Source organism: Heptranchias perlo, chromosome 9 (assembly GCF_035084215.1).
Source record: "Heptranchias perlo isolate sHepPer1 chromosome 9, sHepPer1.hap1, whole genome shotgun sequence".
Lineage (NCBI taxonomy): Eukaryota > Metazoa > Chordata > Chondrichthyes > Hexanchiformes > Hexanchidae > Heptranchias > Heptranchias perlo.
The window spans coordinates 6,562,135-6,634,223 of record NC_090333.1 but is presented as its reverse complement, the minus strand read 5'-3'; the positions used below and the strand labels follow the sequence as shown (position 1 = coordinate 6,634,223).

The following is a 72,089-nucleotide window of genomic DNA, read 5'->3' as shown; positions in this document are numbered from 1 at the left end:
TAAAATCGTTGGCAGCTGGTCATAAAATTTTGCCTTTGTGACTTGGGGCAAGGGAGTTGGACGAATTGGATAGCTCTTTCAAAGAGCCGGCACAGACACGATGGGCTGAAGGGCCTCCTCCTGTGCTGTATCATTCCATGAACTTCACTGGAACAGTGTAAGGGGCCGAGGACAGAGAGGTCAGAGTGGGAGTGGGACAGAGAATTAAAGAGGAAAGCGACCGGAAGGTCAGAGTCACGTTTGCGGACTGAGCAAAGCGGTCACCCAACATGCGTTTGGTCTCCCCAGTGTAGAGGAGACTGCATCGTGAGCAGCAAATACAGTACACTATACAACCATGGAATCATAAATGGTTATAGCACAGAAGGAGGCCATTCAGTCCATCGAGCCTGTGCCGGCTCATTGAAAGAGCAATCCAGTTAGTCCCATTTCCCTGCTTTTTCCTCGTAGCCCTGCAAATTTTTCCGTTCAAGTATTTATCCAATTCCTTTTTGAAAGCCATGATTGAATCTGCTTCCACCATCCTTTCAGGCAGAGCATTCCAGATCATAACTACTCGCTGTGTAAAAAAGCTTTTTCTCATGTCGCCTTCGGTTCTTTTGCCAATCATCTTAAATCTGTGTCCTTTGGTTCTTGACCCTTCTGCCAATGGCAACAGTTTCTGTTTATTTACTTTATCTAAACTCTTCAGGATTTTGAACGCTTCGATCAAATCTTCTCTCAACCTTCTCTGCTCCAAGGAGAACTCAATTGAAAGAAGTTCAAGTAAATCGCTGTTTCACCTGGAAGGAGTGTTTGGGGCCCTGGACGGTGGGAAGGGAGGAGGTGAAAGTGCAGGTGTTGCATCTCCTGCGCTCGCACGGGAAGGTGCCGTGGGAAGGGGAGTGGGTTTTGGGGATGATGGAAGAGGGGACCAGGGTGTCGCAGAGGGAATGGTCCCTTCAGAATGCTGAAACGGGGGGGAGTTGAAGATGCGTTTGGTGGTGGGATCGCGCTGGAGGTGGTGGAAATGGAGAGGATGATACATTGAATGTGGAGGCGAGTAGGGGTGCAAGGTAAGGACAAGGGGGACCCTATCATGGTTCTGGGAGGGAGGGGAAAGGGTGAGGGCAGAAGTACGGGAAATGGGATGGACATGGTCGAGGGCCATTAACTACAGTGGAGGGGAATCCTCGGTTGAGGAAAAAGGAAGACTTATCGGAAGCACTGATGTGGAAGGTGGCATCGTCAGAACAGATGCAACAGAGACGGAGAAACCAGGAGAATGAATAGAGTCCTTGCAGGAAGTGTGGTGAGAGGTAATCAAGGTAGCTGTGGGAGTCAGTGGGCTTAAAATAGATGTTGGTTGACAGCCTATCCCCAGAAATGGAGATAGAGAAGTCGAGGAAGGGAAAGAGATGGACCATGTGAAGGCGGGAGAAGGTTAGAAATTGGAAGCAAAGTTGATTAAATATTCCAGTTCAGGGCGGGAGCAGGAAACAACACCAATACAGTCATCAATGTACCGGAAAAAGAGGTGAGGGAGGAGTCCTGAGTGGGACTGGAACAAAAGTATTCCACATATCCGACAAAAAGGCAGGCATAGCTCGCCCCCGTATGAATTCCCATAGCAACACCTTTTATTTGGAGGAAGTGAGTGGAGTCAAAGGAGAAGTTGTTCAACGTAAGAACAAGTTCAGCCAGGCTGAGGAGGGTGGTGGTGGATGGGGACTGATTGGGTCTCCGTTCAAGGAAGCAGCGGAGGGCCCGCAGGCCGTCGTGGTGAGGGATGGAGGTGGAGAGGGACTGGACGCCCAGGGTGAAAAGGAGATGGATAGGGCCGGGAAACTGGAAACTGTTAAAGTTACGGAGGGCATTGGAAGAGGAAGAAATAAGTTCAATGTGGCAAGAACAGGCTGAAACAATTGGTCTACCGGGGCAGTCCAGTTTGTGGATCTTGGGAAGTAGGTCGAAGCGGGTTGTGTAGAGTTGGGGGACTATGAGGTTGGAGGCCATGGGGGGAAGATCTCCAGAGGAGATGAGGTTAGTCATAGTCTGGGAAAGTATGACTTGATGTTCAGCGGTGGGGTCATGGTCCAGGGGGAGATAGGAGGAGGTATTGGAGAGTTGCCATTCAGCCTCTGCGAGGTAGAGGTCTGTTCACCAAACTACAATAGAGCCGCCCTTGTCAGCAGGTTTAATGACAATGTCAAGGTTGGAACTGAGAGAACGGAGTGCTGCAAGTTCAGATGGAGGATTATGGTGTTCGATTGGGGAAAAAAATGATTTGGGGGAAAATAGAAAGAGATAGATGACTTGCAAGTCAGAGTTAGCATTGGCCTCCAGAGAAAACAATTTAAAACAATAGGATAAACCAAGGTCTGATTTAACTCAATGTGGAACATTCTATCATCTCAAAATAATCTTTTCAAATTGCTCAAAGTAACAAAATATTGCAATCGAAAGGTGGAAAACATGATTTAAATGTTACTGCTGAAAGCTCAAGCATCACAGCCTTTGACTGCAGTGCGTCAAGTATCTCAGCAAGATTTGGCCAATGTCAATTAGACATGTGACTAGGTAGAATGCAGTAGGTCGAGAGTGTGTGGTATTTGCTACTGTGCAGTTTTCTTATGTACAGGGCACGCTACCGTCAATCTTTTGTGTTAAATTGATCATCAAATGGGAGACAGGGGCACACATTTCACGAACTAAACTATGATGATTTTCACAGGAGGGTCAATATGGGTTGTGTAAAGTGATCGATTTGAAAAGTCCACAGCTCGGAATTGGTTTGGTGCTTTGTATGTCAACTCCCATTTTCTTGGCTATTCTCCAACTACACACATTTTGTACTGTAGAAACTGTACATTCTGAACTTTGCTGAATCCTGTACACAGAGAATATTGAATCATGAAACACTGCAATGTTTGCATTCTACAAAGAATGGACAATGCACAACTCTCCATTGTGTTTTGATTGATAGTCTTACCATGTAGATATAATATGGGGCTTTCTGCTCATCATCCCAATATCTGCCAGTAATTGATTTGTGCACGTGCTGTACGATCTCTTTGTATGGGACCTGACGTCCAGCTGCACCACTGCAAGGGGCACCTCGGGAAGCAATCTTTTCCAATACACACCTACCACCCTGAAAAGTACGAAAGGATGAAAAAATAACACTTGTGAATAGAGTTACTTTGGTCATTTCAAAAATGCAGTAACAGCATGACTGGTCTCTAAGTGTAAAGGCTATGAGGGACAATTAGAGAAACATAAGCTTTACAATATAGAGAGGAGGGTCTCTCACAGAAATATATAAATTAAATAGTACATTTATAGATAAGGACAAGGTTGTAACTTGAAATAGACAGCAACAAGACTGAATGTCGAAGATTAAGGGGTGATCTAATTGATGTGTTTGAATTGATCAAAGCAGTTGATAGGGTAGATAGAGAGAAACTATTTCCTCTGGTGGGAGAGTCCAGAACAAGGGGACATAACCTTAAAATTAGAGCTTGGCCATTCAGGGGTGTTGTCAGGAAGCACTTCTTCACACAAAGGGTGGTGGAAATCTGGAACTCTGGACCTCAAAAAGCTGTTGAGGCTCGGTCAATTGAAAATTTCAAAGCTGAGACTGATAGATTTTTGTTCGGTAAGGGTATTAAGGGTTACAGAACCAAGGTGGGTAAATGGAGTTAAGATCCAGATTAGCCATGATCGATTGGTGGAACAGGCTCGAGGGGCAGAATGGACTACTCCTGTTCCTATATTCCAATGTCTCCCACTGGGTATGGTAGCATTGTTGTTATGTTACTGGACGAATGAACCAGATACCTGGACGAATAATCTGGAATCATGAGTTCAAATTCTGCTACAGCAGCTGGGAAATTTAATTTCAACTAAATAAAATCTGAAATTTAAAAAAACTATTTTCAGTAATGGTGGCCATGAGACTATGGGATTGTTGTATTTCATCTGTTCACGAATTCATCCACTCTGGCCGATATGTGACTCCAGACCCACAGCAATATAGTTGATTTTTAATCACCCTCTGAATTGGCCAAGCAAGCCATTCAGTTGTACAATCTTTGCTACGGACTGCAGCGGTTCAAGAAGGTGGCTTACCACCACCTTCTCAAGGGTAGTGAAGGATGGGCAAAAAATGCTGGCCTTACCAGTGATGCCCACATCCCATGAACAAATAAAAAAAATTGTAAAGGAATGAGTTTTGAGAAAAGATTAGCAGAAGCTTAAGATTTGTAGCTCAGAAGAATGCAATTAAGGGGAGGCCTCAGTGGAATAAAATGTTGAATAGCACGGGTAAGGTAAGCCCAGCCAATGGATGCATGTGGAAATTAGTGAAAAGTAAACATAGAACAGATATCAAAAATCTTCTTTATGTAAAGAGAAGTTTTTGAAATAGTCTACAAGCAAGTGAACAGAGGCAAAAATACTGGACTGTTCCAAAATATAATTCGATGCCCTGTTCGGACAGATAATGTACCAGAGGGATGAGTTTCAGGTGAACTGACTTCACTCTCATTTCTTGTGCAATGCAAACAATTAATTTCCTCAGAAAAGGGAATCAATGGGATAGTTTGCACAGCAACAAGACAACGGTTTACTAAAGTTAATTCTCAATAATTAGGATATCTGAAAGCCAGATAATGACAACACCTTACCTCAAACAACTGCCTGCAAGTATAGTCATAACCATACCATGGAACTCCCAGCACGAGCTTTCTGGAATCAATACCCAGATTGATATAAGCGGAGTAACCTAAATGGGGAAAATAATAATGAGGGTCCTAGATTCACATTGATATCGGGCAGGTAGACCCTGAACCAGATGGTCTTATTGTACATACCTGATAAAGTCTGGTAATAGGGAGCATTTGGCTTTGAAAAGCAAATGTCCCACATTTGACTCTGCATATCATAGGACATCACAAATAAAAAGTCACAGGAATTTGCAATTCTCAAAAAGTCATAGCATCGGCCATCAATGCAGTCTGGAGACCAAGGCACGTTAAATGTGACCTAAGGGCCAAAGAGTAACAAGAAGAAGTTAGTTTCATCTCATACCTTATGTTGGATATCACTAGTAGTTATATGGTTTTTATATGCACTCGCACATGCTCCATGGGAGCTGTGAATTTAACAGGTTAGGAGTTCGACAGTGTTCATGACTGTATAAAAAGGAACAGGATAAAGTTGGGGCAAATTGTGAGTTAGAATTAATAGGATCCTCGGTTATCAAATATTAATCAGGTTCGATTCCCCACTGCTCACTCACCTTCTTCCTCCAATTTTCTGTCAGTTTTCTCTCCTCCTCTTCAAAAGGCATTAAGTTGTGACCAAACTGCAGTCCCAAAAGGGCCAGCCACACTCCAATACCTAGTCAAATTGGCCAAAGTTTGTTTACACGAGGCCAGACATTGAGTGCTGGCAGGCTATTTGAGTGTAGGGCTTAAGGTCAAGAATTAAATCACTGCAATCTGAGTTAACAAGGTCTAAGAACAGAAGAACATAAGAAACAGAAGCAGGAGTAGGCCACATTGCACCTTGAGCCTGCTCCGCCATTCAAACAGATTGTGGCTGATCTTTGACCTCAAATCCACTTTCCTGCCCAATCCCCATATCCCTTGATTCTGCCAAGAGTCCAAAAATCTATTTATCTCAGCCTTGAATATAATCAACAACTCAGCATCCACAGCCTTCTGGGGAAGAGAATTCCAAAGATTCACAACCCTCTGAATGAAAAAATTCCAACTCATCTCAGTCTTAAATGGCCGACCCCTTATCCTGCGACTATGCCCCTAGTTCGAGACTCTCCAGCCATGGGAAACAACCTCATAAGCCCCCTCATAATCTTATATGTTTCAATGAGATCATCTCTCACTCTTCTAAACTCCAGAGAGTATAATAGTGATCCAAGGTGGCTTACAGTGTGGGGAAATGTGAGGTTATTCACTTTGGTAGGAAGAATAGAAAAACAGAATATTTTTAAATGGTGAGAAACTATTAAATGTTGGTGTTCAGAGAGACTTGGGTGTCCTCGTACACAGTGAATTGTTATGATCTGGAATGCATTGCCTGAAAGGGCGGTGGAAGCAGATTCAATAGTAACTTTCAAAAGGGAATTGGATAAATAATTGAAGGGAAAAAATTGCAGGTCAATGGAGAAAGAGCAGGGGAGTGGGACGAATTAGATCGCTCTTTCAAAGAGCTGGCACAGGCATGATGGGCCGAATGGCCTCCTTCTGTGCTGTAACATTCTAAGAACCGATGTGAAAATTACAGTTCGAACAATGCTGGTCCGGGAAGCCGGGCCTCAAGTCACTTGTATCATTCTGGGCTACAAGTGGTGCAGCATCAAGTTTGCTGTATATCCAGTTCAAACTGATTCAATCTAAAATTTCTAACCTCAGCAATGGTCAAAGCAGCTTTGGAACAAGATGATGCACTGATAAACAGCAGCTAAAAATCAGGATTTCAATTCACTTATCCAGAAAAATATCAATGGTCTTTACAATTAAGTAGAAACTAAATTGCTTATCCCCATTTAATAAATAACGGCTCCTTTACCTGAGACCCAGGTATTAAAATGTTGAACATCTCCGTAGTTTCGGCAACCAGTTGAGATATCCACAATTTGGTGACAGAATTATTTTCAGCAGAAAACTTCAGGTCCAAATTGATTCCATCCATAAATTGTCTTTTTACAGAGTTGACTCTGTGATTGATCCATTTTCTTTGGTGATTTCTGTCCATAATGTCTTTGTATGTTGGAACTCCTGGTGAACAAACAATGTCCATTTATACAGAAATAAAAACAGAAAATGCTGAAAATACTCAGCAATCCGGGCAACATCTGTGGAGAGAGAAACAGAGTTAATGTTTCAGGTCGATGACCTTTCCTCAGAACTGGAAGAAGTTCGAGATTGAACAGTTTTTAAGCAAGTGCAGAGGCAGAGAAAGGGGGGGTGGGGAAGGAAGGGGAGGGGACAAAAGAACAAAAGGGAAGGTCTGTGATGGGTGGAGGGCAAGAGAGATTAAATGACAAAAGGGATGATGGTGCAAGTCAAGGAGGGTGGGAATGGGACAGGTGAAGAAATAAAAGATGGGTCTCGAGGAACGGTAACTGGTAACAGCAGAACCAACACCAGCTCCTGCTGTCCGAAAAAATGGGAGGAGTGGTTATGATGTGAAGTTATTGAAATCACTCTTGAGTCTGAAAGGTTGTAAGGTGCCGAGTCGAAAGGTGAGGTGCTGTTCCTCTGGCTCGCTCGCTCTCTGTCTGGCTCGCTCTCTGTCTGGCTCGCTCTCTGTCTGGCTCGCTCTCTGTCTGGCTCGTTCTGTGTGGCTCGCTCTCTGTCTGTCTCGCTCTCTGTCTGGCTGGCTCGCTGGCTCACTCGCTCTCTGGCTTGCTGGCAGGCTGGCTCGCTCGCTCTCTAACTTGCTGGCTGACTGGCTTGCTCACTCACTCTCTGTCTGGCTGTCTGGCTCACTTGCTTTCTGTCTGTCTGGCTGGCTCGCTCTCTTGTCTGGCTTGCTTGCTCGCTTGCTCTCTGTCTCACCCGCTCACTCGCTCGCTCTCTTGTCTGGCTCGCTTGCTCGCTTGCTCTCTGTCTCACCCGTTCGCTCGCTCTCTGTCTGGCTGGCTGGCTCGCTCACTTGCTCCCTGTCTGTCTGGCTCACTCGCTCGCTCTCTGTCTGGCTCGCTCGCTCTCTGTCTGTCTCGCTCGCTCGCTCTCTCGCTGCCTCACTCTGTCTCTCTCTATCTCTTTTGCTAAGTTGACGTTGACAGCATCTGGACAAATTCTGTATCAATTCTGTTTTCATGATATATTTCATATGCAGATGCGGAAGGATAAACTAGTTATTTCTTTTATTACTGAATTACATGATCTAATTCAGAAGCTTGATTTGCGTAGAAAATTTTGGATGCTTCGAATTAGAATTTTTCTTTCATTTCATTTTCTCTGTGGTCTTTGCCGCTGCCATTGATTTGAGATTAAAAGGTGATGCTTGACATTGATTAATTTGACAGACTCATGTATTCAGAGGTTAGAGGTCTAATTAATGGAGGAGTGACATTAGAAGAGAGTTAAAATCGTTGGCAGCTGGTCATAAAATTTTGCCTTTGTGACTTGGGGCAAGGGAGTTGGACGAATTGGATAGCTCTTTCAAAGAGCCGGCACAGACACGATGGGCTGAAGGGCCTCCTCCTGTGCTGTATCATTCCATGAACTTCACTGGAACAGTGTAAGGGGCCGAGGACAGAGAGGTCAGAGTGGGAGTGGGACAGAGAATTAAAGAGGAAAGCGACCGGAAGGTCAGAGTCACGTTTGCGGACTGAGCAAAGCGGTCACCCAACATGCGTTTGGTCTCCCCAGTGTAGAGGAGACTGCATCGTGAGCAGCAAATACAGTACACTATACAACCATGGAATCATAAATGGTTATAGCACAGAAGGAGGCCATTCAGTCCATCGAGCCTGTGCCGGCTCATTGAAAGAGCAATCCAGTTAGTCCCATTTCCCTGCTTTTTCCTCGTAGCCCTGCAAATTTTTCCGTTCAAGTATTTATCCAATTCCTTTTTGAAAGCCATGATTGAATCTGCTTCCACCATCCTTTCAGGCAGAGCATTCCAGATCATAACTACTCGCTGTGTAAAAAAGCTTTTTCTCATGTCGCCTTCGGTTCTTTTGCCAATCATCTTAAATCTGTGTCCTTTGGTTCTTGACCCTTCTGCCAATGGCAACAGTTTCTGTTTATTTACTTTATCTAAACTCTTCAGGATTTTGAACGCTTCGATCAAATCTTCTCTCAACCTTCTCTGCTCCAAGGAGAACTCAATTGAAAGAAGTACAAGTAAATCGCTGTTTCAACTGGAAGGAGTGTTTGGGGCCCTGGACGGTGGGAAGGGAGGAGGTTAAAGTGCAGGTGTTGCATCTCCTGCGCTCGCACGGGAAGGTGCCGTGGGAAGGGGAGTGGGTTTTGGGGATGATGGAAGAGGGGACCAGGGTGTCGCAGAGGGAATGGTCCCTTCAGAATGCTGAAACGGGGGGGAGTTGAAGATGCGTTTGGTGGTGGGATCGCGCTGGAGGTGGTGGAAATGGAGAGGATGATACATTGAATGTGGAGGCGAGTAGGGGTGCAAGGTAAGGACAAGGGGGACCCTATCATGGTTCTGGGAGGGAGGGGAAAGGGTGAGGGCAGAAGTACGGGAAATGGGATGGACATGGTCGAGGGCCATTAACTACAGTGGAGGGGAATCCTCGGTTGAGGAAAAAGGAAGACTTATCGGAAGCACTGATGTGGAAGGTGGCATCGTCAGAACAGATGCAACAGAGACGGAGAAACCAGGAGAATGAATAGAGTCCTTGCAGGAAGTGTGGTGAGAGGTAATCAAGGTAGCTGTGGGAGTCAGTGGGCTTAAAATAGATGTTGGTTGACAGCCTATCCCCAGAAATGGAGATAGAGAAGTCGAGGAAGGGAAAGAGATGGACCATGTGAAGGCGGGAGAAGGTTAGAAATTGGAAGCAAAGTTGATTAAATATTCCAGTTCAGGGCGGGAGCAGGAAACAACACCAATACAGTCATCAATGTACCGGAAAAAGAGGTGAGGGAGGAGTCCTGAGTGGGACTGGAACAAAAGTATTCCACATATCCGACAAAAAGGCAGGCATAGCTCGCCCCCGTATGAATTCCCATAGCAACACCTTTTATTTGGAGGAAGTGAGTGGAGTCAAAGGAGAAGTTGTTCAACGTAAGAACAAGTTCAGCCAGGCTGAGGAGGGTGGTGGTGGATGGGGACTGATTGGGTCTCCGTTCAAGGAAGCAGCGGAGGGCCCGCAGGCCGTCGTGGTGAGGGATGGAGGTGTAGAGGGACTGGACGCCCAGGGTGAAAAGGAGATGGATAGGGCCGGGAAACTGGAAACTGTTAAAGTTACGGAGGGCATTGGAAGAGGAAGAAATAAGTTCAATGTGGCAAGAACAGGCTGAAACAATTGGTCGACCGGGGCAGTCCAGTTTGTGGATCTTGGGAAGTAGGTCGAAGCGGGTTGTGTAGAGTTGGGGGACTATGAGGTTGGAGGCCATGGGGGGAAGATCTCCAGAGGAGATGAGGTTAGTCATAGTCTGGGAAAGTATGACTTGATGTTCAGCGGTGGGGTCATGGTCCAGGGGGAGATAGGAGGAGGTGTTGGAGAGTTGCCATTCAGCCTCTGCGAGGTAGAGGTCTGTTCACCAAACTACAATAGAGCCGCCCTTGTCAGCAGGTTTAATGACAATGTCAAGGTTGGAACTGAGAGAACGGAGTGCTGCAAGTTCAGATGGAGGTCGATTTACAGAGCATTTACAGAGCATCATTCACAGAACATTGTGTCCAAAGACACTTTACAGGACAGAACTGCCAACATCAAGTAGGAAGTAGTAGAGGAAGATATAGCAAGAATTTACATTTCCATCGTGCCTTTCACATCCTCAGGATGTCCTTAAATGCTTCATAGCCAATTAATTATTTTGGAAACGTAATCACTGTTGTTTTGTAAGGAGATGTGGTAGTTAATTTGTGCCCAGCAAGGCCCCACAAATAGGAAATTAGATAAATGGCCAGTTAATCTGTTTTGGTGATGTAGGTTGAGGGATGAATGTTGTCCAGGACACCAGGAGAACTCCCTGTTCTTTGAATTGTGCCAATGGGGTCTTTTACATCCACCTGAACAGACAGGTGGAGCCTTTGTTTCAGGTCTCATCTGAAACACAGCACCTCTGGCAATGCAGCATTCCCTCAGTACTGCACTTATGTGTCACGTCCTGGAGTAAACCCAAAACCTTCTGACCCAGGAGGAGAGACACAGTGCTACCACTGAGCCAAGCTGACACTTGAGGGAAGTGACCAAAGGCACAGTCAAACAGGTCGGTTTTGATGAGGCTTTCGAAGATAGGAAGAGAAATAGCAAGACAAAGAGGTTGAAGAAGAAGAATCTGGAGTTCAAGACAGTAACAGCTGAAGGTTCTGCCATTGATGGTGGAAGAGGAGAAATCTCAGTCGCCCAGAGTCGGAAGAATGGAGCGTGTGTGCTGGGCTCTGGACACAATTGGGTCGGGCTTTCATTAAACTGCATTCTTCATTCTAAATCCTGGCATCAGTGGCAGACTGCTGCTGTGCCAGGGAATAAAAGTTCCACCTATCTATTTATAGGTTATTAAAAACACTATGTGCTGTCATCTTTCTATTCAAAAATTCTGTGTCAACACTATCTTTTGTTTTTCTATTTTAATTGTGTTCCCATCCAGTGATTCCCGTCCTGTCTCCTTTATAATAGGATTTTGCCCATAATGTGGCCTGTGGTGATGCAGTTCCACACTACGGCCACCAAGTGATGGTGTGGAACAGATTTCTCAACCTGCAGCTGAAACTGTTTTTCATGGACCATGTTTTTCCTCAGTAACTGCAATATTTAATTTACTAAATAAGAGTTTCTAAAACAAAATACAAATTCAAAAAATGACATTTCACAATAACATGTTTATATTTATTCACCTAATTTTCTTTCAGTGTCTTTGCTTGAAGTGAAGACATTAAAGACAAGTGAAGTTTTTATTTGAAGGCCTCAGCCTGTCTCCAAAGCCTGGACATATCCTTCTCCCTCATATACTTCTGCAGCTTCCCCTTAAATGCATCCATGCCATTTGCATCAGCCACTCCATGTGGTAGCAAGTTCCACATTCTCACCACTCACTGATTAAAGAAGTTTTTCCTGAATTCCCTGTTGGATTTATTTGTGACTATCTTATAGATTTGGATTACCTCTAGTTTTGGACTCGCCCACAAGCGGAAAATTACAAACATATGAACATACGAGAGCTGGAGTCGGCCATTCGGCCCCTCGAGCCTGCTCTTCTATTTGGTAAGATCATGATTGATCTGATTGTGACCTCAACCCTACTTACCTGTCTACCGACTATAACCTTTGACTCCCTTGTTAATCAGGAGTCGATCTAACTCGGCCTTCGAAATAATCAATGACCCTGCCTCCACTGCTCTCTGGCAAGGGAGTTCCACAGATTCAGGACCCTCTGAGAGAAAAAATTCCTCCTCACCTCCGTCTTAAATGGGAGACCCATTATTTTTAAACTGGTGGCCCCTAGTTCCAGTATCTCCCACAAAGGGAAACCTCCTCTCATCATCTACCCTTCTAGTCCCCTCAGGATCTCATATGTTTCAATAAGATAACCTCTCGTTCTTCTAAATTCCAGTGTATGCAGGCCCAACTTATCCAACCTTCCCTCAAAAGATAACCCCCTCATCTGAGGAATCAGTCGAGTGAACCTTCTCTGAACTACCTCCAAGCAATTATTTCCTTTCTTAAATAAGAAGACCAAAACTGCACACAGTATTCGAGATGTGGTCTCACCAATGCCCTGTACAACTGCAGCAAAACATCTCTGCTTTTATATTCCATTCCCCTTGCAATAAATGACAATATTCCATTTGCCTTCCTAATCACTTGCTGTTTCTGCATACTAACTTTTTGTGATTCATGTACTAGGACACTGATTCCTGTGGCACTCGTTACATCTTGCCAATTCATAATTTTAAAGACCTCTATCAGATCACCTCTCAGCCTTCTCTTTTCCAGAGAAAAGAGCCCCAGCCTGTTCAGTCTTTCCTGATAGTTATACTCTCTCAGTTCTGATATCATCCTTGTAAATCCTTTTTGCACTTTCTCCAGAGCTTCGGTATCTTTTTGTAATATGGAGACCAGAACTGTGCACAGTCCTCTCAGTGTTTTCCAACCAAGGACCGATACAAGATGAACATAACATCTCTGCTGTGAATTATTTTCCTCTCGAAATGAACCCCAATGCTTTGTTTGTGCTTTTTAAGGCTTTCTTAACCAAGCATTTCTGCTTAAATGCTCCAGGCAAGTACAGAAGATCGGAATAGGGCGACGATGAGGGAAGCGGTGGTTCGGGCACCTAACTTGCAGAAACATGTGAGGGGTGAGGGACTGATGCTTCCAAAGATGTCAACAGCAGTTTGGGTCCCATTCCATTAGACCCCCCTCCTCCCCAACAAGACATGTTAGACCCTCCATTCCCTCATCTCCCCAATACTGCCAGATCCCAGCAATCCCTGACCATCTCCTGAGTCCTTGCTGGATCCCACAATCTCCCTCCTCAGAATTCTCCCCCTCCCCCACTCCTAGATCAGAAGACTTCCGCTCAGTGCTCACGAACCCAGCAAGTTTGGGAGGTGAAAAGTAGAATAAAAATACATCACCAGTCAATCTCCCATGGCAATGGACAAAGAGAGTCCAGAGTTGTGTAGTATTCAGACGAAGCAGGATTGGAGTGTGGGGGATAATTCAACCAGGGTGTTCAGATGTAACTCAGTCCCCATTGTGAAATCATGAAATTTGTCCTAATTTTTAATATAATACTTTGATCAATTATAATTTTTATTTAAATGGCAATTTGAGTGGAAAGATGCAAAACAGAGGTGCTACAGTGCCACCACTGGTGGGGAGGATGTAATTACAGTGCATCAAGTTTACGGAGACAGTTCCCATTATAAATGTGGACAGAGGAATTTATAAATGGAAAAAGTTGCCACAAAAGTTTGAAAAACTTGAGAACAGAAAGTAAGGTTTTGTTGACAGGAGGTGTGTGTGGATATAAGATTTTTCACATGCAATAGATGGAATGTAGAATAATTTGCGAGAGCTGTACTGGAGCTGGAGGGGAATTTCAGCACTGTAATGTCAAAAATAGCAATTCAAGGCTGTGCACTGAATGTCCTTTTATGTGGTTCTCAATAATACAGCTTGCATTGGAAGACAGAAGGACATTTGTTTTTTCTGTGATAAAATTACTTACCTCTCAGGACAACTCGAACTTGATTCGCATGAGCATAACACAAAAGCTCAGGATCGTAAGGTCCAAAGGCTGCAATAGTCGTGACCTTAGACCAGTCATAATACTTCCAATCCTTTCCTCCAACATCAAAGACAAAGACCTGGTACAAAATAAAGCAGTCAATTGCAGTAATGAAGGGCAGAAAACTGCCATTTAAAAATTTATATTTTCACAATCATTGGCCCAGATTTTGTTGACAAAATAACGGTGAGGCGAATGGGGCTCGTTTTATTTCTGTGTAAATGGTACAGCAACTTCAGGCGAGGGGCAGATAAACTCTTTTTGCAAGGGACTTTCGTGTTACAGTTTAAAAACTTTTCCATTTTAGGTACCTGGTGTCAAATCAAGCATTTCTACCATGAGACCAGCAAGACTAGATCAGAATATAGTTCCCTAGAAAGAGAAACAGCCCATACTGCACCAGAGTGACATTTTTCCATTTCCCACACCAACCATCCTGTGTTCTCAAATGAGACTGCCTGTTTAGTGCTGCAGTTTAGTTCATCACAGTTTTGTGATTTGGGCCCTTTGATTTGGACTGAGACTATCAAACATGCATCATCCAAGCTGGCACTTTTGTGCAGTAATGAGAGAGTGCTGCATTTTTGGAGGGGTTGTCTTTTGGATGAGATGTTAAAGTGGATCTAATAGACCACTGGCAATATTGAAGAGCAGGGAGTTCTCTTGGTGTCCTGGCCAACACTTTTCTCTCAACCAACATGAGCAGAAACACATTAACTGTTCATTCATGCAACTTGCTGTTTGTGGGACCTTGCTCTGCACATATCAGCAGAATTGTATTCCAGCACAATCTGTAACCTCAGAGCCCGGCATATTCCACTCTCTACCATTACCAACAAGCCAGGGGATCAACCCTGGTTCATTGCGGAGTGCAGAAGAGCATGCCAGGAGCAGCACCAGGCATACCTAAAAATGAGTTGCCAACCGGGTGAAGCTACAACACAGGACTACATGCATGCTAAACAGCGGAAGCAACATGCTATACACAGAGCTAAGTGATTCCACAACAACCAACGGATCAGATCAAAGCTCTGCAGTCTTGCCACATCGAGTCGTGAATGGTGGTGGACAATTAAACAACTAACGGGAGGAGGAGGCTCTGTAAACATCCCCATCCTCAATGATAGGCATCTTACAACACCAGGTTATGGTCCAACAATTTTTTTTTAAAATCACAAGCTTTCAGAGATTATCCCCTTCATCAGGTGAATGAGTGAAAGATTCTCAAATCGCATTAGACAAACACGGGACGCAACCAACAGAGTACCCTTCGTCGTCCAGTATTTCCCCGGAGCGGAGAAACTGCACCATGTTCTCCGCAGCCGTCAACATGTCATCGATGACGACGAACACCTCACTAAGGCCATCCCCACACCTCCACTACTCGCCTTTAAACAGCCACCCAACCTCAAACAGACCATCGTTCGCAGCAATTTACCCAGCTTTCATGAGAACAGCGTCCACGACACCACACAACCTTGCCACAGCAACCTCTGCAAGACATGCCAGATCATCGACACGGATACCACCATCACACGAGAGGACACCACCCACCAGGTACATGGTTCATACTCCTGTGACTCGGCCAACGTTGTCTACCTCATACGTTGCAGGAAAGGATGCCCCAGCGCATGGTACATTGGCGAGACCATGCAGGCACCGCGACAACGGAAGAACGGACACCGCGCAACAATCGCCAGACAGGAGGGTTCCCTCCCAGTCGGGGAACACTTTAGCAGTCAAGGACATTCAGCCACTGATCTTCGGGTCAGCGTTCTCCAAGGTGGCCTTCGAGACACACGACAACGCAAAATCGTCGAGCAGAAGTTGATAGCCAGGTTCCGCACCCATGAGGACGGCCTCAACCGAGATCTTGGGTTCATGTCACGCTACACGTAACCCCACCAGCAAAAAAAGAAAAAAAGTTATGTGTTTTAATATTCCCTCTCTCTCTCACTGCCATTTGGGTCTCTTTCTTTCTGTCTGTGCAATTGACACAATGAATATCCAGTGTACTGGGATGTGCTGTTCTCTGTGACTGGCCTGTTTGAACAACAACGACACCTTTTGATTGGTGTGATGCTGTCCCAGCCTAATATAAGATATGCAATTTGAGAATCTTTCACTCATTCACCTGACGAAGGGGATAATCTCCGAAAGCTTGTGATTTTAAAATAAAATTGTTGGACTATAACCTGGTGTTGTAAGATTCCATACATTTGTCCACCCCAGTCCATCACCGGCATCTCCACATCATCCTCAATGATGGCAGAGTCCAGCACGTGAGTGCAAAAGACAAGGCATGAAGCGTTTGCAACCATCTTCAGCCAGAAGTGCCGAGCAGATGATCCATCTCGGCCTCCTCCTGATATCCCCACCATCACAGAAGCCAGTCTTCAGCTAATTCGATTCACTCAACGTGATATCAAGAAACAGCTGAGTGCATTGGATACCTCAAAGGTTATGGGCCCCGACAACATCCTGACTTTAGTGCTGAAGACTCGTGCTCCAGGACTAACGATGCATCCAGCCAAACTGTTCCAGTACAGCTACAACACTGGCAACTATCCAACAATGTGGAAAATTGCTCAGGTATGTCCTGTCCACAAAATGCAGGACAAATCCAATCCAGCCAATTACTGCCCCATCAGTCTGCTCTCAATCATTAGCAAAGTGATGGAAGGTGTCGTCGACATGCTATCAAACGACACTTACTCACCAAAACTTGCTCACCGATGCTCAGTTTGGGTTCCGCCAGGACCACTCGGCTCCAGACATCATTACAGCCTTGGTCCAAACATGGACAAAAGAGCTGAATTCCAGAGGTGAGGTGAGAGTGACTGCCCTTGACATCAAGGCAGCATTTGACCGAGTGTGGCACCAAGGATCCCGAGTAAATTTGAAGTCAATGGGAATCAGGGGGAAAACTATCCAGTGGCTGGAGCGATACCGAGCACAAAGGAAGGTGGAAGTGGTTGTTGGAGGCCAATCATCTCAGCCCCAACACATTGCTGCAGTAGTTCCTCAGGGTAGTGTCCTCGGCCCAACCATCTTCAGCTGCTTCATCAATGACCTTCCCTCCATCATAAGGTCAGAAATGGGGATGTTCACTGATGATTGCACAGTGTTCAGTTCCATTCGCATCCCTTCAGATAATGAAGCAGTCCGTGTCCGCATGCAGCAAGACCTGGACAACATCCAGGTTTGGACTGATAAGTGGCAAGTAACATTCGTGCCAGATAACTGCCAGGCAATGATCATCTCCAACCTTCCCTTGACATTCAACGGCATAACCACCGCCGAATCCCCCACCATCAACATCCTGGGGGTCCATTGACCAGAAACTTAACTGGAGCAGTGACATAATTTCTGTGGCTACAAGAACAAGTCAGAGGCTGGGTATTCTGTGGCGAGTGACTCACCTCCTGAGTCCCCAAAGCCTTTCCACCATCTACCAGGCACGAGTCAGGAGTTTGATGGAATACTCTCCACTTGCCTGGATGAGTGCAGCTCCAACAACACTCAAGAACTCCACACCATCCAGGACAAAGCAGCCCGCTTCATTGGTACCCCATCCACCACACGAAACATTCACTCCCTTCCCCACCGGCGCACAGTGGCTGCAGTGTGTACCATCCACAGGATGCACTGTAGCAACTCACCAAGGATTCTTCGACAGCACCACACAAACCCACGACCTCTACCACCTAGAAGGACAAGGGCAGCAGTCACATGGGAACAACACCACCTGCAAGTTCCCCTCCAAGTCACACACCATCCCAACTTGGAAATATATCGCCATTCCTTCATCATCGCTGGGTCAAAATGATGGAACTCCCGACCGAACAGCACTGTGGGACAACCTTCACCACACGGACGGCAGCGGTTCAAGAAGGCGGCTCACCACCACCTTCTCAAGGGCAATTAGGGATGGGCAATAAATGCTGGCCTTGCCAGCGACGCCCACATCCCATGAACGAATAAAAGAAAAGTGCCGCTGAGTTTGCCGACAACACTTCAAAAAGTAATTCATTTCATGTGAAGTTCTTTGGGACATCCTGAGGACATGAGGTGCTCCATAAATTCAAGTTTATTCATTCTTGGAACCAACAGACAGAGGAGACTTTTATCCCACCCATCTGTCAGAAGAATGTTTTGTTGGTGGGAAGGTGGGGGAAGTGGGATAAAAGCAGAATGAACACATCGAGCCTGCAGGTTATATTGGTGGTGCTCTTGTTGCTGCCACACTGCCCACTTAGTAACATTGCTCTGAAGTAAATACTGACCTCATCAATACAGTCAGCAGTTCCAGAGTCATTTTGCAACCAATGTATTTTTTAAAGATCTGTTACGTTGTATTCAGTTTAATCGTGGCCAAGGTCCCAGTTTTACAATGAGTGAAAAACTCAAATGTCATTTTTATTACATGGGATTCCAGGATTTTTAAATGGTGTTTTGGGGATCAATATTCTGTGAAAACCGCAAACTGGTGACCTCAACCATGGTATTAGACAGACACACTGCAGGAGTTAGATCACACATCATTTAAGACTCTGCACATTGCAGAAATATTTTAAAAAACACATTTTATGGATGCTGCACTTGTTAAAATATCTTTGCACTGCTCAATACTGCGGTTGGTCCTATTTTATACAAACTGTAACTACACCAATATTAACACTTTAACATACGGATTATAATATGATACACTTTGCATTTCAACAATAATCGGACATTCCTCCCCCTACTATCCCCATCCCAATAGCTCCACCTGTCCCTCACCCCGACCCACACCCCTCAGACTGTTCCGAACACTTGGACCATATCAACGACCCCTCTGCAGCCCATCTCTCACCCATGCTCCAGGCTGGAGCTCTCTGTTCCACCGCCGGCCCCCAGCCCAGCCCGTGCCCCAATTCCAAGAAAGGCTGTGCCCCTCAACCCAACTCAGCCCAGCCCGTGTCCCCCAACCCAACTCAGCCCAGCCCGTGACCTTTAAATTCACCTCACTCCCCAGGCACCTTTGACTCCAATATTTTAACAAACACCCACCCACCGTGGTAAACAAGCCCATGAGCAGGGGCCCCCACCCCCGGCCCCCGAACACCCACCCCCGGCCCCCGAACATCCACCCCCGGCCCCCGAACACCCACCCCCGGCCCCCGAACATCCACCCCCGGACCCGAACACACTCCCCCGGCCCCCGAACACCCACCCCCAGCCCCCGAACACCCACCTCGAACTCATGCTCCACGGTCACGGGTTCGCACAGAGCCCGATCCGAACATGGACAGCCGGTGCCGGAGCCGCACCAGACCCACAGCACGAGCACGACCAGGGCCTGCACCAATTCCAAACTCCAGCGCATCCTCTCCGCCTGAGCTCTGCCCGATATGAAGATCCACCAGATGCAGCAAGATTATTTATTGAAATCCACCCGGATGTGACTGATGATGACACCTCCTGAGTCTCTCTCTCTCTCTCTCTCTCTCCGTGTGTTGGTGGATGTGGCAACAGTGAAATTTTGAAACAATCTTCATACTCTGAAATGCAACTTTTAAAGGGACGTTCTCTTCTCCCCCTTCCTCCAAATCTTGGCCAACCTTCAGCCCAACACCAAACAGAGTAACTAATAAAGGAAAAAGAAAGAACTTGCATTTTTTAGCGCCTTTCATGACCTCAGAATGTCTCAAAGTGCTTCATCCCTCTCCATGACCACTGTTTGAGGATGAACCAGACCGTTTGCAAATTGGAGTCCTATTTGACCCTGATATGAGCTTCTGACCACAAATCCTCTCCATCACCAAGACTGCCGACATCCACCTCCATAACATTGTCTTCTCCGACCCTGCCTCAGCTCATCTGCTGCTGAAATCCTCATCCATGCCTTTGATACCTCAAGACTTGACTATTACAATGCTCCCCCACCGGCCTCTCATCTTCCACCTTCCAAAACCTTGAGCTCATCCAGAACTCTGCTGCCCGTATCCTAACTCACACCAAGTCACATTCACCAATCACACCTGTGCTCGTTGACCTACATTGGCTCCCAGTCCACCGAAACCTCAAATTTAAAATCTATCCCTCAACCAACAACTGAATGTAAACCAGATTATTTGGTCATTTATTTTATTGCTGTTTGCGGGAGCTTACTGTGCGCAAATTGGCTGCCGCGTTTCCTACCTTTACAATCATCCTTGTTTCAAACCCCACCATGGCCTCTCCCCTCCCTATCTCTGTAACTGCCTCCAGCTGTACAACCCTCCGATAACTCTGAGTTCCTCCAATTCTGGACTCTTGCGCATTCCCGATTTTAATCGCTCCACCACTGGCGGCCATGCCTTCAGCTGCCTCGGCCTTAAGCTCTGGAATTCCCTCCCTCAGCCTTTTTGCCTCTCTCCCTCTCTCTCCTCCTTGAAGACACTCCAGCGAGTGACTCACCTTCTGACTCCCCAAAGCCTTTCCACCATCTACAAGACACGAGTCAGGAGTGTGATGGAATAATCTCCACTTGCCTGGATGAGTGTAGCTCCAACAACACTCAAGAAGCTCGACACCATCCAGGACAAAGTAACCCGTTTGATTGCCACCCCATCCACCACCCTAAACATTCACTCCCTTCATCACTGTGGCTGCAGTATGTATCATCTACAGGATGCACAGCAGCAACTCACCAAGGCTTCTTCGACAGCACCTCCCAAACCCCCGAACTCTACCATCTGGAAGGAAAAGGGCATCAGCCACATGGGAACAACCAACTGCACGTTCCCCTTCAAGTCACACAACATCCCGACTTGGAAATATATCACCGTGACTTCATCGTCGCTGGGTCAAAATCCTGGAACTCCCCACCTAACAGCACTGTGGGAGAACCTTCACCACACGGACTGCAGCGGTTCAAGAAGGCGGCTCTCCACCACCTTCTCAAGGGCAATAATGGATGGGCAATAAATGCTGACCTTGCCAGTGATGCCCACATCGAATGACCGAATAAAAAAAAACGACCTCTTTGACCGAGCTTTTAGTTACCTGTCCTAATATCTCCTTATGTGGCTCAATGTCAAATTTTGTTTGATAATCGCTCTTGTGAAGCGTCCTGGGACGTTTTACTACATTAAAGGCACTATATAAATGCAAGTTGTTATTGTTGTTCACAGCCAATGAAGTACTCTTGAAGCGTAATCACTGTTGTAAAGGTAGGAAAAGCGACAGCCAATTTGCACACGGTCAGCTCGCGCAAACAGCAATAAAATAAATGACCAGATAATCTGGTTTTTGTTCAGGTGTTGGTTGAGGGATAGAATTTGACCAGGACTCATTTATAACTGGTTATTTATCTCATTTGCTGTTTGTTGGACCTCGGCGGTGAACAAAATAGGTGGCTGCATTTTGCCAACAAATAGACAGTGGGCTCGATTTTACCAGCGGGTTCCGGGTGCGTTCCCGGCAGGGGAGCGTCGAAAATCGCGATATCCAGGTGCGTCACCGGATCGCGCCTCGATCCCGGCCACTTCCGGGTTCCACGCTGACGTGCGGGGCTGCGTGCGCAGGCCCCGTTGGTGGGAATCCCGCAGGCAATTAAAGCCAGCGGGATGCCACTTGAGTGTATTTACCTTGCTTGTTGAGGTCATTAAATGACCTGATTCAGCTGTCTTAATCGGAAGTGTGGGATTTTACCTTCAACGCAGACTGTTTCACACACTGGGGGAAACAGTCTCACTTCAACCGGACGTGTTGCAGCCAGCAGCCTGTGGCAGCTGCCAAGGTGCTCTCCACAGGGGCTGGGGGGGGAGACCCCTCACCCACGCAGGAGGCCACTCCGTCACATAGGGCAACGCCTGCCCTCCACCACCCCGCTCCGAGCCAGAGGAAACCCCGACGTGGAACCACAGCCCCAGTGCGAGGAAACACCGACCTACGTGCACAACCCCTCAAACCAACACCTGCCAGATTGATGCCGCTTCGACATCCTCGGAGGACGAACAGCATCACCAGCCCCAGCAGCCTCGCAGTCCACGCCGTCCGCCTCATCGACGTGGAGCCCACCAACACGTTGCTGCGGCACACCCACCTGCACAGCAGGAGGGAGGGCAACCGCAGAGAGAGATGCGTCGCAGGAGGCACTACCCTCCGCACAGGGTCTACAGACCGAGGCTCAGCTTCATGGACCTCTCTGAGCAGCAGTGCATACGGAGGCTCAGAGTCACTCACCAGGTCGTCGCCGACATCCGCAGCCTCCTTAATGAGGAGCTGCTCCCGGATGCACCAAGCAGCATCTTCTTACCCGTTGCCGTCAAAGTCACCACTGCCCTCAACTTCTTCGCCTCCGGATCCTTCCAGGGTGCCACGGGGGACATCACCGGGGTCTCTCAGTCGTCTGCACACAAGTGCATAAGGCAGGTCACCGATGGGCTGTACCGTAGGGCCTCGACCTACATCAACTTCGCCATGGATGAGCGCAGCCAGATGGAGAGGGCGGTGGGATTCCATGATGTGGCTGGCTTCCCACGGGTGCAGGGTGTAATCGATTGCACCCACATAGCAATACGGGCACCTCCACATGAGCCAGGGCTGTTCATCAACAGGAAAGGGTATCACTCCATGAACGCCCAGCGCATTTGTGACCACCGCCAGAGATTCCTACACGTGTGCGCCAGATACCCTGGCAGCTGCCACGATGCCTTCGTCCTCAGGGAGTCCACCGTCCCGCCCCTCTTCCACGCACCCAACGCCGGCAACGGCTGGCTCCTCGGCGACAAGGGATATCCCCTGCACACGTGGCTTATGACACCTCTGAGGAACCCCATTACCGAGCCGCATCGTCGATATAATGACAGCCACATTGCTACCAGGTCTACAATTGAGCAGGCCACAGGGCTGCTCAAGATCCGCTTCAGGTGCCTTGATCGTTCCGAGGGAGCGCTCCAATACACGCCACTCAGAGTGGGACGAATTATAGTTGTCTGCTGTGCCCTGCACAACTTGGCACTACAGAGAGGGGTGCCGCTGGAGGAGGCCCCATGCACACCCGCCACCCACATTGAGGACGACAATGAGGAGGAGGAGGAGGGGGAGGAGGAAGAGGAGGAGTACGAGCGAAAGGAGGAGGAACGACCCATGACCCGAACACCGGCTCACCTGCGTGCTCGTCAGGCCATGGAGGCACTCATATGCCAACGGTTCCCCTAACATCACACTGTGTGAGGCGTTCACATGTCATAACGTGCACAGACGAGGGTCCATACAGGCTCCCTCCACAGAAGAGTGGTGCGTGTACACCTGCACCCACTGTATTATGCCCAATGGGTGGGACGGGGTGGTCGTCGTGATGATGAGGCGCACGGAAGGGACATATTGCACAAGCCGCAGAATTATGGACAAGAGGTGGCAGCATTGGTGAGAAAAAGTGACTTTATTTTGTGTTGCCATTCAAAGACTGGAAATAAAAAGATAACAAATAGACAAACACCCTGGTGCAATCCCTGTGTGCTCACGGAACTTTGGGTTTTCGTTTCCTGGTACCCCTACGTGGTGCTACCCCTGTGGCTCCAGCAGAGGTGGTGGCAGGTTGCTCCTGTTCATGCCCTGACCTGGTAGATGCTTTGGGCCGACGCCCCCTGTGTTTCGGTGCCCTTGAGGGCACCTCCACAGCCTTCCAGGCTGCAACCGGGGACATCCCCGGTGTCTCTCAGTCGTCTGCGCGGATGAGCCCTGCAAATAAATCCACATCCACTCTGCAGTGACACACTGGGTGGCATCAGTGGTGGGTCCTCATAGGGATACCCAGGAGCGGGCATTATTGCACAAACCGGACAGGATTCGCGAAGACATGGCACTAGTGGAGCCAATATAATGTGTGATGTGAGTTGTTATTTAATTCAATAGAAGTACGAACCATTACAGACCCTCAAACACCCTTGTGCATCCCCTTCATGCTCACGGCACGTTTGCCTTACGCTGCCTACTGCACATATGTGATGCATGCCCTGTGGCTGCAGCACAGGTGGTGGCAGGTTGAGTGAGGCTGGCCGTGAGAGAGATGCACGAGAGGGTGAGTATGGGATAGAGCCATGAGATTGTATGAGGATTGGGTTGTGTGGTAGTGGCGGGGTGAGTACTCGCGAGGTGAGTAGGTGCAGGTAAGATGAGGATGATGTTTGAGTGGGTATGAAGGGTGATGTGACAGAGTAGTGTTGGCAGTGCCGAAGGAGATGTGGGGTGGGGGCAGTGATGTGGCAGGCGGAGTGTAGGGGAAAGACGACGTGTTCTCACTGTGGCTGACCTACTGAGGTCATTGGTGCGCCAACTTCACTGTATGCAGGTGGGCGATATGTTGGTGGCGCAGCTCACCCCCTCTGCCACCTCGGGCCAGGCCTTCTTGGTGGCAGAGGCAGGCCGCTTCCTCCCTCCCCCTCCTCCTCACCCCATCTAATGATACCTGGGGTGAGGCGTCATTAAACTGGGAGCAGCCTTCCCCCTGGGCTGCTCCATGCTGTAATTTTTACTTTTTGTGGCAGCATCTGTCAGTGGAGGACTGCCCCTTTAAATAGAGCGCCTCCAGCTGACAGATCGCACTGCGCATGCGCAGCCCACCCGACGCGCAGATCAGCAGCGCGGAACCCGGAGGAGCAGGTAAGTGGATCCAATTAGTGAATTGCCTGCTGCGATCACGCGGGAAACCCACTGATTTCACCGGGCGCGTTTGGTACGTGCCCGCAGGCCGACCCGCAGGGAACCCCCACCCCTGGTAAAATCGGGCCCAGTGACTCCACTTCAAAAATTTATTCATTGTCTGCAAAGTGCCTTGAGATGTCCTGAGGGCATGAAAGGTGCTCTTTAAATGCAAGTTCTTTCTTGAAGGTATTTCGCTCTATTTTAACTCAGGCACTAACACCCCTTAAAATAAGTGGGTTAATATCACAGTTGACTGATGGTCAGAGGAATTCAAGACAAATGTGAAGCAGTCGTACAATGTTATCAAATTTAATGTAACACAAGATAATTACAGATGAGGGAGGCCACTCGGCCCATCCAGAAATCTCCCAAATCCCCACCCCATTGTTGCATCCAGTTGCTCTTTAAATGATTCCGAGGATTTTTGTCCCATCTCCCGGATCTGGGAATTTATTCCATCTGTTGATCACTCTTTGAACTCCCTGATATCAGTGGTAAATTTGCCTTTTACTTTACCTTTCATCACTCAGGCTGCAGATATGCTGCAGCGACCAGTCTCTGCCGAGTGCGGTACAGAGTCGCCAGACCAAAGTTATACTGATATCAGCTGTAAAGGAGTACTGTGCATGTCTGGATGGATGCTGGTGCAGAGCTCCACTTTCTCCCAGTTAATTTTTAATGATAGGGAGGGAGTGAATGGGAGTGTTTGCTTCCTCCTAAAATTAAAAAGATTCCACAGAAAGTTTAAAAAGATCTCGGATGTTTTAAAATGCTGTTTTGCATCAGGTGGAAATGATAGCAGCCGGTACAAACTCAAGCCGGTGCGGAACAGATTCCTGGACTGAGGGAGAGGGGAACGGAGAGGGTCTCACTTTACTGGTACGAACTTAAGCTGGTGCAGGACAGACTCCTGGATAGAGGGAGAGGGGAACGGAGGGTCGTTGCTTTGCTTGATTTTAGTACCGTTGGGAGTCAGATTGCTGCCCTGACATCTGTTACTTCTGTGGAATTTGCTCCCACAAGGAATAGTTGGGGCAAAGTAAGCTGTGAGGAGAGCACAAAAAGGGATATAGAGAGGTTAAGTGAGTGGGCAAGAAGGTGGCAGATGGATTATAATGTGGAGAAATGTGAGGTTATTCACTTTGATAGGAAGAATAGAAAAACAGAATATTTTTGAAATGGAGAGAAACTATTAAATGTTGGTGTTCAGAGGGAATTGGGTGTCCTGGTACACAAAACACAGGAAGTTAACATGCAGGTACAACAAGCAATTAGGAAGTCAAATGGTATGTTGGCCTTTATTGCAAGGGGTTTGGAGTCCAAGAGAAAGGAAGTCTTGCTACAATTGTAAGATTCTCAAAATTCACAGATCTCCCAAAACTCGGAGAAAAACACGAAAGAAAAGGAGTTTGGAATTTATCTTTTCCCTGAGTATGGAAAACTTTGACCATTGACTAAAATCCTAAGATGGAAGGATAGGTGAGAGGTCACCAGACGAATCCCAACAAACACTGTGGAATGTGGGAGAATGACTGCTTCAGACATGTCTCTGTTTTAATGCAAAACCTACAGCAGGTGGTCAACACTCACTGCCATTGAAAGAGGCAACTGCTCCAGACTTAGGTGGGGCCACGTCTTTGATTTAAAGCAAAACCGATCAATACCGAGGACGTTGGATACAAAAGGAAGCCTTGAGTGACAAGCTCGAAAAATTGGAATTAACAATGACCCATCAGGAGAAGCAATTGCAACATGATGAGGGACCATCAAAAAGCCATCAGAGATTCTTAAGGACTTTGCAAGAACTGTTTAAACAGGCATGAAGTGTTTTTTTTTAAAGTGACGAAGACCATTGTAAGAGAGGGATAAAGAAGTGGAAACTCAAAACCTCCCTCTCTCTCTCTCTCTCTGGTTCTTGCTGGCGCTTGTGTGCTGCTTGTCTTGTTCTGGCTGTCTCTGGAAGGAAGAGCAGCTTCAGCGAACAACAAGGCGAGGGGGCAACAGGAAAGCAGTTCAACAGGGAAGGTCAGGAGCTCCAGAAGCAGGCTGACACACAAGAATAAACCAGAGCAACAGCCCCAGTGACCATCAGACACCTCGCGGCAATAAGGGCCTTACGAAACAACCAACCGAATATTGCCACCAACCATTAACTCTGGCCCTTTAGAGTCCAACTTAGCTAGTATAGTGGGATTTGGAGGGGTGAGGTATCATTCTACTGTAATTTCCCCCATGTGCACCGAAGTGTTCCCCATTTTAGTAGAGTGTTAAGATTGTTGTGTTGTATTTTCTCTCTTGAATAAAGGTCAATGTTTCTTGCACCAAAACCAGTTGTCTGCTGCACTTTGTCACAACCCCCAAATAAGTCCAAGGTCGAGAACCCAGGGAGTGGGAGTGATTCGAACTGCTCAGAAGTCAGAGGTGAAGCTGACACACACCACCACCCCCTACAAATTGTACAGGGGCTTATGGAGACCACACCTGGAATACTGTGTGCAGTTTTGGCCTCCTTACCTGAGGAAGGATATACTTGACCCCTGGGGACGGTGCAGCGAAGGTTCACTAGATTGATTCCTGGGATGAGAGGGTTGTCCTATGATGAGAGATTGAGTACAATGGGCCTATACTCTCTGGAGTTTAGAGGAATGAGAGATGATCTCATTGAAACATATAAGATGCAGAGAGGGCTTGACAAGGTCGATGCTAAGAGGCTGCTTCCCCTGGCTGACGAGTCAAGAGCTCGAGGGCACAATATCGGGATAAGGGGTCAGCCATTAAGGACTGAGATGAGGAGCAATTTCTTCGCTCCGAGGGTTGTGAATCTTTGGAATTCTCTACCCCAGAGGACTGTGGATGCTCAGTCGTTGAGTACATTCAAGGCTGAGATGGATAGATTTTTGAATCGAGGGGAATCAAGGGATATGGGGATCGGGCCGGAAAGTGGAGTTGAGGTCGAAGATCAGCCATGATCTTATTGAATGGCGGAGCAGGATCGAGGGGCTGCATGGCCTAGTCCTGCTCCTATTTCTTATGTTCTTATGTTCAAATAGCAGAGATGCATTTAATGGGAAGCTGGATAAACGCATGGGGGAAAGCGCTAGAAGGATGTACTGATAGGGTTAGATGAAGAGGGGTGGGAGGAGGCATCGATCATTTGGGCCGAATGGCCTGTTTCAGTGCTGTCCATTCTATGTGTGTAATTCTATGTAAAACCTAGTTGATATGCAACTGAAAGTGGTTCACGTTGTTACAAAATTGCAACAGATACTGAATCCATAGTTTACGGGGAAATTTTGTATCGAGCATAATGAATGAAATGTTTGTGAAAAACTCCAATGACGGCAGCAGAGAAGAGCTTCACTCCCTGAGTGACCTCATCAACCATCAAACCAATAAAGAACAGTGCTCCACTCACACTGACACAACAGACTTTAAGAAACTTGATCATTTTTTTTCTATTTCAAAATACACTTTATTTCATCATATTTAAAGATACACACAGTTCAACGTAAAAAGACACAATTTCAATCAATGTAGTTCGAACCAATACAATGCAGATCGTACACACTATGATCTCATTATTACAATTCAAAACACAGTACATATCATCGAATACATTTTGTACAATACAAAGTGGGATGGCCTTACTCGGTGGCCTTTCCCCATAGAGCCTTTGCTTGGGCTGCACTTGCTTCAGTGCATCCCGCAGCATCTACTCCTGGACCTTGGAATGTGCCTGTCAGAAACACACGGTCGTGGACAGCTCCTTCAGCTGGAAGACCAACAGATTTCGGGCCAACCAAAGGGCCTCCTTCACCGAGTTGATAGTTTTCCAGCAGCAGTTGATATCTGTCTCGGTGTGTGTCCCTGGGAACAGGCCATAGAGCACAGCGTCCTGTATTACCCAGCTGTTGGGGATGAACCGGGACAGATACCAACGCATCTCTCTCCATACGTTCTGCGCGAAGGGGCAGTCCATCAGGAGGTTGACGACGGTCTTGTCCCCGCTGCATCCTCGAGGGCAGCTCGCGGTGGCACGGAGATTTCGTGCGTGTTGGAAGGACCGCACTCGGAGGCCCCTTCTCACCACCATCCAGGCTACATCTTGGTGCATGTTGGTCAGTTCTGGTGACAAGGGGTTCTGCCAAATGGTATCGACCATCTGGTCAGGGACTACCCGATCGGATCCACCCTCTCCTTTCCCTGCAGGACTCCCAGAAAGTACCATGACAACCACCAATAAAGAACAGTGCTCTACTCACACTGACACAACAGACTGTAAGAAGCTCACCAATTATGGTACAGAGGCAGGACACAGGGATTCAACCTTTGTGGGATTCTACTTGTAGGAACACAGGAATGTACAGGAGAGAAAAAGCCTATTTTGGACCATCTGGTCATTTCTGGAGTTTAAAAAGTAGAATACACAGATCCCTCAATTGAATTACCCACCATCTGACCTGCTCTTGTAGCCACGGCATTTATGTGTTATTTGTGACTTTGATTAGAGCAGATTCTGTGCTGTGGCAGGAGTGGAAACCTGATTGAAGGGATTAAACCATGGAGTTGCGTGAAAGGTGAGTTGAGATTTGAGAGGCAACAACACGCTCAAGGAGTTTGGAGATCAAGCAGGGGTTGGAGATGGGGTGGTAGTTTGCAAGGACGGAGGGGTCAAGGGTGAGTTTTTGAGAAGGAGGAGTGATGATGTTGGTTTTGATAGGGAGCGGGGTGGGGGCAGTAACCTGAGGAGAGGGAACCATTTCCAATGTCAGCTAGCATGGGGGCCATGAAGGAAAATTGGGTGGTCAGCAGTTTAGGGGTAAATGGAGCAGGAGGTGGGTCTCGTTGACAAGATGGGCTCAGAAAGGGCTTGAGGGAAGACAAGGGAGAAACTAGAAAAAGATCCGGGATCATATTCAGTTGCTGACAGAATACTTTCAGTAATTGTTAATTCCGATCGACATAAATGATTCACAAACAATTTGTTGCTAAGAAATAAAAACTTATTGGCCGATTTGAAAGAACATTTCAGAATGTTGAATTTACTGGACAGTTAGTCCATCTTGTTATGAACACTGTAGTTCAGAATTTTCATATTATTCTAAATTCACAAATGAATATAAAGTTAATGTATACACTCTGCATCCTCCTTAAAGACAAGGTAGCCGTATGTCTTTATGCTTCAGTACACCTGCACAAACAGTCACTCTGGGAATCTACTGAGCGACTGAGGTCCACAGAATTCTTATTGAAGATCGTAACGTCAGGAACGGTGAAATCTGTAAATAGGAAAATATGGGATTAATGACAGAACCACGATGGAAAATGGAGATATTTTTAAAAGTGATGATTTTCCCCTCTGCATTTCAATACCATTGTTATGATTTTCACCTCGAAAGTATCTGGACAGATCTGTACATTGAGTGATGTATGGAGGAAAAAACTCAGACTCACAGATTGCAGTGATGTGTCAGCAGGTGATGACTGTCGATTATGCTGTGCTTTTAAAAAAATGTTTGTTCAGAAAACTTTCCACAGTCAAAGTGGACAGTTGTTTACTTTGGCATTGACTTGAAAGAAATGCAAGGAGAGAGGCTCAAAGCCATCTGCCATGGCTCTGACTGAATGCTTTGCGTCTGTCTTCACAAAAGAGGGGGACGATGCAGACATTGTAGTTAAGGAGGAGTGTGAAATATTGGACGGGATAAGCATAGTGAGAGAGGAAATATTAAGGGGTTTAGCATCCTTGAAAGTAGATAAATCACAAGGCCAGCATGAAATGTATCCCAGGCTGTTACGTGAAGCAAGGGAGGAAATAGCGGAGACTCTGACCATCATTTTCCAATCCTGTCTGGTTCCAGGCCTGGTGCTGGAGGATTGGAGGACTGCTAACGTTGTAACATTGTTTAAAATGGGAGAAAGGGACAGACCGAGTAATTACAGGCCAGTCAGCCTAACCTCATTTCGAAAGGCACGGATTAATCGAGGACAGTCAGCATGGATTTGTTCAGGGAAGGTCGTATCTGAAGAACTTGATTGAATTTTTTGAGGAGGTAACAAGGAGCGTCTATGAGGGTAACGTGTTTGATATCGTCTACATGGATTTTATTAAGGCTTTTGATAAGGTCTCACATGGCAAACTGGTCAGAAAAGTAAAAGCCCATGGGATCAATGAGACAGTGGCAAGTTGGATCCAGAATTGGCTTCTTTTAAATTCGTTCATCGGATGTGGGCATCGCTGGCAAAGCCAGCATTTATTGCCCATCCCTAATTGCCCTTGAGAAGGTGGTGGTGAGCCACCTTCTTTAACCGCTGCAGTCCGAGGGGTGAAGTTTCTCCCACAGTGGTGTTAGGTCGGGAGTTCCAGGATTTTGACCCAGCGACGATGATGGAACGGCGATATATTTCCAAGCCGAGATGGTGTGTGACTTGGAAGGGAACGTGCAGGTGGTGTTGTTCCCATGTGCCTGCTGCCCTTGTCCTTCTAGGTAGTAGAGATCGCGGGTTTGGGAGGTGCTGTCGAAGAAGCCTTGGTGAGTTGCTGCAGTGCATCGAAGCAAAGGGTAATGGTCGACGGGTGTTTTTGTGACTGGAAGGCTGTTTCCAGTGGGGTTCCGTAGGACTCAGCACTAGGACCATTGCTTTTTCTGGTATATATCAATGATTTTGACTGAAATGTAGGGGGTATGATTGAGAAGTTTGCAGATGATACAAACGTTGGCCGTGTGGTTGATGGTGAGGAAGAAAGCTGTAGACTGCAGGAAGATATCAATGGACCAGTCAGGTGGACAAAAAAGTGTCAAATGGCATTCAATCCGGAGAAGTGTGAGGTAATGCATTTGTGGAGGGCAAACAAGGCAAGGGAGTACACAATAAATGGGAGGATACTGAGAATTGTCGAGGAACAGAGGGGCCTTGGAGTGTATGTCTACAGATACCTGAAGGTAGGTCAGGTAGATAAGGTGGTTAGAATCAGAGAATCACAGCATCATAGAAAGGTTATAGCATGGAAGAGGCCATTCAGCCCATTGAGTCCGTGCCGGCTCTGCATAAGAACAATCCAGTTCGTCCCACTCCCACGCCTTATCCCCGTAGCCCTGCAAACATTTTCCTTTCAAGTACTTTTCCAATTCCCTTTCGAAGACCATAATTGAATCTGCCTCCACCACCCCCTCGGGCAGTGCATTCCCGATCCTAACCATTCGCTGTGTGAAAAAGCTTTTCCTCATGTCACCTTTGGTTCTTTTCCAATCACCTTAAATATATGTCCTCTGGTTCTTGACCCTTCTGCCAACCCTATCTACTCTGTCGAGACCCTTCATGATTTTGAATACCTCTGTCAAATCTCCTCTCAACCTTCTTTGTTCCAAAGAGAACAACCCCAGCTTCTCCAGTCTATCCACGTAACTAAAGTCCCTCATCCCTGGAATCATTCCAGTAAATCTCTTCTGCTCCCTCTCGAAGGCTTTCACATCTTTCCAAAAGTGCGGTGCCCAGAACTGGACACAATACTCCAGCTGTGGCCGAACCAGGGTTTTATAAAGGTTCATCATGACTTCCTTGCTTTTGTACTCCATGCCTCTATTTATAAAGCCCAGGACTCCATATGGTTTTTAACCACTTTCTCAACCTGCCCTGCCACCTTCAAAGATTTGTGTGTATACACCCCCAGATCTCTCTGTTTATGCACCCCTTTTACAATTGTGTCCTTTAGTTTATATTGCCGCTCCTCGTTCTTCTTACCAAAATGTATCACCTTGCATTTTTCTGCATTAAATTTCATCTGCCACGTGTCCGCCCATTCCACCAGCCTGTCTATATCCTCTTGATGTCTATAACTATCCTCCTCACTGTTCACTACATTTCCAAGTTTTGTATCATCTGCAAATTTTTTAACTGTGCCCTCCATACCCAAGTCCAAGTCATTAATATAATCAAGAAAAGCAGTGGTCCTCGTACCAACCCCTGGGGAACACCACTGTATACCTCCCTCCCATCCGAAAAAATAAACGTTCACCACTATCCTCTGTTTCCTGTCACTTCGCCAATTCTGTATCCATGCTGCTACTGCCCCTTTTATTCCATGGGCTTCAATTTTGATGACGAGCCTATTATGTGGCACTTTATCAAACGCCTTTTGAAAGTCCATATACACCACATCAACTGCATTGCCCTCATCGACCCTCTCTATTACCTCATCAAAAAACTCCATCAAGTTAGTTAAACACGATTTGCCTTTAACAAATCTGTGCTGGCTTCCCCTCATCAATCCACACTTGTCCAAGTGACTGCTAATTCTGTCCCAGATTATCGTTTCTAAAAGTTTCCCCCCACCGAGGTTAAACTGACTGGCCTATAGTTGCTGGGTTTATCCTTCCACCCTTTTTTGAATAAGGGTGAACATTTACAATTCTCCAGTCCTCTGGCAACACCACCGTATCTAACGATGTTTGGAAGATTATGGCCAGTACCTCCACAATTTCCACCCTTACTTCCCTCAGCAACGTAGGGTGCATCCCATCCAGACCGCGTGACTTATTTACTTTAAGTATAACTCGCCTCTCTGGTACCTCTTCTTCATCAATTTTTAATCCATCTGATATCTCAACCATGTGTTCCATGACTGAGACCCTGGCAGCATCTTCTTCCTCGGTAAAGGCAGATGCAAAGTATTCATTTAATACCTCAGCCATGCCCTCTACCTCCATGAGTTGTTCTCCTTTATGGTCCCACCTCTCCTCTTACTACCCCTTTACTGTTCACATGCCTATAGAAGACTTTTGCATTCCCATTTATGTTGGCCGCCCATCTATTCTCATATTCTCTCTTTGCCCCTCTTATTTCCTTTTTCACTTTCCCTCTGAACTTTCGATATTCAGCCTGTTTCTCGCTAAGAAGGCAAATGGGATACTTTCCTTTATTGGCCGAGGCATAGAATTTAAGAGCAAGGTGGTTATGCTTGAACTGTATAAAACACTAGTTAGGCCACAGCTGGAGTATTGCATACATTTCTGGTCATCACATTGCAGGAAAGATGTAATTGCACTAGAGAGGGTACAGAGGAGATTTATGAGGATGTTGCCAGGACAGGAGAATTTTAGCAAAGAGGAAAAATTAGTTCGGCTGGGGTTGTTTTCTTTGGAACAGAGGAGGCTGAGGGGAGATTTAAATGAGGTGTATAAAATCATGATGGGCCGAGCGAGAGTGGATAGGAAGGACCTCGTTCCCTCAGCAGAGGGATCAATGACCAGGTGGCATAGATTTAAAGTAATTGGTAGAGGGGAGTTGAAGAAAAATGTTTTCATCCAGAGGGTGGTGAGGGTCTGGAACTCACTGCCTGAAAGGGTGGTAGAGGCAGAAACCCTCATTGCATTTAAAGGGTACTTGGATATGCACTTGAAATGCCGCAACCTACAGGGCTATGGACCAGGAACTGGAAAGTGGGATGAGGCGAGATGGCTCTTTATTGGTCGGCACAGACATGATGGGCCGAATGGCCTCCTTCTGTACCGTAAATTTCTATGATTCTATATTAGGGTATTCCACTGTCACATATTAACAAATTCTGAACTATATTTTGTTCCAACAACTTTCAAAGTCTGCCTGCAGTGAGTTGCACTATAATGAATCAAGGAATATCTTGCGATGATGCCGACCGCAGCATTCCCAGCGACCTGGATATTCCCACCATCCCCACCTCCCATCACATCAGGGAAGGCCTCCAGCAGATCCTTGGCCGCACTGCCACTGGTAAATGCAACCCACCTCGCACTGCTGACCACAGAGGTCACCAGGAGAGGGGTGGTGGTTATCCCTGGGCAGCAGCTGAAGACCTGATGAAGCCTCTTTTGGAGGGTCAGGGCCCCGGTAGTGGGCAACTCTCCCTCTGCCCAGACCCCAAGAATGTACCTTGCTTAGGCCTCAGCAACCTGCCCAACCCTCGTCGACAGAGGGAAATTCGGGAAACCGTGGTGTGATATCCTTTCCTCTTTCTCAGAAGTCGGATTTTCTCAGTATTCTCACATATATATATCGCGCTATTTTCTCAAATAAATACATTTGTAGAAAAGAAATGACTCTATTTGTGCAATTCACCACTCTAAAATGATACTAACATTTATCCTAAAGTAAGTAAAAGAAGAAATTCTGGATCTGAAGTCTTTATTGCTTGTTACCTGATAAGTAATGCAGAATAGGCAAGTTAACGGGTTTGCAGGAATGTGAAGAGGTTACTGAAATGTAAATCTGTCACCAATATCCCTTTAGGAGTGGAAAGGCCACTCATCACTTGGACTTGGAACTTGCTGGTTCAGAGGTCTTTCTACACCATTAACTAAGAGTCTTATTCCATTTTGGGTAGGAATTGCTTCAATGCTTTTGTTTTAAAGCAAACGTACAAATCCTATTGAAACAGCTGGAAATGCTCGAGAGCACAGGATAACGGAAACTAGAAGAAAGAAAAGAAAAAAGAGAACAGAAAAGAAAAAGAGAAAAGATCGAAAAAGAAAAAAGAGGAAAGGAAAGAAAGGAAAGAACTTGCCTTATCATTCTCAAGAAAAAAAGGGAAAAGAAAAAAAGTGTCCTTTTCTCACCCAGCCCATGATTAACTTGATAAGATGAAGTAATGTTTCCAGCTCTTTCAGCTTTAATGATGCTCACGGGTCCTATTGAGCAGTGTGATATCCCTGACAGCTCTCTGCATTGTCAATTCAGTGCCTGCTCTAAACTGGTTCCTGTGCCCATTGGTACAATTGCCAGCGGGCTCCAGTCTGCTAACATGGAAAGATTAGATCAGTGGACTGATTCGCCGTCCCCCATTCTGACAACTTTGCTTCCTGTTCGACGAAACGATCACTTTACCTCGAGAAATCAGTTAAAGATATTAAAGATCAAGTATGGTCTTACTTACGTATTATTCAATGACAGCACCAATTTTATTGCCTTCTTTGTCTCATCATTTTCATCTATGAGATGGTTGGACCATAATCTCACGCATAGAGTTCGTCAAACAATATTGTGAAAGAAGAAAACTGTGTCAGGAATAAAGAGCAGGACAATTCTTGCTGGTAATATTACAAAGTAAATAAAGATAAAATGGGACACAGACCTCCCTCCCCCCAACACTGAGTTTCACATGTTGGCAACGGGGAGGGCAAGTGATTAACTAAGGACTACTAAATATATGTGCCAAGATTAGACTTGAGGGGAATTTTTTTAACCGGTACCACAATTGTTTTATATTTACACAATCCCCACTTTCCTGGAGCAACACAACTGAAACACTTACTTTGGAAACATCACATTTTATTTTGTGAAATACGTGTTCCCGTAAAAATTTAAATTGCTTTTCAAGAATAGACAATTGTGAAGCACTCAGGTGGAATAAAATTCAAATGGTTACATTGTCTTGTAATATTACAATTAAATAAAAATACTAGCAGTACACAGGATACTATTATCTGGTCCGTTCACCCCCCCTTAATGGAGGAAAGTTGAAAATTAAAGTTATCTCGGTTCAAAATGATAACCAATCAAAATAAAATCATCAAAATCATTGTCAAGAATTAAGATGTGCATAAAACAGACAACACGCGTGTGCATATCAGAATTGGATTATTACCCAACGGGAAAGCTGACTTGTTTTCTGAATTGTAAATATTTAGCGGCGAGATGTTTTAACCTGCACTATCATTAAGCATTATGAAAGTCAATACAGATTTGATGCATTTTGTAAACAACTTGAAATGCCTGAAGCGACCAGATCTTGGAGTACAAACTGTAGCAGTACATTTTCTTTTCATTGAATAGAAATTCGTCAGCTCGACAAAATGTTAAATCTGTTTCCAAGATCTGCGTTATCTTTAATTTCTCATGTTGGAAGCTAGCTCACTTTTTGCTGAGTTTACTTGCAAAATTAAATTATTACATTCTGTTAAGATGAGATGGTTCAACGTCGCCGTTTTCCTCACAAAGGGCAAAGAGCATTCCACATGTCTTCAGTTTGCTTTACTATGAAATGATCATCACTGTAGTTCAGCATATTTCCATTCCACATGCCTATGCCACGGAGTCTCAATTTCTTCATGATCGCTGACTTAATTGAAATGCTCTGTGGATCGTCATACCAGACCTCATGAAATGTATTATTAACCTGCCATAAAAAAATAAAGAGTTACACAGATAGGAGCGAGGGGTTTGGGTCAATGCTCAGTTCGAGACACTATGCTGAAAATCTTCATCAGCAGAAGACAGAATGGACTGAAATGTACGATGAGAAAATGCACAATGACAAATGAGCAAAACAAACTCAAAAATTAGGGACTTACGGCTACGGCCGGCAATTTCCTCAGGGCTTCTCCCACTCCGTCCCCTGACCGTCAGCAGAAACTCCATTTCCGTGCACAAACGCGGTTTTCCGCTGCACGTCCACACAAGTAACGGGAACGGAGCAGGAGCAGCTCCAAGTCTATCTTTTTTAACACCCAAACCAATTAACTCATCTGGATGCTGTGCAACATATGAACATAAGGCACACATTGAAAGCACAGACGGGACCTCAGTTTAACGTGTCATCTGAAGGACGGCACCTCCGACAGTGCAGCACTCCCTCAGTACAGCAAATTCGAAAAATCCACATGAACAGCCCAGATGTCAATTCAGATGCAACAAGTCAAAAGATTATGGTGTTTGATTGGGAAAAAAATGATTTGGGGGAAATAGAAAGAGATAGATGACTTGCAAGTCAGAGTTAGCATGGGCCTCCAGAGAAAATGATTTAAAAAAATAAATCGAATTATCCAAGGTCTGATTTAACTCAATGTGGAACATTCTATCATTTCAAAATAATCTTTTCAAATTGCTCAAAGGAACAAAATATTGCAATCGAAAGGTGGAAAACATGATTTCAATGTTACTGCTGAAAGCTCAAGCATCACAGCCTTTGACTGCAGTGCATCAAGTATCTCAGCAAACTTGGCCAACGTCAATTCGACATGTGACTAGGTATTTTTTTATATTCGTTCATGGGATGTGGGCGTCGCTGGCGAGGCCGGCATTGATTGCCCATCCCTCATTGCCCTTGAGAAGGTGGTGGTGAGCCGCCTTCTTGCACTGCTGCAGTCCGTGTGGTGACGGTTCTCCCACAGTGTTGTTAGGAAGGGAGTTCCAGGATTTTGACCCAGTGACGATGAAGGAACGGCGATATATTTCCAAGTCGGGATGGTATGTGACTTGGAAGGGAACATACAGGTGGTGTTGTTTCCATGTGCCTGCTGCTCTTGTCCTTCTAGATGGTAGAGGTCGCGGGTCTGGGAGGTGCTGTCGAAGAAGCCTTGGCGAGTGGCTGCAGTGCATCCTGTGGATAGTACGCACTGCAGCCACTGTGCGCCGGTGGTGAAGGGAGTGAATGTTTAGGGTGGTGGAACCAATCAAGCGGCTGCTTTATCTTGGATGGTGTCGAGCTTCCTGAGTGTTGTTGGAGCTGCACTCATCCAAGCAAGTGGAGAGTATTCCATCACACTCCTGACTTGTGCCTTGTAGTTGGTGGAAAGGCTTTGGAGAGTCAGGAGGTGAGTCACTCGCCACAGAATACCCAGCCTCTGACCTGCTCTCGTAGCCACAGTATTTATATGGCTGGTCCAGTTAAGTTTCTGGTCAATGGTGACCCCCAGGATGTTGATGGTGGGGGATTTGGTGATGGTAATGCCGTTGAATGTCAAGGGGAGGTGGTTTGACCCTCTCTTGTTGGAGATGGGCATTGCCTGTCACTTATCTGGCGCGAATGTTACTTGCCACTTATGAGCCCAAGCCTGGATGTTGTCCAGGTCTTGCTGCGTGCGGGATCAGACTGCTTCATTATTTGAGGGGTTGCGAATGGAACTGAACACTGTGCAATCATCAGCGAACATCCCCATTTCTGACCTTATGATGGAGGGAAGGTCATTGATGAAGACAGGACATACCCAGGGATGGTGATGGAAGAGTCTGGGAAGTTGGTTGAAAGATATGTGCGTATGGCTGTGTCAGGCTGTTGCTTGACTAGTCTGTGGGACAGCGCTCCCAATTTTGGCACAAGTCCCCAGATGTGAGTGAGGAGGACTTTGCAGGGTCGACTGGGCTTGGTTTGCCGTTGTCGTGTCCGGTGCCTAGTGGTCCGATGCCGGGTGGTCCATCCGGTTTTATTCTTATTATGACTTTTCGTATCTGGATTTTACAACTGAGTGGTTTGCTAGGCCATTTCAGAGGGCAATTAAGAATCAACCACATTGCTGTGGGTCTGGAGTCACATATAGGCCAGACCGGGAAAGGACGGCAGGTTTCCTTCCCTGAAGGACATTAGAACACAGTAGGTCGAGAGTGTGTGGTATTTGCTACTGTGCAGTTTTCTTATGTACAGGGTACGCTACCGTCAATCTTTTGTGCTAAATTGATCATCAAATGGGAGACAGGGGCACACATTTCACAAACGAAACAATCGCTAATTTTCACAGGAGGGTCAATATGGGTTGTGCAAAGTGATCGATTTGAAAAGACCACAGCTCATCTCATTTTTTGCAACTGGTCATACACAATGTCTGAACAAACGGAACTGGGTTTGGTGCTTTGTCTGTCAACTCCCATTTTCTTGGCTATTCTCCAACGACACACATTTTCTACTGTATAAACTGTACATTCTGAACTGTGCTGAATCCTGTACACAGGGAATATTGAATCATGAAATACTGCAAGGTTTGCATTCTGCAAAGAATGGACAATGCACAACTCTCCATTGTGTTTTGATTGACAGTCTTACCATGTAGATATAAGACGGGACTTTCTGCTCATCATCCCAATATCTGCCAGTAATTGATTTGTGCACATGCTGTACGATCTCTTTGTATGGGACCTGACGTCCAGCTGCATTACTGCAAGGGGCACCTCGGAAAGGAATCTTTTCCAATACACACCTACCAGTCTGAAAATACAAAAGGATGAAAATATAGTTACTTTGGTAACTTCAAAAATGCAGTAACAACATGACTGATCTCTAAGTGTAAAGAGGAACAATTAGAGAAACATAAGTTTTACAATTTAGACAGGAGGGTCTCTCACTGAAATATATAAAATTAAATAGTACATTTATAGACAAGGACAAGGTTGTAATTTCAAATAGACAGCAACAAGACTGAATATAGAAGATTACGGAGTGATGTAATTGACGTGTTTGAGATGATCAAAGCAGTTGATAGGGTAGATAGAGAGAAAGTATTTCCTCTGGTGTGAGAGTCCAGAACAAGGGGACATCAGCTTAAAATTAGAGCAAGGCTGTTCAGGGGTGATGTCAGGAAGCACTTCTTCACGAAAAGGGCCGTGGAAATCTGGAATTCTCTCCCCCAAAAAGCTGTTGAGGCTCGGTCAATTGAAAACTTCAAAACTGAAATTGATAGATTTTTGTTCGGGAAGGGTATTAAGGGTTATGGAACCAACGTGTGTAGATGGAATGAAGATACAGATCAGACATGATCTAATTGAATGGTGGAACAGCTTGAGAGGCTGAATGGCCTCCTCCTGTTCCTATGTTCTTATGATCCCTTGTGTTAAAGGGATGAGCTTTGAGAAAAGATTAGAGAAGCTTAAGATTTACAGCCGAGAAGAATGCAGTTAAGGGGAGGCCTCAGTGGAATAAAATGTTAAATAGCACAGATAAGGTAAGCCCAGAGAGCAAGCACTGCAAACAAATAATTTCTCCAGAACAGTGAATCAATGGGATATTTTGCACAGCAACAAGACAATCATAACATCATAGTATCATAGTAAGTACAGCAAGGGAGGAGGTCATTCGGCCCATCATGCCTGTGCTGGCTCGTCACAAGAACTATCCAATTAGTCCCATTCCTCTGCTCTTTCCCCATCGCCCTGTAAATTTTTCCCCTCAAGTATTTATCCAATTCCCTTTTGAAAGTGAATATTAAATCTGCTTCCACCACCCTTTCAGGCAGTGCATTCCAGATCATAACAACTCGCTGCGTAAAAAAAATGTTTCCCCAGATCACCTCTGGCTCTTTTGTAATGGTTTACAATAGTCTATTCTTAACAATTAGGATAACTGAAAGCCAGATAATGACAAAACCTTACCTCAAAAAACTGTGTGCAAGGATAGTCATAACCATACCATGGAACTCCCAACACAAGCTTTCTGGAATCAATTCCCAGATTGATATAAGCGGAGTAACCTAAATGGGGAAAATAATAATGAGGGTCTTAGATTCACATTGATATCGGGCAGGTAGACCCTGAACCAGATGGTCTTATTGTACATACCTGATAAAGTCTGGTAATAGGGAGCATTTGCCTTTGCAAAGCAATTGTCCCACATTTGACTCTGCATATCATAGGACATCACAAATAAAAAGTCACAGGAATTTGCAATTCTCAAAAAGTCATAGCATCGGCCATCAATGCAGTCTGGAGACCAAGGCACGTTAAATGTGACCTAAGGGCCAAAGAGTAACAAGAAGAAGTTAGTTTCATCTCATACCTTATGTTGGATATCACTAGTAGTTATATGGTATTTATATGCACTCGCACATGGTCCATGGGAACTGTAAATTTAACAGGTTAGGAGTTCGACAGTGTTCATGACTGTATAAAAAGGAACAGGATAAAGTTGGGGCAAATTGTGAGCTAGAATTAATAGGATCCTCGGTTATCAAATATTAATCAGGTTCAATTCCCCACTGCTCACTCACCTTCTTCCTCCAATTTTCCATCAATTTTCTCTCCTCCTCTCCAAAAGGCATTAAGTTGTGACCAAATTGTAGTCCCAAAAGGGCCAGCCACACTCCAATACCGAGTCAAATTGGCCAAAGTTCTTTTATGTGAGGCCAGACATTGAGTGCTGGCAGGCTATTTTAACATGGGTGGGGGTATAACCCAATTGGTGGCCATCTGCACGGTCACACTTCCAGTGGGAGGTTTCCAGATAATGATCAGATGGTTCATTTGACCTTCCCCGACCCAGTGGCACTCGGCGTAAATTGTGCCCTCCAACATCCCAGCTGAAATCAGATAACTCAGCACGAACCAGGATTTGCATGGCTCATGTAGTCACTGCCTGAACAAGAAGGCATTCGGGAGCCTCAGGTCAAGAATTATATCACTGTAATCTGAGTTATCAAAGTCCGTTATGTGCAATCTTCTCAGCAGGAAAAGTCTGCTTCAAACTTTACCCAATAAAAATGCAGCGAGTGATTTCTTTTTTTGCCTCCTTAATCGTCCCTTTATTTCAAAGTAACTCATTGGATATGAACTGTGGGACATTTCTGAAGGATGTCAAAGGGCTCTCCATTAAGACAAGTTTTTCTTCCTTTGAAGAAGGGTTTTGATGGAGTAAATAAGGAGAAAATGTTCCCAGTGGCAGGAGGGTTGATAGCCAGAGGACACAGGTTTAAGGAGATTGGCAAAAGAATGAGAGGGGAGATGAGGAGAATTTTTTTTACACAGAGAGTTGTTATGATCTGGAATATAAAACCAGAAAGGGTGGTGGAAGCAGATTCAATAGTAACTTTCAAAAGGGAATTGGATAAATAATTGAAGGGGAAAAAATTCCAGGGCCGTTGGGAAAGAACAGGGGAGTGGGATTAATTAGTTAGCTCTTTCAAAGAGCCAGAACAGGCACGCTGGGCCAAATGGCCTCCTACTGTGCTGTAACCTTCTGAGAACCTATGTGAAAATTACAGTTCGAACCATCCCATGCATGGAAGCTGGAACTCAAGTCACTTGTATAATTCTGGGCTACAAGTGATGCAGCATCAAGTTTGCTGCATATCCAGCTTAAACTGATTCAATCTCAAATTTCTAACCTCAGCAATTGTCAAAGCAGCTTTGTAACAAGATGATGCACTGATAAACAGCAGCGAAAAATCATGATTTCAATTCACTTATCCAGAAAAATATCAATCTTCCTTCATAATTAAGTAGAAAGTAAATTGCTTATCCCCATTCAATGAAAAAAATGGCTCCTTCACCTGAGACCCAGGTATTTCACGGTGGAACACACCCATGGTTTCGGAAACCAGTTGAGGCATGAAGAAATAGCCGACAGATGCATTTCCAGCAGCAATGTTCACATCCAAATTGATTCCATCCATAAATTGCCTTTTTGCCAACTGCAATTGCTCATCGATCCAATTTGCTCGGCGTTGTCTGTATACAATGTTCCATAGTATAAAAACTCCTGGTGAAGGGTGAAGAAACAACTTCCAATTATAGAGCATGTTTCGCACAACATTGTGTCCCAAGACACTTTGCAGGACAGAACTGCCAACATCAAGTCGGAAGTAGTAGAGGGAGATTTAGCTTGAATTTGCATTGACATAGTGCCTGACACATCCTCAGGATGTCCTTAAATGCTTCATAGCCAATTAATTATTTTTGAAGCGTAATCACTGTTGCTTTGCAAGCAGATGTGATAGTTAATTTGTGCCCAGAAAGGCCCCACAAACAGGAAATTAGATAAATGGCCAGTTAATCTGTTTTGGTGATGTCGGTTGAGGGATGAATGTTGTCCAGGACACCAGGAGAACTCCCTGTTCTTTGAATTGTGCCAATGGGGTCTTTTACATCCACTTGAACAGACAGGTGGAGCCTTTGTTTCAGGTCTCATCTGAAACACAGCACCTCTGGCAATGCAGCATTCCCTCAGTACTGCACTTCTGTGTCAAGTCCTGGAGTAAACCCAAAACCTTCTGACCCAGGAGGAGAGACACAGTGCTACCACTGAGCCAAGCTATTAAGTGAGGGAAGTGACCAAAGGCTCAGTCAAACAGCTAGGTTTTGATGAGGCTTTTGAAGATAGGAAGAGAAATAGCAAGACAAAGAAGTTGAAGAAGTAGAATCTGGAGTTCAAGACAGTAACAGCTGAAGGTTCTGCCATTGATGGTGGAAGAGGAGAAATCTCAGTCGCCCAGAGTCGGAAGAATGGAGCGTGTGTGCTGGGCTCTGGACACAATTGGGTGGAGCTTTCATTAAACTGCATTCTTCATTCTAAATCCTGGCATCAGTGGCAGACTGCTGCTGTGCCAGGGAATAAAAGTTCCACCTATCTATTTATAGGTTGTTAAAAACAGTATGTCCTGTCATCTTTATATTCAAAAGTTCTGTGTCAACAGTGTCTTTTGTTTTTCTATTTTAATTGTGTTCCCATCCAGTGACGCCCGTCCTGTCTCCTTTATAATAGGATTTTGCCCATAATGTGGCCTGTGGTGATGCAGTTCCACACTACGGCCACCAAGTGATGGTGTGGAACAGATTTCTCTGCCTGCAGCTGAAACTGTTTTTCATGGACCATGTTTTTCCTCAGTAACTGCAATATTTAATTTATAAAATAAGAGTTTCTAAAATAAAATACAAATTCAAAAAATGACATTTCACAATAACATGTTTAAATTTATCCAACTAATTTTCTTTTGTGTCTTTTAGTGTCTTTGCTTGAAGCAAAGACTTTAAAGACAAGTCAAGTTTTTATTTGAAGGCCTCAGCCTGTCTCCAAAGCCTGGACATATCCTTCTCCCTCATATACTTCTGCAGCTTCCCCTTAAATGCATCTATGTCATTTGCATCAGCCACTCCATGTGGTAGCAAGTTCCACATTCTTTCCACTCACTGACGAAAGAAGTTTTTCCTGAATTCCCTTTTGGATTTATTTGTGACTATCTTATTGATTTGGATTACCTCTAGTTTTGGACTCGCCCACAAATGGAAAAATACGAACATATGAACATACGAGAGCTGGAGTAGGCCATTCAGCCCCTCGAGCCTGCTCTGCTATTTGGTAAGGTGATGATTGATCTGATTGTGACCTCAACCCTACTTACCTGTCTACCTACTACAACCTTTGACTCCCTTGTTAATCAGGAATCTATCGTACTCAGCCTTAGAAATATTCAATGAACCTGCCTCCACCGTTCTCTGGCAAGGGAGTTCCACAGACTCACGACCCTGTGAGAGAAAAAATTCCTCCTCATTTCCGTCTTAAATGGGAGACCCATAATTTTTAAACTGGTGGCCACTAGTTCTAGTATCTCCCACAAAGGGAAACATCCTCTCATCATCTACCCCTTCTCGTCCCCTCAGGACCTTGTATGTTTCAATATGATAACCTCTCGTTCTTCTAAACTCCAGTGTATACAGGCCCAACTTGTTCAACCTTTTCTCTCAAGATACCCCCTCTTCTGAGGAATCAGTTGAGTGAACCTTCTCTGAACTACCTCCAAAGCAATTATGTCCTTTCTTAAATAAGAAGACCAAAACTGCACACAGTATTCCAGATGTGGTCTCACCAATGCCCTGCACAACTGGAGCAAAACATCTCTACTTTAAGATTCCATTCCCCTTGCAATAAATGACAATATTCCATTTGCCTTCCTAATCACTTGCTGTACCTGCATACTAACTTTTTGTGATTCATGTACTAGGACACTGATTCCTGTGGCACTCGTTACATCTTGCCAATTCTTCTCTCCATATGCCCGATCGAACCCATTCATAATTTTAAATACCTCTATCAGATCACGACCCAGCCTTCTCTTTTCCAGAGAAAAGAGCCCCAGCCTGTTCAGTCTTTCCTGATAGTTATACTCTCTCAGTTCTGATATCATCCTTGTAAATCTTTTTGCACTTTCTCCAGTACTTCTGTATCTTTTTGTAGTATGGAGACCAGAACTGTGCACAGTACTCTCAGTGTTTTCTAACCAAGGACCTATACAAGATTAACATAACTTCTCTGCTTTGAATTATTTTCCTCTAGAAATGAACCCCAGTGATTTGTTTGCGCTTTTTAAGGCTTTCTTAACCAAGCATTTCTGCTTAAATGCTCAAGGCAAGTACAGAAGATCGGAATAGGGCGACGATGAGGGAAGCGGTGGTTCGGGCACCTAACTTACAGGAACATGTGAGGGGTGAGGGACTGATGCTTCCAAAGTTGTCAACAGCAGTTTGGATCCCATTCCATTAGAACCCACTCCTCCCCAACAAGACATGTTAGACCCTCCATTCCCTCATCTCCCCAATACTGCCAGATCCCAGCAATCCCTGACCATCTCCTGAGTCCTTGCTGGATCCCACAATCTCCCTCCTCAGAATTCTTCCCCTCCCCTACTCCTAGATCAGAAGACTCCCGCTCAGTGCTCACGAACCCAGCAAGTTTGGGAGGTGAAAAGTAGAATAAAAATACATCACCAGTCAATCTCCCATGGCAATGGACAAAGAGGGTCCAGACTTGTGTCGTATTCAGACGAAGCAGGATTGGAGTGTGGGGGATAATTCAACCAGGGTGTTCAGATGTAACTCAGTCCCCATTGTGAAATCATGAATTTTGTCCTAATTTTTAATATAATACTTTGATCAATTATAATTTTTATTTAAATAGCAGTTTGAGCTGAAAGATGCAAAACAGAGGTGTGACAGTGCCACCACTGGTGGGGAGGATGTAATTACAGTGCATCAAGTTTACGGAGACAGTTCCCATTATAAATGTGTAATTTCAAATAAAATTGCTGGACTATAACTTGGTGTTGTAAAATTGTTTACAATTGTCAACCCCAGTCCATCACCGGCATCTCCACATCATTATAAATGTGGACAGAGGAATTTATAAATGGAAAAAGTTGCCACAAAAGTGTGAAAAACTTGACAATAGAAAGTAAGGTTTTGTAGACAGGAGGTGTGTGTGTGTGTATGTAAGATTTTAATATATTATAGATGGAATGTGGAATTATTAGCTCGAGTTGTGCAGGAGCTGTAGAGGAATTTCAGCACTGTAAGGTCGCAATTCAAGGCTGTGCACTGAATGTCCTTTTATGTGGTTCTCAATAATACAGCTTGCATTGGAAGACAGAAGGACATTTGTTTTTTCTGTGATAAAATTATTTACCTCTCAGGACAACTCGAACTTGATTCGCATGAGCATAACACAAAAGCTCAGGATCGTAAGGTCCAAAGGCTGCAATAGTCGTGACCTTAGACCAGTCATAATACTTCCAATCCTTTCCTCCAACATCAAAGACAAAGACCTAGTACAAAATAAAGCAGTCAATTGCAGTAATGAAGGGCAGAAAACTGCCATTTAAAAATATATATTTTCACAATCAATGGCCCAGATTTTGTTGACAAAATAATGGTGAGTCTAATGGCGCTCCTTTTATTTATGTGTAAATGGTACAGCAAATTCAGGCGAGGGGCAGATACGCAGTTAAACTCAAACATCCACAAGTTGCTGACCGAGTTGGGCTGCTCCGCTGTTAGCTTCACGAAAACAGCATCTCGCTATCTTGCTCACCGTTAAAATTCATTGAACGACGTAAAGTTCATGTATTTGCGCAGGAGATTCAAACTAAACTCGCCATGGAAAGTTACGTCTTTTCCATTCCAGTCTAAGTACCTTTTTAACGACGGTGAATGTGTTCATTATCGGCAATCAAGATCTCTGGCACTGAAAATTAACTATTACAAGAGTGGAGTCTCATTCCTTCAGGATTTAATTGCTGTTGGAGATTTAAAAATTGAAATTTAAAATTCAAACTTTTTTTTACTTCCCCTTTCACTCACTTTTTTCTCTCTCTTTTAATCCAATCTTTCTTTTCCTCTCTTTATTTCTCTTTCTGTACCTGATTTGACATTGAATTCGCCCACTCTAATTTACACTTCCTTCTCAATCCTTGCGCTGTTAATTTCACAATCCTTCAATCTCATTGGTTAAGGAGATACCCTGTTTCTTGCCCTGTTCACTCAGCTCCCAAATGCCCTGTTTCACTCACTGCCCCGTTATCAGTTCGCACTTTCAGCAACTTGCCACTCAAAAACGTGCAAGGGCAGGTCCAAGTAACGGCAAGCACCGTGAGATGCCCTGTTGGAGCAAAATTTGGCCCATTATCATTTCCCCAGGTTACGGGGTATGGAATGGCTGGTGAACTGATTCTCAGGTTACCACCATTGTCGATCTAAATGCAGCCACCAGAGAAAAGAATATGCTAAAGAGGAACAACCTCTCAGAACTTCCATCTCCACAATAGTGCAGGTGAGAGGAACTGAACCACATGAGGAAAAGGAGCTCACATCCCAATACTCCATTCCAAGTGTTGGTGCTCAATACACTTCAAAAGGACAACTTAAACTAAATAAACTCATATTACAAGCAACTTTAGAGTTACAGTTTAAAAACTTTTCCATTTAAGGTACCTGGTGTCAAATCAAGCATTTCTACCATGAGACCAGCAAGACGAGATCAGAATATAGTTCCCGAGAAAGAGAAACAGCCCATACTGCACCATAGAATCATAGAATCATAGAAGTTACAACATGGAAACAGGCCCTTCGGCCCAACATGTCCATGTCGCCCAGTTTATACCACTAAGCTAGTCCCAATTGCCTGCACTTGGCCCATATCCCTCGATACCCATCTTACCCATGTAACTGTCCAATTGCTTTTTAAAAGACAAAATTGTACCCGCCTCCACTACTGCCTCTGGCAGCTCGTTCCAGACACTCACCACCCTTTGAGTGAAAAAATTGCCCCTCTGGACCCTTTTGTATCTCTCCCCTCTCACCTTAAATCTGTGCCCCCTTGTTATAGACTCCCCTACCTTTGGGAAAAGATTTTGACTATCGACCTTATCTATGCCCCTCATTATTTTATAGACTTCTATAAGATCACCCCTTAACCTCCTACTCTCCAGGGAAAAAAGTCCCAGTCTGTCTAACCTCTCCCTGTAAGTCAAACCATCAAGTCCCGGTAGCATCCTAGTAAATCTTTTCTGCACTCTTTCTAGTTTAATAATATCCTTTCTATAATAGGGTGACCAGAACTGTACACAGTACTCCAAGTGTGGCCTCACCAATGCCCTGTACAACTTCAACAAGACATCCCAACTCCTGCATTCAATGTTCTGACCAATGAAACCAAGCATGCTGAATGCCTTCTTCACCACCCTATCCACCTGTGACTCCACTTTCAAGGAGCTATGAATCTGTACTCCCAGATCTCTTTGTTCTATAACTCTCCCCAACGCCCTACCATTAACGGAGTAGGTCCTGGCCCGATTCGATCTACCAAAATGCATCACCTCACATTTATCTAAATTAAACTCCATCTGCCATTCATCGGCCCACTGGCCCAATTGATCAAGATCCCGTTGCAATCCTAGATAACCTTCTTCACTGTCCACAATGCCACCAATCTTGGTGTCATCTGCAAACTTACTAACCATGCCTCCTAAATTCTCATCCAAATCATTAATATAAATAACAAATAACAGCGGACCCAGCACCGATCCCTGAGGCATACCGCTGGACACAGGCATCCAGTTTGAAAAACAACCCTCTACAACCACCCTCTGTCTTCTGTCGTCAAGCCAATTTTGTATCCAATTGGCTACCTCACCTTGGATCCCATGAGATTTAACCTTATGTAACAACCTACCATGCGGTACCTTGTCAAATGCTTTGCTGAAGTCCATGTAGACCACGTCTACTGCACAGCCCTCATCTATCTTCTTGGTTACCCCTTCAAAAAACTCAATCAAATTCGTGAGACATGATTTTCCTCTCACAAAACCATGCTGACTGTTCCTAATTAGTCCCTGCCTCTCCAAATGCCTGTCGATCCTGTCCCTCAGAATACCCTCTAATAACTTACCCACGACAGATGTCAGGCTCACTGGTCTGTAGTTCCCAGGCTTTTCCCTGCCGCCCTTCTTCAACAAAGGCACAACATTTGCTACCCTCCAATCTTCAGGCACCTCACCTGTAGCGGTGGATGATTCAAATATCTCTGCTAGGGGACCGGCAATTTCCTCCCTAACCTCCCATAACGTCCTGGGATACATTTCATCAGGTCCCGGAGATTTATCTACCTTGATGCGCGTTAAGACTTCCAGCACCTCCCTCTCTGTAATATGTACACTCCTCAAGACATCACTATTTATTTCCCCAAGTTCCCTAACATCCATGCCTTTCTCAACCGTAAATACCGATGTGAAATATTCATTCAGGATCTCACCCATCTCTTGTGGTTCCGCACATAGATGACCTTGTTGATCCTTAAGAGGCCCTACTCTCTCCCTAGTTACCCTTTTGCCCTTTATGTATTTGTAGAAGCTCTTTGGATTCACCTTTGCCTGATCTGCCAAAGCAATCTCATATCCCCTTTTTGCCCTCCTGATTTCTCTCTTAACTCTACTCCGGCAATCTCTATACTCTTCAAGGGATCCACTTGATCCCAGCTGCCTATGCATGTCATATGCCTCCTTCTTCTTTTTGACTAGTGCCTCAATCTCCCGAGTCATCCAAGGTTCCCTACTTCTACCAGCCTTGCCCTTCACTTTATAAGGAATGTGCTCACCCTGAACCCTGGTTAACACACTTTTGAAAGCCTCCCACTTACCAGACATCCCTTTGCCTGCCAACAGACTCTCCCAATCAACTTCTGAAAGTTCCTGTCTAATACCATCAAAATTGGCCTTTCCCCAATTTAGAATTTTAACTTTTGGGCCAGACCTATCCTTCTCCATAGCTATCTTAAAACTAATGGAATTATCATCACTGGTCCCAAAGTGATCCCTCACTAACACTTCTGTCACCTGCCCTTCCTTATTTCCCAAGAGGAGGTCAAGTTTTGCCCCCTCTCTAGTCGGGCCATCCACATACTGAATGAGAAATTCCTCCTGAATACACTCAACAAATTTCTCTCCATCCAAGCCCCTAATGCTATGGCTGTCCCAGTCAATGTTGGGAAAGTTAAAGTCCCCTACTATTACCACCCTATTTTTCTTGCAGCTGTCTGTGATCTCCTTACATATTTGCTCCTCAATTTCCCGTTGACTATTTGGGGGTCTGTAGTACAATCCTATCAAAGTGATCTCTCTCTTCTTATTTTTCAGTTCTACCCATATAGACTCAGTGGGCGAACCCTCGGATATATCCCCTCTCACTACTGCCGTGATGTTCTCCCTAATCAAGAACGCAACTCCCCCTCCTCTCTTACCTCCTGCTCTATCTTTCCTATAGCATCTGTACCCTGGAACATTGAGCTGCCAGTCCTGCCCCTCCCTTAGCCATGTTTCAGTAATAGCTATAACATCCCAGTCCCATGTACCCATCCATGCCCTGAGTTCATCTGTCTTGCCCATCAGACTTCTTGCATTGAAATAAATGCAGTTTAATCTAGACTTCCCTTGGTCTTTGCCCTGCTTTCTCAGACCATCTGTCCGGTCATGTTCTGTACACTCTCCCTTACTGCCTTTTGTTTCTGTCACCACTTTATTTCCCACTGACTTCCTGCATCGGTTCCCATCCCCCTGCCACATTAGTTTAAACCCTCCCCAACAGCACTGGCAAACACTCCCCCTCGGACATTGGTTCCAGTCCTGCCCAGATGCAGACCGTCCAATTTGTACTGGTCCCACCTCCCCCAGAACCGGTTCCAATGGCCCAGGAATTTGAATCCCTCCCTCTTGCACCATCTCTCAAGCCACGTATTCATCTTAGCTATCCTGTCATTCCTACTCTGACTAACCCGTGGCACTGGTTGCAATCCTGAGATTACTACCTTTGAGGTCCTGCTCTTTAGTTTAACTCCTAACTCCCTAAATTCAGCTTGTAGGACCTCATCCTGTTTTTTACCTATATCGTTGGTGCCTATATGCACCACGACAACTGGCTGTTCACCCTCCCCCTCCAGAATGTCCTGCAGCCGCTCCGAGACATCCTTGACCCTTGCACCAGGGAGGCAACATACCATCCTGGAGTCTCGGTTGCGTCCGCAGAAACGCCTGTCTATTCCCCTTACAATCGAGTCCCCTATCACTATAGCTCTGCCACTCTTTTTCCTGCCCTCCTGTGCAGCAGAGCCAGCCACGGTGCCATGAACCTGGCCACTGCCACCTTCCCCTGGTGAGCCATCTCCCCCAACAGTATCCAAAACGGTATACCTGTTTTGGAGGGAGATGACCGCAGGGGACCCCTGCACTGCCTTCCTACTCTTCCTCTGTCTGTTGGTCACCCATTCACTATCTCCCTCAGTAATTTTTATCTGCGGTGTGACCAACTCACTGAACGTGCTATCCACGACTTTCTCAGCATCGCGGATGCTCCAAAGTGAATCCATCCGCAGCTCCAGAGCCGTCAAGCGGTCAAACAATAGCTGCAGCTGGACACACTTCCCACAGGTGAAGGAATCAGGGATACAGGAAGGAGCCCTGAATTCCCACATCCCACAAGAGGAACATGACACGGCCCTGGGATCTCCTGCCATGACTTAACCCTTAAATTCGCTGAAGAACAACTACAATGTCAAGAGACATTTTTCCATTTCCCACACCAACCATCCTGTGTTCTCAAATGAGACTGCCTGTTTCGTGCTGCAGTTTAGTTCATCACAGTTTTGTGATTTGGGCCCTTTGATTTGGACTGAGACTATCAAACATGCATCATCCAAGCTGGCACTTTTGTGCAGTAATGAGAGAGTGCTGCATTGTTGGAGGGGTTGTCTTTTGGATGAGATGTTAAAGGGGATCTAATAGACCGCTGGCAATATTAAAGAGCAGGGAGTTCTCTTGGTGTCCTGGCCAACACTTTTCTCTCAACCAACATCAGCAGAAACACATTAACTGTTCATTCATGCAACTTGCTGTTTGTGGGACCTTGCTCTGCACATATCAGCAGAATTGTTTTCCAGCACAATCTGTAACCTCATAGCCCGGCATATTCCTCTCTCTACCATTACCAACATGCCAGGGGATCAACCCTGGTTGATTGAGGAGTGCAGAAGAGCATGCCAGGAGCAGCACCAGGCGTACCAAAAAATGAGGTGCCAACCAGGTGAAGCTACAACACAGGACTACATGCATGCTAAACAGCGGAAGCAACATGCTATACACAGAGCAAAATGATTCCACAACCAACGGATCAGATCAAAGCTCTGCAGTCTTGCCACACCCAGTCGTGAATGGTGGTGGACAATTAAACAACTAATGGTGTGGAGGAGGCTCTGTATAGATGCTCATCCTCAATGATGGCAGAGTCCAGCACGTAAGTGCTAAAGACAAGGCTGATGTGTTTGCAACCATCTTCAGCAAGAAGTGCCAAGTTATGGGCCCCGACAACATCCCGACTGTAGTGCTGATTCGTGCTCCAGGACTAGCAATGCCTCCAGCCAAACTGTTCCAGTGCAGCTACAACACTGGCATCTATCCAACAATGTGGAAAATTGCTCAGGTATGTCCTGTCTACAAAAAGCAGGACAAATCCAATCCGGCCAATTACTGCCCCATCAGTCTACTGTCAATCATTAGCAAAGTGATGGAAGGTGTCATCGACAATGCTATCAAACGACACTTACTCACCAATAACCTGCTCACCGATGCTCAGTTTGGTTCCCGCCTCCAGACCTCATTACAACCTAGGTCCAAACATGGACAAAAGAGCTGAATTCCAGAGGTGAGGTGAGAGTGACAGCCCTTGAAATCAAGGCAGTATTTGACCGAGTGTGGCACCAAGGAGCCCGAGTAAAATTGAAGTCAATGGGAATCAGGGGGAAAACTCTCCAGTGGCTGGAGTCATACCTAGCACAAAGGAAGATGGTAGTGCTTGTTGGAGGACAATCACCTCAGCCCCAAGACATTGCTGCAGGAGTTCCTCAGGGCAGTGTCCAAGGCCCAACCATCTTCAGCTGCTTCATCAATGACCTTCCCTCCATCATAAGGTCAGAAATGGGGATTTTCACTGAATATTGCACAGTATTCAATTCCATTCACAACCCCTCAAATAATGAAGCAGTCCGTGCCCGAATGTAACACGACCTGGACAACATCCAAGTTTGGGCTGATAAGTGGCAAGTAACATTCACGCCAAGTGCCAGGCAATGTCCATTTCCAATGTGAGAGAGTCTAACCACCTCCCCTTGACATTCAACGGCATTATCATCAACATCCTGGGGGTCACCATTGACCAGAAACTTAACGGGACCAGCCATATAAATTCTGTGGCTACAAGAGCAAGTCAGAGGTTGGGTATTCTGTGGCGAGTGACTCACCTCCTGACTCCCCAAATCCTTTCTGCCATCGACAAGGCATGAGTCAGGAGTGTGATGGAATACTCTCCACTTGCCTGGATGAGTGCAGCTCCAACAACACTCAAGAACTCCACACCATCCAGGACAAAGCAGCCCGCTTGATTGCTACCCCATCCACCACCCGAAACATTCAATCCCTTCACCACCGGCGCACAGTGGCTGCAGTGTGTACCATCCATGGGATGCATTGTCGCAACTCACCAAGGCTTCTTCGACAACGCCTCACAAACCCACAAACTCTACCACCTAGAAGGACAAGGGCAGCAGGCACATGGGAACAACACCACATGCACGTTCCCCTCCAAGTCACACACCATCCCAACTTGGAAATATATCAACGTTCCTTCATCGTCGCTGGTCAAAATCATGGAACTCCTTACCTAACAGCACTGTGGGAGAACCTTCACCACACGGACTGCAGCGGTTCAAGAAGGCGGCTCACCACCACCTTCTCAAGGGCAATTAGGGATGGGCAATAAATGCTGGCCTTGCCAGCGACGCCCACATCCCATGAACGAATTTTTAAAAATTGCAGCTGAGTTTGCCGACAACACTTCGAAAAGTGATTCATTTCATGTGAAGTTCTTTGGGACATCCTGAGGACATGAGGTGTGACATAAATTCAAGTTTATTCATTCTTGGAACCAACAGGCAGAGGAAACTTTTATCCCACCCATCTGTCAGAAGAATGTTTTGTTGGTGGGAAGGTGGGAGAAGTGGGATAAAAGCAGAATGAACACATCGAGCCTGCAGGTTATATTGGTGGTGCACTTGTTGCTGCCACACTGCCCACTTAGTAACATTGCTCTGAAGTAAATACTGACCTCATCAATACAGTCAGCAGTTACAGAGTCATTTTGCAACCAATGTATTTTTTAAAGATCTGTTACGTTGTATTCAGTTTAATCGTGGCCAAGGTCCCAGTTTTACAATGAGTGAAAAAGTCAAATGTCATTTTTATGACATGAGATTCCAGGATTTTTAACTGGTGTTTTGGGGATCAATATTCTGTGAAAACCGCAAACCGGTGACCTCAACCATGGTATTAGACAGACACACTGCAGGAGTTAGATCACACATCATTTAAGACTCTGCACATTGGAGAAATATATTTAAAAACACATTTTATGGATGCTGCACTTGTTAAAATATCTTTGCACTGCTCAATACTACTGTTCGTCCTATTTTATACAAACTGTAACTAGACCAACATTAACACTTTAACATACGGATTATAATATGAGACACTTGGCATTTCAACAATAATCGGACATTCCCCCCCCCCGACTCTACCCCCATCCCAATAGCTCCACCTGTCCCTCACCCTGACCCACACCCCTCAGACTGTTGCTGACAGTTGGACCATATCAACGACCCCTCTGCAGCTCATCTCTCACCCATGCTCCAGGCTGGAGCTCTCTGTTCCACCGCTGGCCCCCAGCCCTGCGGATGCTCCCTCCACCCCAGTCCAGCACACACCCCCAATCCAACGAAGGTTGTGCCCCCCAACCCAACTCGGCCCAGCCTCAGCCCCTAACCCAACTCAGCCCAGTCCGTGCCCCCCAACGCAACTCAGCCCAGCCCGTGCCCCCCAACACAACTCAGCCCAGCCCGTGACCTTTAAATTCACCTCACTCCCCAGATGCCTTTTGCTCCAATACTTTCACAACCTCCACCCACCGTGGTAAAGAAGCCCATGAGCCAGGGGCCCCCACCCCCAGCACCGAACACCCACCCCCGGCCCCGAACAACCACCCCCGGCCCCAAAACAACCACCCCCGGCCCCCAAATGCCCACCTCCAGCCCAGTACACCCAACCCCGGCCGCCAAACACCCACCCCCGGCACCGGAACACCGACCCCCCGGCCCCCAAACACCCACCCCAAGCCCCGAACACCCACCTCGAACTCATGCTCCACGGTCACGGGTTCGCACAGAGCCCGATCCGAACATGGACAGCCGGTCCCGGAGCCGCAGCAGACCCACAGCACGAGCACGACCAGGGCCTGCGCCAATTCCAAACTCCAGCGCATCCTCTCCGCCTGAGCTCTGCCCGATATGAAGATCCACCAGATGCAGCAAGATCATTTATTGAAATCCACCCGGATGTGACTGATGATGACACCTCCTGAGTCTCTCTCTCTCTCTCTCTCTTCGTGTGTTGGTGGATGTGGCAACAGTGAAATATTGTTACAAGCTTCATACTCCGAAATGCAACATTTCAAGGGAAGTTCTCTTCTCCCCCTTCCTCCAAATCTTGGCCAACAGCAAACAGAGTAACAAATAAAGGAAAAAGAAAGAACTTGCATTTGTATAGCGCCTTTCATGACCTCAGAATGTCTCAAAGTGCTTCATCCCTCTCCATGACCACTGTTTGAGGCTGAACCAGACCGTTTGCAACCTTGGCGTCCTATTTGACCCTGATATGAGCTTCTGACCACAAATCCTCTCCATCACCAAGACTGCCTACATCCACCTCCATAACGTTGCCTTCTCTGACCCTGCCTCAGCTCATCTGCTGCTGAAATCCTCATCCATGCCTTTGATACCTCAAGACTTGACTATTCCAATGCTCCCCCACCAGCCTCTCATCTTCCACCCTCCAAAACCTTGAGCTCATCCAGAACTCTGCTGCCCGTATCCTAACTCACACCAAGTCCCATTCACCAATCACACCTGTGCTCGCTGACCTACATTGGCTCCCAGTCCACCAACACCTCGAATTTAAAATCTATCCCTCAACCAACAACTAAATGTAAACCAGATTATCTGGTCATTTATTTTATTGCTTTTTGCGGGAGCTTTCTGAGCGCAAATTGGCTGCCGTGTTTCCTACCTTTACAATCATCCTTGTTTCAAATCCCTCCATGGCCTCGCCCCCCCGCTATCTCTGTAACTTTCTCCAGCTGTACAACCCTCCGACAACTCTGCATTCCTCCAATACTGGACACTTGCGCATCCCCGATTTTAATTGCTCCACCACTGGAGGCCGTGCCTTCAGCTGCCTCGGCCTTTAGCTCTGGAATTCCCTCCCTAAGTCTTTTTGACTCTCTACGTCTCTCTCCTCCTTTAAGACACTCCGGCGAGTGACTCACCTCCTGATTCCCCAAAGCCTTTCCACCATCGACAAGGCACGAATCAGGAGTGTGATGGAATACTCTCCACTTGCCTGGATGAGTGTAGCTCCAACAACACTCAAGAAACTCGACACCATCCAGGACAAAGCAGCCCGTTTGATTGGCACCCCATCCACCACCCTAAACATTCACTTCCTTCATCACCGGTGCACCTTGGCTGCAGTGTGTACCATCTACAGGATGCACTGCAGCAACTCGCCAAGGCTTCTTCGACAGCACCCCCCAAACCCGCGAACTCTACCATCTAGTAGGACAAGGACTGCAGGCAGATGGGAACAACACCACCTGCACGTTCCCCTCCAAGTCACGCACCATCTCGACTTGGAAATATGTCACCGTGCCTTCATCGTCGCTGGGTCAAAATCCTGGAACACCCCACCTAACAGCACTGTCGGAGAATCTTCACCACATGGACTGCAGCGGTTCAAGAAGGCGGCTCACCATCATCTTCTCAAGGGCAATTGGGGATGGGCAATAAATGCTGACCTTGCAAGTGACACCTGAAAGAGGAGATGGTGTTTGTCAGCTTCACCTCTGACTTCTGAGCGGTTCGAATCGCTCCCATTCCCTGGGTTCTAGACCTTGGACTTAGTTGGGGGTTGTGACAAAGTGCAGCAGACAACTGGTTTTGGTGCAAGAAACTTTGACCTTTATTCAAGAGAGAAAATACAACACAACAATCTTAACACTCTAATAAAATGGGGAACACTTCGGTACACACGAGGGAAATTACAGTAGAATGATACCTCACCCTTCCCAATCCCACTTTACTAGCTTAGTTGGACTTCTAAAGGACCAGAGATAATGCTCACCAAATGAATCCTTGGCAGTAATTCACCCAGATGTAAGTCAGGAATAGATCATAGAGTGGAAACTTTGCGGATCTTCGATTATCTCCCGAGTTGGTTGTCTTGGTCGCGGTGGCTCAATATTACCCGGTTGATTGGTGGCAATATTCGGTTGGTTGTTTCGTAAGGCCCTTGTTGCCGTGAGGTGTCTGATGGTCACTGGGGCTGTTACTCTGGTTTCTTCTTGTGTATCGGCCTGCTTCTAGAGCTGCTGACCTTCTCTCTGTTGCCCCCTCGCCTCGTTGAACTGTCGCCGCCCGAGCTGTCGAACTCCTGGCTGAACTGAACTGAACAATCCTTTGCACTGGAAGGTCTGGCTGAGCGGTTCTCTCACGTAGGGTTCGTTGGTTTCACTGGAAGCTGCTCTCCTTCCAGAGACAGGCAGAACAAGAGAAGCAGAACACAAGAGCCAGCAAGAGCCAGAGAGAGCGAGAGAGGTTTCGAGTTTCAACTTCTATATCCCTCTCTTACAATGGTCCTCGTCACTTAAAAAGAAAGCACTTCATGTCTGTTTGAACAGTTCTTACAAATTCCTTAACAACCTTTGATGGATTTTGATGGTCCATCATCATGTTGCAATTGCTTCTCCCGATGGGTCATTGTTTTAATAACGATTTGCTGATCACCTGGTATACAGGCTTCAATTTGTATCCAACGTCCTAGGTGTTGATCGGTTTTGCTTCAAAACAAAGGCATGGCCCCATCATGTCTGGAGCAGTTGCCTCTTTCAATGGCCTACTGCCTTTCGAATTAGTGCTGAGTGTTGACCACCTGCTGTAGGTTTTGCATTAAAACAGAGACATGTCTGAAGTAGTAATTCTCCCACATTCCACAGTATGTGTTGTTGATTCCTCTGGTGACGTCTCACCTATCCTTCCATCTTAGGATTTTAGTCAATGGCCAAAGTTTTCCATACTCAGGGAAAAGGTGAATTCCCAGAAATCTTACAGTCGCCCCTACGAGGAAGCGAGTCCCTTAAAGGAAGTGGATTCCTCAAAAAGTACTTTTCCCTGTTGATGCTTCCTGGTGTGGCGCGTGTGTGAGTCGTCCCAATATTTCATCACCCTGAAATGGTTAGAAAAGAGTCCAAAGTCCTTTTCTTTAGGGTTTCTTTTTTCCTCCGAATTTTTGGGGGATCTGTGAATTTTGAGAATCTTACACTCCCCACTGTGATACTTTACTTGCTAGAGAATCATACTGGGTGAGCAAAATTCTCGATCCTCGAGAGTCAACCTTCCCCTGTAGTTTACCTATCTAAGACCCGAAACATTCATTCCCCTTTCGGTGTAGTGTTCAGATGCAGACACAGGTAAGAATTAACATTCACCACCAAGCACGGAGGGGGTCCAACACCCCTGCACCACTTGGAAAATATGGTACATACACAGAAAAATAATACACGGTCACAAAACTTTATCGACCTCGACTCAATACAAACACTCTTCAACAATAATACTGAAACTACCAACCACCTTGTTTAAAATGTAACTAAAACACCCAAACTTAACAATCTGAAAATTAAATGACAGAAGCTATGTACATCCGCCGCCCGTCCCCGGGGGGCCAGGCTAATCCCTGTTCGGGCTGCAGCACACTACTCCCTTCGGTCTGGCCGCCCTGTCCTGTACCTTTGGACCCTCGCAGCCTGCGGCTGCTGGCTGGGGACCTCTGTCCTCAGATCGATCCCTGACTTGAGGGGCTGCCCTGTTAAACTGGGGAGCCGGTGACCACGGTTTCTTTGGCCGTGGCGTTCGTGGGGACCTTCTAGGGACTCTGGCTGGTGGGGGTTTTCTGGCTGGTGGGTCTTCAACCCGAGCCACTGTCCCCTCTTGTGCTGTCTGTGGAATCTCCACTGCTGCTGGCTGGGGATTTCTATCCTCAGGCTGTACCTCTTCTAAACCTGTGTCAGGGGCAGGTAACTCTCTGCCCTCAAGTCCCACCTCGTCTGAGTCCCAGATGAGCGGGGGAGTGTCCCAAACGGTGGGTGGGATGGCCCTTCCCTTAAAACAAGTCACTGCACCTGCTTGTGCAGTCTGTGAGTTTGCTCCTGCTGCAGGCTGAGGATTTTTAATCTCAGACCTTCCCCCAACTGTCTGTTCCCTTCTCTCGGATTTAAACAACTTACATTGTCCCATCTTACATTGGTCAGAGAGGGACTGGAAGAGCTTACTCTCCAGGGAGAATAGCAGCATTTTGGCCTGTTCAGCATCATTACACTCGTTGATGCTTGCTGCTTGTTCCACTTCCCTGAAGTGGACCGAGGGGGTCCCCATTTCCGCAAGTTTAGTTAAATGGCTTACCATGGCCCTAAACTGTTGGGTGCCGTGGGGAACTAAGAACTGGTTTTGGAGGGCTCCCTCATCCCCGTTATCAGCGGGCGGGCCGAACCTTTGCTGCCGGGCCGGGCACATCGGCCCCGGTCCCAGCCTCTCTTGCTGGGGGTTTTCCTCCTCAGCTTCTGCCCCTAATTCCACCCCCCACTCCTGCCAGATTTCGCTAAAGCTTGGCGCTACGGGTGGTGGTCGTGGGCCTTCCTGCTCCTCAACCGGGTCGTCCCTTTGGCACTACCTGTGGTGTCTGAACCGTTCTCCCCAGGTTCCCTGTGAAGTTGACCTGGGCTGCCTTCGGGATTATGAGGCACACCATGCCTTTTCCCGTCCTTCGAGCAAGGTTCAGACTCTCTATCTGCTTCTGGCAGGGGCCATGGTCTGCATCCTCAAACCCCTGTGCGCTCACTATCTTATAGGCTGCCTGTAAGACTTTTACTTTCTCCTCCTGCTCTCTTACTTGTCTTGCCAGGCGGGCATTCTTTTCCCGCAACCTCAGCTCATTGTTCTTGGCCTCGGTGACCTGACACTGTAAATATTCCTGCCGGGTCTTATGCTCCCCCACTAACTGCACCCTTTCCTGGTTCAGAGCCTGCAATGCGAACAGTAACTTCTCCCCTACTAGGGCCTTTGTTTGGACTTCCAGGGCTGACTCCCGAATCTCAGCTGCCTGTGCTTCAACGAGCCTGTCCAAAAGCTGGATCTGTTTCTTGAAGCACATCAGCCAGACTGCCTTTTCTATGGATTTTTTATGATCCTTCCCTTCTGTCCATTTCTCTGCAGCATCTACCGGGCGCCCAGCCTTTAACAGATCAGTGACCCATTTTTTTTCCATATTCACCTTACTGAACACATCATCTGAAATCCTCTCTTCCATTACAGTGTGTCAGCTTCACCTCTGACTTCTGAGCGGTCCGAATCGCTCCCACTCCCTGGGTTCGAGACCTTGGACTTATTTGGTGGTTGCAACAAATTGCAGCAGACAACTGGTTTTGGTGCAAGAAAAACTGGGTTTATTGAAGTCACAAACTTGTAACATTCGGTTTACACTGAGATTATACAGAACTACAAAAGTACACTTAGTTAAGAATGGGGAACACACGGCATAATGAGGGAAAATCACGCTACTAATCCCCTTACCCTTGTCCCACCCCCAAAACCTAACTAAATTGAACTAGGAGAGGTCAGGGATCATGCTCACCAACCAGGGTTCCTTGACAGTTCGAAATCCAGCCAGGTAAGCCGGTTGCAGTTTTGGGATACGCTCTTTGTGTCCTTTGGGGCCTGCCGTCCCCACGTGGTCCTGGTCTGTGGAATCTGCGAAGGTTCTTCAGTTGGGTGGAGTTCGCTGATGCGGTAAGGCGCGGTTGTGGGTGGTCGATCTTCGTGGAGGGCTGCGGTTGCGGCCTTGTTGTCTTCGGTTGAGCCTGCCACACCGTGCCCCTCGCCGTGATGTTGCCTGCGGGCCTGCGAACCTCTGGATCTCCTTCCTCCGCTCAGCTCAGCTATCTCTCCCTGCTTAAACTCTGCTTAAAACTGCTTAAAACCTGCTTAAAACCTGCCCCCTTCGTAACTGGTGGCCCATTTATTCTGTTTTTTAAAAATTTCTTATCTGAGCGCCAAATCAAGGTTCGTTCTTTGTCTGATTTAGGTGGGCTTCTTGAGGTGATTATATTTTTTCACCTTAACTGATTTTGGGGCAGTTGTCTCGTTGTTTTTAATGGGCTCTCATAATGTTTATCGTTGCCTTCCTGCCCCCGGAACTAGTCTTGAACTGAAAGCCATTGTATATGTGAAGTCTTGATGGGCTTGCATAATTGCTCCATTGTTGCCTTCCTGCCTTAGTGATTATTTATGCAAGGTTTTGATGGGCTTTAGTTTCGTGTAAGATGAAGTCTTTCTCTGGGTTGATTGTTTTAAAGGGAAGAATGCATATTCTGTCTCCTCTCGTTGTCTGGTTTCAGGCAACAATCCACACTGCACCCAACAAGCCCGGGCATGTCAAGTCCCAGGCCCTCATGGGCCTAACCTCCTGTCTGCAGGGTTCCACATTTAACCCAGCAGTTGGGTCCTCTGCCATTAAAGTCCAAAAGTCATATCCTTGTTGATGATATGAAAAATGTGGGAATTTTGAGAACCCTTCAACCACCAAAAGAAACTGGCCCAGAAATTGCAATGAGTGGAGAGTGAACCTCGCCCACTGCTCGTTAGTTATAAATTCGCCCACTTGCTTTAACGGTGAGCTGCAAAAAGTGCAGTGGGCTTTCCCGGGCTTCTTTGAGGTGTGAGAGTGGGGAAAGGATCTATTTTTCCACCAACCTATCAGTTTGAAGCGTCCTTGACAAGCTGCGCAGTCAGAACCAGAGAGTGAAAGCTCCAACAGTGAATTAATTTTAAAATCAGTTAGAGAGAGCGAGATAAAGAGAGGGTAAGATATATCGAATTAAAAGCCAGAGATAAAAGAGACAGACAGAAAAAGTTTCAAACATTATAAATGTCCAACAACAATTAAAATCGGAAGTAATGAAACTCCTCATTTTTAAACATTAATTTTCAGTGCCAGAGAGATTTGTTGGCAGACATTAAGACTTACCACACTGCTAAAAGTTAGTTTAGGCCTAAAAAACACAGCGTACCTTTTTTATGGAGAGATTAGTTTGTTTCCAGTTGGGCAGTGCAGCAAGTTCACGCTGGTCCATTTAATCAGCTGACGAGCTGTCCCTCCCGCGCAGCTTTCAAGCGAACAGGGCAAACGGGAGAGCAATTTCCAGATTTCCGCGGTTAACTGCGCATGTACGCTCGCCGGAACTTGCTCTTCTACTTGGCCTGAAATTACGGTGAGACCTGTTACCCTCGCCATTATTTCATGTGCAATTTCCAGGGCCATTCGCTGATAATTTATCTCACTGCAGTTTGTAGGACTTTGCTGTGACGACATTGGCTGCTGTATTTGTCTCCATAACATTAGTGAGTGCATTTCAAGAGTAATTCTCTGGCTGTGAAGTGCTCTGGGAAGTCCTGAGGATGTGAAAGGCACGATGTTAATGTTCATTTGTTCTTTCTTTCTTACGGGATGGAGCTCAAAAGAGGAAATACATGGATAGATTGGATTGAACAATTCCACACATAGAGTGATAAATGTTTGGAATGGACTGCCCAAGACTGGTAACATGATCAATTTTAAGAGGAGGTTGGAGAGGCAGATGGTGAGAAATCCAATTGAGGGATCTGCGTATTCTACTTTTTAAACTCTAGAAATGGCCAGAAGGATCAACATGGGCTTTTTCTCTCCTGTACATTCCTGTGTTTCTACGAGTTGAGTCCCACAAAGGTTGTATCCCTGTGTCCTGTCTCTGTACCATAATTGGTAAGTTTCTTCCAGTCTGTTGTGTCAGTGTGAGTAGAGCACTGTTCTTTATTGGTTTGATGGTTGATGAGGTCACTAAGGGAGTGAAGGGGAGGGGGGACGAGAGGAACTTACTCACGTGGCTCAAGGTCTTGAGCGGCCAATAATTCGAGCTCTTATCTGCTGCCGTCATTGGAGTTTTTCACAAACGTTTCATTCATTGTGCTAGATACAAAATATACCCGTAAACTATGGATTCAGTATCTGATGCCATTTTGTAACAAAGTGAACCACTTTCGGGTGAATATCAACAAGGTATTACATAGAATTACATGCATAGAATGTACAGCACCGGACCAGGCCATTCGGCCCATCTGGTCCGTGCCGGTGTTTCTGCTCCACACGAACCTCCTCCCACCCCTCTTCATCCAATCCAATCAGCATTTCCTTCTATTCCTTTCTCCCTCATGTGTTTATCCAGCTTCCCCTTAAATGCTTCGATGATATTCACCTCAACGACTCCATGTGATAGCGAGTTCCACAGTAGTAGCCGCATAATACAAATACAGAAAGGGCAAAAGAGTAACTAGGGAGAGAGTAGGGCCTCTTAAGGATCAACAAGGTCATCTATGTGCGGAACCACAAGAGATGGGTGAGATCCTGAATGAATATTTCACATCGGTATTTACGGTTGAGAAAGGCATGGATGTTAGGGAACTTGGGGAAATAAATAGTGATGGCTTGAGGAGTGTACATATGACAGAGAGGGAGGTGCTGGAAGTCTTAACGCGCATCAAGGTAGATAAATCTCCGGGACCTGATGAAATGTATCCCAGGACGTTATGGGAGGTTAGCGAGGAAATTGCGGGTCCCCTAGCAGAGATATTTGAATCATCCACCGCTACAGGTGAGGTGCCTGAAGATTGGAGGGTAGCAAATGTTGTGCCTTTGTTTAAGAAGGGCGGCAGGGAAAAGCCTGGGAACTACAGACCGGTGAGCCTGACATCTGTAGTGGGTAAGTTGTTGGAGGGTATTCTGAGGGACAGGATCTGCAGGCATTTGGAGAGGCAGGGACTGATTAGGAACAGTCAGCATGGTTTTGTGAGAGGAAAATCATGTCTCACGAATTTGATTGAGTTTTTTGAAGGGGTAACCAAGAAGATAGATGAGGGCTGTGCAGTAGACGTGGTCTACATGGACTTCAGCAAAGCCTTTGACAAGGTACCGCATGGTAGGTTGTTACATAAGGTTAAATCTCATGGGATCCAAGGTGAGGTAGCCAATTGGATACAAAATTGGCTTGACGACAGAAGACAGAGGGTGGTTGTAGAGGGTTGTTTTTCAAACTGGATGCCTGTGTCCAGCGGTGTGCCTCGGGGATTGGTGCTGGGTCCGCTGTTATTTGTTATTTATATTAATGATTTGGATGAGAATTTAGGAGGCATGGTTAGTAAGTTTGCAGATGACACCAAGATTGGTGGCATTGTGGACAGTGAAGAAGGTTATCTAGGATTGCAACGGGTTCTTGATAAATTGGGCCAGTGGGCCGATGAATGGCAGATGGAGTTTAATTTAGATAAATGTGAGGTGATGCATTTTGGTAGATCAAATCGGGCCAGGACCTACTCCATTAATGGTAGGGCGTTGGGGAGAGTTATAGAACAAAGAGATCTAGGAGTACAGGTTCATAGCTCCTTGAAAGTGGAGTCACAGGTGGATAGGGTGGTGAAGAAGGCATTCGGCATGCTTGGTTTCATTGGTCAGAACATTGAATGCAGGAGTTGGGATGTCTTGTTGAAGTTGTACAGGGCATTGGTGAGGCCACACTTGGAGTACTGTGTACAGTTCTGGTCACCCTATTATAGAAAGGATATTATTAAACTAGAAAGAGTGCAGAAAAGATCTACTAGGATGCTACCGTGACTTGATGGTTTGACTTATAGGGAGAGGTTAGACAGACTGGGACTTTTTTCCCTGCAGTGTAGGAGGTTAAGGGGTGATCTTATAGAAGTCTATAAAATAACAAGGGGCATAGATAAGGTAGATAGTCAAAATCTTTTCCCAAAGGTAGGGGAGTCTATAACGAGGGGGCATAGATTTAAGGTGAGAGGGGAGAGATACAAAAGGATCCAGAGGGGCAATTTTTTCACTCAAATGGTGGTGAGTGTCTGGAACGAGCTGCCAGAGGCAGTAGTAGAGGCGGGTACAATTTTGTCTTTTAAAAAGCATTTGGACAGTTACATGGGTAAGATGGGTATTGAGGGATATGGGCCAAGTGCAGGCAATTGGGACGAGCTTCGTGGTATAAACTAGGCGACATGGACATGTTGGGCCGAAGGGCCTGTTTCCATGTTGTAACTTCTATGATTCTATGATGATAACTCAGATGCCAGGCCAGCAATCTGACTCCCAACGGGACTAAAATCAAGTAAAGTGAGACCCCCTCCGTTCCCCTCTCCCTCAGTCCAGGAGTCTGTCCCTAACATAGGAACATAGGAACTTCGGAACAGGAGTAGGCCATTCAGCCCCTCGTGCCTGCTCCGCCATTTGATAAGATCATGGCTGATCTATGATCTAACTCCATAAACCTGCCTTTGGCCCATATCCCTGAATACCTTTGGTTGCCAAAAATCTATCTATCTCAGATTTAAATTTAGCAATTGAGCTCGTATCAATTGCCGTTTGCAGAAGAGAGTTCCAAACTTCTACCATCCTTTGTGTGTAGAAATGTTTTCTAATCTTACTCCTGAAAGGTCTGGCTCTAAATTTTAGACTGTGCCCCCTACTCCTAGAATCCCCAACCAGCGGAAATAGTTTCTCTCTATCCACCCTATCTGTTCTCCTTAATATCTTATAAACTTCGATCAGATCACCCCTTAACCTTCGAAACTCCAGAGAATACAACCCCAATTTGTGTAATCTCTTCTCGTAACTTAACCCTTGAAGTCCAGGTATCATTCTAGTAAACCTATGCTGCACTCCCTCCAAGGCCAATATGTCCTTCCGAAGGTGCAGAGCCCAGAACTGCTCACAGTACTCCAGGTGCGGTCTAACCAGGGTTTTGTATCGCTGCAGCATAACTTCTGCCCCCTTTACTCCAGTCCTCTAGATATAAAGGCCAGCATTCCATTTGCCTCATTGATTATTTTCGGCACCTGTTCATGACACTTCAATGATCTATGTACCTGAACCCTTCGGTCCCTTTGGACATCCACTGTTTTTAACTTTTTACCATTCAGAAAGTACCCTGTTCTATCCTTTTTTGATCCAATGTGGATGACCTCATATTTGTCTACATTGAATTCCATTTGCGACAGTTTTGCCCATTCACCTAATCTATCAATATCACTTTGTAATTTTATGTTTCCTTCTGCACTGTTTATAATGCCACCAATCTTTGTGTATTGGCAAACTTAGATATGAGACTTTCTATGCCTTCATCTAAGTCGTTCATAAATATTGAGAATAATTGAGGCCCCAAGACAGATCCAAGACAGGTCTGGCTCTAAACATAAGAGCCAGACCTTTCAGGAGCGAGATTATCCGATCCAATATTTCACATTTCTCCTCCTTAACTACAATCTCTGCATCGTCCCCCTCCTTTGTGAAGACAGACGCATACAGGGCACAATTTCAAAATTTGCAGATGACACAAAACTTGGAAGTGCAGTGAACAGTGAGGAGGATAGTGATAGACTTCAAGAGGATATAGACAGGCTGGAGGAATGGGCTGATATGTGGCAGATGAAATTTAACGCAGAGAAGTGTGAAGTGATACATTTTGGCAGGAAGAACGAGGCGAGGATATGCTAAATGGTTCGATTCGAAAGGGGGTGCAGGAACAGAGTGACCTGGTGGTATATGTGCACAAATCTTTGAAGGTGGCAGGACAGGTTGAGAAAACGGTTGAAAAAGCATATGGGATTCTGGGCTTTATAAATAGAGGCATAGAGTACAAAAGCAAGGAAGTTATGATGAACCATTATCAAACTATGGTTCGGCTACAACAGGAGTGTTGTGTCCAATTCTGGGCACCGCACTTAAAGAAGGATGTGAAGACCACAGAGAGGGTGCAGAAAAGATTTATTAGAATGGTTCTAGGGATGTGGGACTTCGGTTACGTGGATAGACTGGAGAAGCTGGTATTGTTCTCTTTAGAGCAGAGAAGGTTGAGAGGAGATTTGATAGAAGTGTTCAAATCATGAAGGGTTTCGGTAAAGTTAATAAAGAGAAACTGTTCCAATTGGTAGAAGGGTCGAGAACAAGAGAACACAGATTTCAGGTGATTGGCAAAAGAACCAACGGCAACATGAGGAAAAACTTTTTGATGCAGCGAACAGATATGATCTGGAATGCGCTGCCTGAAAGGGTGGGAGAAGCAGATTCAATTGTGTCTTTCACAAAGGAATTGGATGAATACCAGAAGAGAAAAAATTTGCAGGGCTCCGGGGAAAGAGTGGAAGAATGGGACTAACTGGATTGCTCTTACAAAGAGTCAGCGCGGGCTCGATGGGCCGAATGGCCTCCTTCTGTGTTCTAACCATTCTATGATTCCATGATCTAAACATTCGCAAATGTAACACCCCAATTCAAGAAGGGAGTGAGAAAGAACGTAGGTAACTATCGACAAGTTAGCCTAAAATCTGTCATTGGGAAAATGCTAGAATCCATTATTAAGGAAGTACTAGCAGGACATTTGGAGACTCAGAATACAATCAAGGAGAGTCAACATGGTTTTATGAAGGGGAAATCATGTCTGACAAATTTATTCGAGTTCTTTGAGGAAGTAATGGGCAGGGTGGATAAAGGGGAACCAATGGATGCAGTATATTTGGATTTCCAAAAGGCATTCGAGAAGGTGCCACATAAAAGATTACTGCACAAGATAAGAGCTCATGGTGTGGGATGAAGGAACAGAGTGTCTTGTGGCCAAATTTGCTGACGATACAAAGATAGGTGGAAAAGCAAGTTGCGATGAGGACACAAAGTGTCTGCAAAGGGATATTGACAGGTTAAGTGAATGAGCAAAAATTTGGCAGATGGAATATAATGTGGGAAAATGTGAAGTCATCCACTTTGGGAGGAAAAATAAAAAAGCAAAATATTATTTGAATGGTGAAATACTACAAAATGCTGCGGTACAGAGGGATCTGGGTGTCCTCGTACATGAAACACAAAAAGTCAACATACAGGTGCAGCAGGTAATCCGGAAAGCAAACGGAATATTGGCCTTTCTTTCTAGGGGGATGGAGTATAAAAGCAGGGAAGTCATGCTTCAACTGTACAGGGTGCTGGTGAGACCACACCTGGAGTACTGAGTACAGTTCTGGTGCCCTTTATTAAGGAAAGACATACTTGCGTTGGAGGCAGTTCAGAGAAGGTTAACTAGGTTGATTCAGGGCATGAAAGGATTGTCTTATGAGGAAAGCTTGAACAGGTTGGGTCTATACTCATTGGAGTTTAGAAGAATGAGAGGAGATCTTATTGAAACATACAAGATTCTGAGGGGGACTCGATCGGGTAGATGCTGAGAGGATGTTACCCCTCAAGGGGGAATCTAAAACTAGGAGGCATAGTCTCAGAATAACGGGTCGCCAGTTTAAGATGGAAATGAGGAGGAATTTCTTCTCCCAGAGGGTCGTTAATCTTTGGAATTCTTTACACCAAAAAGCTGAGGATGAGTCATTGAATACATTCAAGACTGTGTTAGACAAATTTTTGATCAGCAAGGGAGTCAAAGGATATGGGCAAAGGGTGGGAAAGTGAGTTGAGGTAAAAATCAGATCAGCCATGATCTCATAAAATGGCGGAGCAGGTACGAGGGGCCAAATGGCCTACTCCTGCTCCTATCTCTTATGGTTCACAGGAGGGTCAATATGGTTTGTGTAAAGTGATCGATTTGAAAAGTTCACAGCTCATCTCATTTTTCTGCAAATGTTCATGCACAATGTTTTAACAAACGGAACTGGGTTTGGTGCTTTGTGTGTCAGCTCCCATTTTTTGGCAATTCTCCAACTCCACACATTTTCTACCATCCAAACCGGACAAACCGACTGCAGTTATACGGCGCCTTGGTGAGACCACACCTGGAGTATTGTGTTCAGTTTTGGTCTCCTTACCTTCGAAAGGATATGCTTGCCAAAGAGGGAGTGCAGTGAAGGTTCACCAGATTGATTCCTGGGATGGCAGGACTGTCGTATGAGGAGAGATTGGGTCGACTCGGCCTGAATTCACTCGAGTTTAGAAGAATAAGAGGGGATCTCATGGAAACATATAAAATTCTGACAGGGCTAGACAGACTGGATGCAGGGAGGATGTTTCCCCTGGCTGGGGGGTTGAGAACGAGGGGTCACAGTCTCAGGGTACGGGGTAGGATATTTAGGACTGAGATGAGGAGAAATTTCTTCACTCAGAGGGTGGTGAACCTGTGGAATTCTCTACCACAGAAGGCTGTGGAGGCCAAGTCACTGAATATATTTAAGATGGAGCTAGATAGATTTCTAGACACAAAAGACATCAAGGGGTATGGGGAGAGAGCGGGAATATGCTATTGAGATAGAGGATCAGCCATGATCATATTGAATGTTGGAGCAGGCTCGAAGTGCCGAATGGCCTACTCCTGCTCTTATTTTCGATGTTTCTATGTTCTGAACTTTGCTGAATCCTGTACACAGAGAATATTGAATCATGAAACACTGCAATGTTTGCATTCTACAAAGAATGGACAATGCACAGCTCTCCATTGTGTTTTGATTGATAGTCTTACCATGTAGATATAATACGGGGCTTTCTGATCATCATCCCAAGATCTGCCAGTAATTGATTTGTGCACTTGCTGTATGATCTCTTTGTCTGGGACCTGATGTCCAGCTGCATCACTGCAAGGGGCACCTCTGAAAGGAATCTTTGGCAATGCACATCGACCAGCCTGAAAAATACAAAAGGATGAAAATATCGTACTTGTGAATATAGTTACATTGGCAACTTCAAAATTGCAGTCACAGCATGACTGATCTCGAAGAGTCAAGGCTGAAGAAACATAAGCTTTACAATTTAGAGAGGAGGGTCTCTCACTGAAATATATAAATTAAATAGTACATTTACAGATAAGGACAAGGTTGTAACTTCAAATAGACAGCAACAAGACTGAATATAAAAAATTAAGGGGTGATCTAATTGATGTGTTTAAAATGATTAATGGAATTGATAGGGTGGATGGAGAGAAAGTAATTCCTCTGGTGGGAGAGTCCAGAACAAGGGGGCATAACCTTAAAATAAGAGCTGGGCCATTCAGGGGTGATGTCAGGAAGCTACAAGTGTGGTGCCGGAGGATTGGCGGACTTTTAATGTTGTACGGTTGTTTAACAAGGGAGAAAAGGATAGACCGAGTCATTACAAGCCAGTCAGTCTGACCTCGGTGGTGGGCAAATTACTGGAAACAATTCTGAAGGACAGCTTTAATCGTCATTTAGAAAGGCACGGATTAATCAAGGACAGTCAGCATGGATTTGTGAAGGGAAAGTCGTGTCTGACTAACTTGATTGAAATTTTTGAGGAGGCAACAAGGAGTTTGATGAGGGTAACGCATTTGATGTCGTCTACATGGATTTTAGCAAGGCTTTTGACAAGTTCGCACATGGCAGACTGCTCAGAAAAGTAAAAGCCCATGGGATCCAAGGGAAAGTGGCAAGTTGGATCCAAAATTGGCTCAGTGGCAGGAAGCAAAGGGTAATGGTCAACGGGTGTTTTTGTGACTGGAAGGCTGTTTCCAGTGGGGTCAGTACTAGGTCAGTAGGTCTCAGTACGAGGTCTCTTGCTTTTTCTGGTACATATCAATGATTTAGACTTAAATGTAGGGGACGTGATTAAGAAGTTTGCAGATGATACAAAAATTGGCCGTGTGGTTGATGGTAAGGAGGAAAGTGATAGACTACAGGAAGATATCAATGGACTGGTCAGGTGGGCAGAAAAGTGTCAAATGGAATTCAATCCAGAGAAGTGTGAGGTAATGCATTTGGGGAGGACAAGCAAGGCAAGGGAGTACACAATAAATGGTAGGATACTAAGAAGTGTAGAGAAACAGAGGGACCTTGGAGTGCATGTCCACAGATCCATGATGATAGCAGGACAGGTAGATAAGGTGGTTAAAAAGGCATAAGAGATACTTTCCTTTATTAGCCAAGGCACAGAATATAGGAGCAGGGAGGTTCTGCTCGAACTCCATAAAACATTGGTTAGTCCACAACTTGAGTACTGCATGCAGTTCTGGTCACCACATTACAGGAAAGATGTGATTGCATTGGAGAGGGTACAGAGGAGATTTATGAGGATATTGCCAGGACTGGAGAATTTTAGCCATGAGGAAAGATTGGATAGGCTGGGGTTGTTTTCTTTGGAACAGAGAAGGCTGAGGGGTGATTTAATTGAGGTGTATAAAATTTTGAGTGGCCTCGATAGAGTGACAATTGTAAACAATTTTACAACACCAAGTTATCGTCCAACGATTTTTATTTGAAATCTACAAGCTTTCGGAGGTTTCCTCCTTCCTCAGGTAAATGTTCAGGAGCTCCTTGAAGCCTACGCATTTATACATCACAGAACAATACATGGTGTTTACAGACTGCCCCTGCAACTGCCCGTTGCCAAGGCAATCACCGTGTTCAGACAGAGAGGTGTCACCTACAGAACCCCCGAATACACATTCAACAAAAAAACA

General features: G+C 45.8%; 1 protein-coding gene across 1 annotated transcript; it reads right to left on the bottom strand.

Annotated features, from left to right (window-relative positions):
- Positions 1-34,979: 34,979 nt before the first annotated feature.
- Positions 34,980-55,748, bottom strand: LOC137325620 (di-N-acetylchitobiase-like). The gene is made up of 8 exons (XM_067990886.1): positions 55,617-55,748; positions 46,522-46,660; positions 42,617-42,825; positions 40,911-41,082; positions 40,725-40,822; positions 39,403-39,564; positions 36,581-36,762; positions 34,980-35,058 (listed from the first exon to the last, which is right to left on the bottom strand). The coding sequence occupies exons 1-8, from the start codon at positions 55,746-55,748 to the stop codon at positions 34,980-34,982; spliced, it is 1,173 nt and encodes a 390-aa protein (XP_067846987.1).
- Between the last annotated feature and the right edge of the window lie 16,341 nt (positions 55,749-72,089).

Excerpts from the sequence above, each read along its gene's own strand:
- LOC137325620 (XM_067990886.1), bottom strand. The coding sequence starts at position 55,748 with ATGCGCTGGAGTTTGGAATTGGCGCAGGCCCTGGTCGTGCTCGTGCTG. Across the intron at positions 42,826-46,521 it reads AGTTCGAGTTGTCCTGAGAG|GAGTTTTTATACTATGGAAC; the intron begins GTAAATAATTTT and ends ACCCTTCACCAG. Across the intron at positions 41,083-42,616 it reads GTGAAATACCTGGGTCTCAG|GTCACATTTAACGTGCCTTG; the intron begins GTGAAGGAGCCA and ends TTTGGCCCTTAG.